We start from the raw sequence: 72,089 nt of genomic DNA, 5'->3' as shown, positions 1-72,089 counted from the left end.
TACAAAAAAAAAAAAAAAAAAAAAAAAAAAAAAAAAAAAAATTATTGTAAGATTTTTTTAGCCTACCAATACGATGCAATAAAACCCTTGATGGAAAAAGTTCCACCCACCAATGTATTTCTTTACAAAACATGTAGAGGAAATATAAATTATCTTTTAGGGCAATAAGGGTGTAACACTTATTTTTCAGATGTGTTTTTCATACAGTCCTTATGAATATAAATAATGTATTTTGAGATTGTGATTTTTTTAATGTGATTTTAAATGTACACTCCAGGATGGTGGCTGAAGCTGATCTCCTATGTAAACACCTAAATGCCAAGTCTGGACTTCAAAAACAGATTCTGAAAGTTTAACCAGCATTTTGGTAATACTCTTAAAAAAGAAATCAAATTTTCTGATCCCATTGCTTTTAGACTTGCAATTTAATACATATATCATGTAATGATGTGCATTACATTTCAATCACAAGAGGAGAAAATGTTAAATGTTATCAGTAAAATAAGTAATTTTTCATATTGTTTGTTTTGCTTTACAAGTCTGAAATGCAATTTTTTTAAACATATATTTTCTTTTTTACGCCAAGGACAAAAAGTATACACTTCGAACAGACACAAAAACATATAGGTCCATGCCAAGCTATGAAAGATTTATGCTGAGGGTAAGTTCTGTTATTATATAGAATTTAATTGTCAGAAATATGGTTATGTCTAAAATTTTATCAGTGATAAGCAATATTTTGCACCTGAGCTGACTTACATGTAATCACAAAAAAATGTTATATCTAATTAGGTAACCTGAGTCAGTCATGGCCTATTGCTATCTGTTTTTAGCTCACCTGAGCTGAAAGCTCAAGTGAGCTTTTGCTTATCATATTTTGTCTGTAGTCTGTGTGTCTGTCTAGCTGTCCGTCTGTCTGTAAACTTTCACATTTTCGACTTCTTCTCCAGAACCACTGGCCTATTTCAACCACACTTGCCACAAACCATCCTTGGGTAAAGGAGATTCAAGTTTGTTCAAATAAAGGGCCACACCCTCAATAAAAGGGAGATAATAAAGAAATAGTGAAAATTTAGTGGGATGTTTTAAAAATCTTCTTCTCAAGAACCACTGGGCCAAAAAGTTCAAACTTATAGGAAACCTTGTATGTCAAAATGTAAATTCAAATTTGTTTAAATCATGAGCCCCGGGGGTAGGTTGGGGCCACAATGGGGGATCAAAGTTTTACATAGGAATATATAAGGAAAAATCTTAAAAAATCTTCTTCTCAAGAACAGCAAAGCCTTGTTTATTCATATTGATAAGGAAGCATCATCAAGTAGTGTAGATTCAAGTCTATTCAAATCATGACCCCCAGAGGTAGGGAGGGGCCACAATGGGGGGATCAAAATTCTACATAGGAATACATAGGAAAAAACTTTAAAATTCTTCTTCTCAAGAATAGCAAAGCCATAAATAGTCATTTTGAAATGGAAGCATCCTCAGGCTGTGTAGATTCAAGTTTGTTTAAATCATGATCCTCTGGGGATAGGATTGGACCATAATGGGAGATCAAAGTTTTACATAAGAATATATAGGAAAAAATCTTCTTCTCAAGAACAGAAAAACCATGATTAGTCATGTTTATATGAAAGCATAATCAGGTAGTGAAGATTCAATTTTGTTCAAATCATGAACCCTGGGGTAGGGAGGGGCCACAATTTGGGATCAAATTTTTACAAAGGCATATGTAGGGAAAAATCTTTAAATAATTTCTGCTCAAGAACAAAACCATATGTTATATTAATATTTCTTATGGCCTGAGGGTGTGTCATCACCTTGACCCAAGGTCATTTGGGCAAGTTCAAGGTCACTGACAGAAAAAAAAATCATAATTCGTGTTTACACAAAGATTGCTTATTATCTGAAGGTGTGTCATGACCTTGACCCAAGGTCATTTGGATAAGTTCAAGGTCAATGACAGAAAAAGTTCATAATTCATGTTCGGTCCTTATCTTTCCTGTGGAGAATAATTTTGGATGTTGGGAGTATCCACTTCACACAAAGATTGTTTATGACCTGAGGGTGTGTCATGATCCTGACCTATAGTCACGTACTGTAGAAAAAAAAAATGGATAAATAATGCATCCATACTTTCCAACAGAGAAATACTTGAAAAATTGTTATTAATTTTTCAATGTAATTTAAAACAATATTATTATTAGTATTGCTGTTTTACTAGGCTATGCCGAAGTTTCATTCATTAAAAAAATATAATGAGCAATTACGGGTAAATTTTCTCTCTAAATGTATAAACAATTTTTGAACACCTTTTAGATCCTAAAATACAAGTATTAGTGACTTGGCATCTTCTCTGAAAAACCAAGTGGGGGGTTTTTGTCCATATTGGACAGTTCTAGTATAGTTCTAAAGGGAATCAACCAGGAGTTATATGTAGAAAATAATAATGTTCTGAAAAAAAAAAAAACTATGTGTTTTTCCATATGCAAATTCATTTAATATTTTCTTTTTCTTTACAGATGAAAGGGAATTGCAGAAGAATGAATTGATATTAACATCTCAACATTAAATTTGGCTTAAATTTGAATATGTCTTTTGTTGTGATTGCCTTAAGAGCAATTAGGATCAGGAAATTTGAGGTGAAGGATATCCAGATATGTACCTTCAAAATGTGGATCATTCAACAGATGAAAAGAAAATAAGCCCCTGAAGAAAATTATGTCAAATGCATGAAATGAATATTTTAATTGCACATCAATTTGTTTCACTTTTGTTTACAATATATATGTGAAAAAGAATGTTCGGTGGTCAAAACATATGTTTAACCATGGCTTGGCACATGTATGGAACTTATACATTTATCATATGAGCAGTGCATTTAACAAACATGTTAAACGCATGTTTCTAAAAACATACGTTACACACACGCTGCAAGTACGTTATTCATACGTGAACCATATGAATAACTTACGTGTGCCACATGTGTGTAACGTATGGTAGTCAGTACGTATGTTTAACGTACGTGTCATGCATGATATTCATACGTGTGAAAACGTATGTTTACATGTAACATACGTGGTGCTTTCTTCATGTGATACGTACGTGAAGTCACGTACGTATCACATACGTTTAACGTACGTGATGCGTACGTGGCACATTTTGCTGTGTTATATTGGTTTTCGTTTTTCGTCTTTAATATTCTATCCTAAATGTAAGCTCTTAATAAAGTTTGATACATAGGCGTCGGAACCCCAATTTTTTGGCAAAGATAGACATAATAAAGGCATTGAACATTGGGGTGTAGGTTTAGTCCCCCCTTCCCCCTACTTTTGACAGGCACATTGCAGTGTAATCAAAGAAGGGTTAGTGGTTGCGTTTGAAAAAAAATAATTGGTACTGAAAGAAGTTCGATTCTACCCCCCCCCCCCCCCCCTCCAACGAAATAGGATTTTCGGGTTTTGACATTTATTTATTTTTGTCAAGTTTTTTTTCAGGTTTGAAATTTTTTTCTCTTTCAATTAGCCCCCCCCCCCACTTTCGACGCCTATGTGATATCAAGATACATGCTACCTTACCTTGCAAATCATAAAATGATACAAGTAAAACAATCATTTGATTGCTCTCTAATAAATACAAAACTTTGAAACGATATAAAAAATTATAAATTAACGCAACACAACAGGACAAACCAACACTGTGCATTTCAAAATAAGGCAACAAAATGTTATGCAATATAAAAAAAATCACAAAGCAGTAGAGCTGTCAAATATCATGAGCGTCTTTAGGTTTATTTTCAAGTTTAAAATACTTAATATCATCACCTTTTTCAAAAATCTGTACCATAACGTTAGTCTCAGTAGACGAATTGCTTTTTCTCAAACTTTTGTCATGAATAAAATTGTCTGATGTACTACTTTGACTTGAAGTTGTTCTCACAATTGAACTTATGGAATCAACAGGACTTCCTTTCTCACTCAGTAGATGATAGACATTGGATGTCCTTGACCGCGTACTTGATGGACTCTTGTCTTTAAGTGATGGCACTTGAGTTCCTTTTTCTGATAGATACTTGAAATAAAAAAAAAAACTCTATCAGCCATAGGAATGTAAAATAAAACAAGTTTTATACGCTACGTCATAGTATTATTATTCCATGTAGTCTAATATTTATAAAATATATCAGTTTTCTGTTATATAGGCACCCAATTACTTAAACAATTATATTTGATTTACCCTTGCAATGTTTTCTATATCGCAGTACATATAAAGGTTATCCATGGATTCTCCGGTTCTCTGGACTGTCTGATCTTGATTGACAGGCACAAATGATGCTCGTCTGAAATTGGTGCTGTGTAGACGTAAACAGAATAAATTTATTAAGCAAATGTATTTTCAATTATATTTGCTTCGTATAATCTTAATCGGTATTTAATGATTTATAGAAGCTGATAGAAGGTTTCCACTCTTGAGGTTTCATGAAAGAAAGAAAAATGAAATGAGGATCTTTCTAAATACTTACAGTGCTTTTTCTTTAAAGCAACGCCATGTCACTGTTAGTAGTATACCTATTATACAACCCGCCACTCCACAACCAAGAGCCAATAATAAGTCTTAGGTTTAAAATAAAGCTTGCATTAAAAGCAAACAAACACATTAAAAGTTAAACAGAAAAATATACAGTGCATACAGCCCCATTTTACCCCTTATGAATAATGAAAAAGGTGAGGATATAGAACAGTGATATGAAATAATAATAAAAAAAACTAAATAAATAATTAATCATTTTATTACATTGTCAACTGTGAAATACTGTTTATTATTTATAAAACGTTGAAAATCCTCTTTGAAATAATAACTAAAAGCGTAAAGTAATAATAATAATAATAATGATAATAATAATTGCACACTTTTTTGTTTATTTTCCTGTCTTTCACTGTTCACATTAATGCTTGTACTACCAATTGTATCTGAAAAAAAAAAAATAATATAAATAAACTTAGTTGCCTTGTAGTTAATTAAACAGTATTATGACGTATAAACTACATATAATTGAAATTATTCATACAATAAATATGGATCTTCAGAATACACTTGAACATAATATCGCTGTTGATGTTTCATCTCAGGCGACTTGATGAGCGATGATTTATGCAAAATATCATTTAACGTTTTAAAGACAAAATCACAAGCTTTAATCTGACCGAGTCTGAAGGTTGAATTAAAAAAAAGTCTTTTACTAGGAACTCGCTCAAAGTCATGATGAATAAAAACAAAACATTAACGGTTGACAACAAAAAATATATCATCAAGACATCACACTTTCAATATAGACATACTAAAATATATATGAAGCTAACATTAATCAAGATCAAAAGTCCATTGGAACAATACAGATTGGGAGCAAAGTAAACACGGACCTTTAAATACATCAGTGGTGGGATGAGGTGCCATGGAGAATTAAGCGTCCCCTGTCAACATATCGCAAATCGTTGGTCGATACAATGAACTTGTTTGCAAATACAATCTATCATTAAGTAGAATGTTGACTGACGTTTTTCATACTAATTCTTAGGCCATTATTTTCAAATCGAATTGTCAACAGATTTTTTCTGTTTATCTGATCAGGACAATGAGCACCCGCGGATGTAATCGGTTGACAGGGGATGACGCAGCACAAAAGAGAAAAAAAATCGGATTAATTTATGATTACAATTAATTGTCTTATAAAGAATAGATGACCTGCTACCTTAGTACCTCAATTAACGTTTTAGTATTTCTACATTTTGAAAACAATTTTATTGGATGTACAGTGGCGCCTCGTTAATCCGGACGCCTCCGTCCGCAACGAAATCGTCCGGATAAATGAATCGTCCGGATAAGTGAATCACTTCTTAAAAGGCGTACCCTCTTAAATCATATACATATGAACATAGTGGTATCAAATGTGAAGGCAAAGAAAACACCTTTATTTTACCTTGACTTATTGATTTTATTTTTATAGTTTTAAAAGAAATACTAGATATTTAAAAAAAGAAAAAAGCTAAAATGTAATTTACACGATGAAAAATGGATAGGCAGTTTTATGTTGAGACTTCCTTTTCTAACACAGGAAACTTTACTCGCCTTCTATTTGACATGTAGTTACATGGGCTGACCAAATTTTGATCTGCTACTGTTTTATTTCGGCACTTTTTTAAATATTTATTCAAGCTCATAGATTAACCGCGTATATTCACTACATAGGGAAGTAAGTAACTAAATACTGCAATCAGTGTACGTATTGCAAACATTCAACGTAAACACAAGCCATATTCAGGATTATCAATACTTTTTCTATAAACTCTAAGTTATATATCTTGAAAAGACGTGATCGGCATATATAACTAAGGCCAGTTACGTATTTCTTAGTGCATTAATAGAAATATATTTTCTTGAATTATGTATCATAATAAATTGTCTTATGAAAAGAAAAAAAAAAGTTTCAATTATTTTGATAAACTTACGTAACTCGACACCACAACGAAATCTCGTGATTTATTATTCAGTAAAAATTTTATTTACAACTCTCCAAACTTCTCATTTTATATACGTTAGCAATTTAATTAATGCACAGTATAAGCTAAATTCTTCGGGCTTTATAATATAAAAGAGGTGTGTTTTAGCTGAGGTAAACACACGCTAATTATAGACGCTATTGTTTAGATTTCACAAGTAACCGCCTTCAAACTGACTCCACGGACAATGTTTTTACAATAATTATCACTACTGCAAGAAAGGTGTGAAAAGTCGTTCCTCGAAAAATTACCGTCCGGATAAACGAGTCATTTTTCAATGAAATATTGCGTTTTGTAGTAGAAATTGACCGTCCGGATCCGGAACGCGAACTTCCGAATTAATGAGACAGAATAACGTGGAAAAAATCGGTTCCCAAAAAATATCGTCCGGAAGGTGAAGCGTCCGGATTATTGGCATCCTGATTACCGAGGCGCCACTGTATTTACTTCAATATCCATCCTTATATAACAGATTTATCGCTATTATCAATCCACTTAAAATCAGAAATTATTTAAGAAAGCTACGAGGAAAAAAACTTTTTGCATCTTACCAATTTCCTTCGGAAAAGTACATGTTATCTCGATCCATTCAAAGATGCATTCTGGTATATTACAATGTCTTTTCTGAAGCGTGGGAGGTACATTTTCGTGAAGATTCGTACTGGTAGATAAATCTAGTGTGAAATTCACACAGGTTTTCTCTTCATCATAGAGCGAGTTGTTTATCGAAAACTTCCCCGAACAGTTAATCGTGCAGTTTATACCTAGTCAAAAAATGATAAAATGTATGTGCTTACAAGAAAAAAGGTCACAATTTGTAATGAAGATTAAAACACATTTTAATGTATTGGGTAACTTATACAATAACTATTCAAACCTGCATTAAGCATGTCATAAGGGCAGCGTCCTTGACCCAACTCATTCTGAATTTTAAGTGCCTTTTCAAGACACAAATTGATCTCAGTTAATCTAAAAAAAAATGAAAATCAGGAAAGAATTTAAGAATATAAACGTAAATCGGGACAAAATCTATGTTGCTGTGACTTTAAATTGTAATATAAATTGTACCTACTGAACTGAGACAGCCGGCGTCAGGGATAGAGATCCCCGTCTAAGTACACAGAACAAAATGAAGGAAGCTGAAATTAAAAGTCATTGATTATCTTTCAAAACCTACAATGAAATACATAAAACGCTGAATTGAATTCTGATATCGTTCAAGTATTCAAGAGTTTTGCATATTTTTTTCAATTATAGAATTCTTCAACATGAAATAAATAAATTAAAACAATCTTATTCAAAATGAGAAAACGTATCCCAGGTAATGTTATCGTTTTAAAACCATATATTTTTTTTTAATTTTAACTAGTGAGACTATCATTATATAATTTAGCTTGTATATTTGACCAAATATTTAGGATAAATCTATACGTGGTCTTGCTGTCCACGTTTAATCTCCTCCCCAGCTTCTAAACTCTAACGCTCCCTTTCGTATAATTGATAGAAAATCATTAACCCTCTTTGTTTTCCTTTATGGAATACATTTTCAATGTGTTAAAAATTTGAAAGTTAAAAAACCTTGGGTTCATTTATAGGGCTTATAAATAAAATATAAATATGAAATAAATTTTTGAAATAGGCAAAAAATTACAATGGCTTTTAAAAGCGATATTCGAATAAATACTGTAGAAAAAGATTAAGTAATTGAAATGAAGGAAAAGAAAACTAGCTGGCTTTCTCCGGAATTCAGAGAAGTAATATTTTTTTTTACCTTTTGTCGAATGTTTCTCAAGAACATTTTATCAAAAAAAAAAAAAAAAAAAAAAAAAAAAAAAAAAAAACGCGAAGAATAATGTTAAATTGAATGTCATTTCTGACATTTTAGCACACTGTTCGATTGTCCCCAGGTTTTAGTATGGTTGATATAATTATATCAACGTGCCTTTGTTATGTTTGATTTATAATCTATGGAAAAAATTTTGATATTTTATTTCAAAGTCATAATAATCGTACTTACATAAAAGGAAAACTGGATTTCTCATCATCGAGTTTGGATAAAAGGTTTAAAATTAAAATGACATGTGTTAAAATGATGGTGATGATAAGATTTTTTTGGGTTTTTTTTTTTGTTGTTGTGAAAAATGAATTGCGTCATTTAAGTAGGGAAACACATGATCAGCCTTTCCGTGTTTGAGCTACAGCTAAAAATACAGACTTAACTTGAAAGTCAATGATTATTTATAGAACATGTAGGAGGGTACAGAAATTTCAGAATAGAATATAAAGATATGATTTGATTGGATAACAGGTATATAACATGAAAAACAATGTAGGAGTATCATTCGTGGGACTATAATATTTTTGGTAATTTCCCTTTGGCACCTAATTTTCTTTCCTTAATTTGTTCCACGATCATTTCTATTTTTAAAGTTTTTAATATAACTAGATTTTTCAACTTTCGACAATCTTGTTTAAAGTCAGCATTTCGTAAATACTATAGTCATTATTATCATTATCCTGTTTGCAAAAACAAACTATGATTAGGTCGAGTTGTGACTGAAGTGTTACATGCCAATTAATAGGCCATTGTTTTTCTCGCAATTTTGATTCATGACGTTGTCTTTCTATTGTATGTACATTGTGACGTCATAATACGTTGTTCAATGTTAGTTGCTATGCATTTAAATAAACACGACTGATGAAGGCCGGTAACACGGTTGAAATATTTCAAAAAGTGTTTTAAAGTGTTTTTATTCTATTACAAAGAAGAGACTTTGGATATATATATATATATATATATATATATATATATATATATATATATATATATATATATATATATATATATATATATATATATATATATGATTATCGATATTGGTTATAATAAATAAGCCAATGAAGTGTCCGTTGATTTACAAATGCTATTAAATCAGCTAATCATCATTATTGATATCGTTTAATCGTATCTGTCAAATAGGGAAAATTGATTTAAAGAATGCTTGCCAATTGATCAAAAATTGGAAACTAGGAATTTATCAACTCATTAGAAATGTGTTTTTAGTAGAACAACCTTACAATAAGCCTGAACCTGTCATTATACTGTCTATTTAATAATTTTAGTACATGTACTGTTGTCTACCGGAGTTTATGAAAGCACCACAATACTCAGTAAACGTAAAGTTAATTATAAACATCAAAGCATTTAAGGAATATAACATGACTTGGGGCAGTTTACGCTTCATTAACTGCGAAGCGGTTTATAAAAAAGCGTAAACAAGCCCAAGTTATGTTATATCGTATAGCATAGGTTAAAATAAGCTTCATTCCTTTTAATTTAATTTTAATATAGACAATAAAACAATTTTTCCTCTAAAAATGGCTTCGAATTGAGCATATTTTAAAAGTAACGTCAAGCTGAGTAGTTCGTTTGTGACATGACTCATTGTGGCGTTGGCAACTGATGTTATACGATATAAACGAAATCTTTTATCCAGTCAAATGACATGTTACAACTAAAATTAATTTTTTTAAGAATATCTTCATATGCATATTTACTAGGGGAAAGACACAGACTATCCTGTCAATTCAACAAAGGAATCAGCAATTATTTCAAAGAAAAAGAGGAGTAACTCTGCATAAACATATATCTGAAAATGGCAAAATTATTCGTTTACTGATTGTCCTGTATTTCAAATGGTTTCTGAATAAATGAATATTATTTATAGAGACAAATCCATTACATGTAATGAGATTATACAAGAAAAGTAATTACACTCCTAATCATTATCTCTAGGCATCATTTTTAAGAATGTATCTGAAATATCAAAGTACAATTTTAAAATGACGATGTGACAAAATACAAATTTTTACAGACACGATCGAATCAAAAAATTATCTTGCTTGTAAGATTAATTCATTCACACTCTAGAAAGAATTTATTAATTGTTATCATTTAAAAATTCCGGAATGCAAAGCAATGCTATCTTATTCCTGAAGTCTTTTTCACGTGCTCACTCAGGAAGAGAGCTTATCCAAATTAAAAAAAAAAAAAAAAAAAAAAAAAAAAAAAAAAAAAAAAAAAAAAAAAAAAAAAAACTAATAAATAAACTTAAACTGTTAAACAATTCAAAAAGAAATTTAATGTTGCACAAAATGATCTACGGATTTTTTCGTTTACCAGATCATGGCAAGAGACAAGCGGCAGGAGTTGGCGGTCTACAGCAGATACTTACTCCTCTAAGGCACTTGAGGTGATCCCACCTCTGTCTTCCGAGATCCGTTTAGGCTCTTTCGACAATTTGTATGTTTAGATTGGCTTTTGAGCATAATCACTGTTCGTTATCTTCATATTTCATTGCCCATATTCAACAAAGATATTCTGTTCTATGCAAAAAGAAAAAAAAAGAGAGAAAAAATAATGTTGAAAGAATATTTGGTAAAATTATTATATAGTCAACGTGTACAATAAGCCAGAGCAATATATTTTTTTCATGTTTAATCCCAACAATGTATGCTTTCTGAAAGTTTTGCTGAATGTCTTTATATCATCACACAAGTACCTAGTATGGTGACTTTGTTCGAATTACATAAACATTAATGCTGAATGCATAATACTATAATATATAAATATATCCCTGTCATGAAGTCGATCTACAGATATATCTACTTAACAGAAAAACATATCGACTGAACACGAAGTGCGAAGTCGATATGTTTTTCTGAGAAGTCGATATATGTATGGATTGACCAATCCATAGATGCCATTTTAAATTGTTTTCTTTGAAACAAGTAAGAGACAAATAAGTTCATTGTATTAAAATTTCTAGGTTGTAAAGAATATAGGAGGGTAAGGGGGAGGTCACGAGACGAGTGAAGGTGATGGTTATGCTTTAGATCATAGAGTTATAATCGAATTTTGATATGTTCTAGTACTATGTAAAACTGTTTTTGTGTCCCAGAACATTAGCACTGATGTATATATTCATATTTGCATTTGAATTAGTGCAATTTCAGCCGTTTGTGTTAAAAAGTGGTTTTGGCTATAGACTTTTCAATCTTGCAATGAGTGACTCTAAGATGGAAGGTGAAAAGATGAGAAGTCCTCACATATACGACGTCCTGGTTTAACGTCTCTTTCCTCAGTGGTTTCTAGTGCATGACGCCTCAATATTGACAGGGGTTGAGGGCAATATTGATTATGAAATATGTGGAGATAACGAACAGTATTCTAGATCAAAAGTCCATTAAACATTAAAAAATAGGAGCAGAGCAAACACGGACCTCTAAGATATAAGAGGTGGGATCAGGTGCCATGGAGGAGTGAGCATTCCCTGCCGACCGGTCACACCGGCCGTGTGCTCCGTGTCATGATCGGGAAATAACGGAATATCCGTCGACAATTCAGTCTGTAAATAATGGCCTAAGAATTAGTATGAAAAAAGTCAGTCAGCATTTGACTTAATGATAGATTGTATTTGCTGACTAGGTCATTGTATCGACCATAGAATTTACGAAATGATGACTTAAAACGAGACTGCTGATACTCTTGTTTCATTAACTTTTTTGTCAACAACTTACCTCGTTTTAGAAATTGTTCATACGTAGAGCATGCTCTTGCGAATCGAATCAACTGAGAGATATAATTTCCGTTTGCAGGTGATAAGGGTATATTGCTACATAGTTAAGGGAAGTTGACGATTGAAAAGTTAAAGTCATCACATTTATCATAAAGCTTTGTTGTTATATTACCTTTGACGTCTTTTTCTAATAAAATATCCAGATATGAAACAGATGTATCAGACTCTGTGGTTTCTTTATCTCAAGCTCATCGGGATATATCGTGTCGACATAAGTATGGAAATAACCATTCTTAACTGACAATACGTCATCGATATATCTAAATGTCAAATTGAAGGTCACAGCAAGTGTTTTCTTCTTTTCTCGTAAACGATTTTGACCAAATTCTGCTTCATATAAATACAAAAATAGGTCTGCTAATAACGGGGCGCAATTGGTACCCATGGGAATTCCAACAGATTGTTGGAAGATCTGGTCTCCAAAAACAACATATTGTCAATCAGAAACTCAAGCATCTTTTTAATGTCAACTTCAGAGTACTTGTGTGTACAATCAGATTGTTTTTTGACAAAGTAATTTTGCAAATGACCAATGACAAGGTAAGTAAATTTACGAGTTCCATTTTTATTGAAAAAGCATCTGTCAAGAATGTCAGAAAGTCTGAACTTAAATTTATCGTGGGGAATAGTTGTATATAAAGTTGAAAAGTCGTAAGTTTTTACGTTGTTGATTTGGTAAAATTTTGTGATTTCAAATGTCACAAAAGTTCCTTTGAATTTTTTAGTGTCCACATCTGATTTACACCACTTCTCGAATATATCGTTTGCACAGTACTCTTGAAGTTATCTTAGCCCTAAAGGAAAGAAATATTGCCCGTTAAGCCTCATGTCTGTAATTGACACCAGCCTAAGGGCAATAACAACAAAGATGACTCTTTCAATACACTACATAAATCGGTAAATAACATTCAGAAGAATTTCTGATAAGGAAATGGTCTAGATGACAGAATAAGGTACATCACCCAACAACGTGAGGATTATCAGTTGAGATTGAAACTCTAAATAAAAAAAAATGTTAGTCTCTGCAAAGAACTAAAACTGTTAAAGTCAATCGTGGTAAATTTGGACAGAAAAGTAACCCGATAGGAAAATGAAATTGTCGACTTGAGAGTAAACTCTATGAGATAAAGTTTTAATCCATAATCTGGCAGAAGAAGAAAACGAAAATTCCAATGCAAAAGTTCACCAGCTTATTAGTGATCACCTAAAACTTGAAGTCAATGTCATAGGAATTCATCGCAACAGACCTTGCCTCTCAGTTAATAAACCTAGAACCATCACTAGAAAACTGCAAGACTTCAACGACAAAGATCGGATCCATACAGCCCAGAGAACTTTGCGAGAAAATAATAAAAAAAAACACCTGCACTTTACCGTTTTATATATCGTCACAAAAACCCATTGCAAATCAATGAGAGTTGAGGAATGTTACGGGAGATCAACACACAATACAGGAGCAACAACAATGAAACAAAGATAATTGGGAATAAAATGGTGTTTCCTAATAAAAATGTGTATCGTGAAAAGGTCACAACGGCTAGAGATGAAGATCTACTATTCGTGGACGAAGCAGACGCGGAAAAGTTTAACGAAACATACGTATTGAAAACTGACACTATCTATGAGGGTGGCAATATTTTCACTGCGGTGGCAACAAAAGTGAATAAATACAAAGAGGTTAGACACTTTACAAAAAAGTCATGAGTGACCCAAACTTCGCTAGCGCAAACCATTACATTCTAGTCATATCGAATACAAGATACACAAGGAAACATCTACTATGGATACCGTGACGATTTAGAATACGACGCAGGAAGGAGAGTAGACAGACTTTTTGGAGATCAAAGTGTCACCAATGTAGAATTGGCCATTTCCAGGAAATCATACTGGGCCCACGCGCTTCGATATCATATGTCGAGTTGAAGGCCACAGGAAGTGTTTTCTTCTTATCTTGTAGAAGTTTTTGAATAAATTCTACTTCAAATGAGCAAAATAACAAGTCGATTAAAAAGGGGTACAATTACTGCCCCTGGGAATACCAACAGTTTATAAGGAGACCTGGTCTCCGTAAACGACATAAATATTTTCAGTAAGGAATACCAGCATCATTTTTAACATAAACTTCTTGGTACTTGTGTGTAGAATCAGAGTGATTTTTTAAAAGAGTAAGTTTGTTGACGATCAATCACAAGATACGAAAGTTTCCGAGTTTCATATTTATTGAAGAAGCAGTTATCTGTGATATCAAAAACCTAGTTTTAAATTCATCGTTAGGAATGTTCATATAAAATATAGAAAAGTCGTATATTTTGGTGTTATTGACTTTTGAAAAATTTGATGATTGCATATTTCTAAAAGTTCTTTAGTGTTTTGAGGATCCATTTCTGATTAACACTACTTTTAGTATATGCTGTAGCACAGTACGTCTGAAGTTTCTCCTTTACAGCAATAAATATTTTCGTAATGAGTAACGATAGGGGCTTGCTAGATCATTTGCTAGTCCGGCAATGTATCTTTGTTTGTTTGTTTTATGAAATTTATTAAATAATTTCCAAATTAAAATAACACACAGGGGGCATATACTATTCTATTTTAGTTTTGTGTTTAAGGTTTTGACTTGTGTTACAAACAGTTAAAAAAATAAACTCTTTGTTTTCCGAACAGATCCTTAACCATTTGTTCAAAATTTATCAAAAATGTTTAAGTCCTGCCTTCTTCCTGAAGTGAGGCACGATCTTTTAAAAGGAAAATTTGTTTATGTCCAAAGGAATTTAATAACAAAAAGTTGAATGTTTCAGAAATTCTCTTAACAGAAATTGATTTATTGTGTTTCTAACAGCATAAACAGTTGTCTGATTTTCCAAACATAGATTTCTTTTGTACTATGAACCATGTATGCTAAACGAAATATGTCTATGGTCATGACCACTATAAGAACATGGCCGGAGAAATTTCCCTTGCAACCAGTTAATGTTTTATCAATGTTTTAATTCACTTATCTTTACCGTTATTATTAAGTGTATGGAGTAAGAAAATGTGTGCTTTAACAATACAGTAGAAGCAAATAAAATCTAAAGATCTCTCCATAGTAGACATTGGTAGATGTGCATGTTTTCTGTCTTTTGCTGATTTAGCAGTTGTTTAGTTCTCTCACTTTCCTCGGCCTTATTTAACAAATGAACATAATTGTACGTTTGTCTTGTGTTTTTCCACACAAAACATAGTAATAAAATGTGAAGATAACGAACAGTGTACATTATCAAAAGTCGATTTAAAAATACAAATTATGAGCAGAGTCAACACTGATCTCTTAAAACAGAGATGGGATCAGGTTGCCTTGGGGGAGTCAGCATCCCATGTCGATCGTCACACCTGTTGTGTGCTACTTGCCATGATCGGTAAACGGAGAAATTCGTAGACAATTCAATGTGAAAATAATGGCCTAATAATTTTCATGAAAGATGTTAGTCAAAATTTGCCTTAACGACAGATTGTATTTGCAAAAAGGTTATTGTTAAAACCATAGAATGTACGAAATGTTGACTTTAAACTAGATTATTAATATCTTTGTGTCATCACCTTATTTGTCAATAGCATGCCTCGTTTATGAAATTGTTTGTAAGTAGAACAATGTCACAATTACCTTTAATTTTGTTGAGTTCTTTGAATAGGACTTTACCAATCTAGTAAAGGGACTACTTTTGCAAATTAATGACAAGATCACCGGGAAACAATACTTGCAAATACGTGAACGTTACTGGACTTTCAACAATCTCCTTTGATATTAATATTTTGAAACTTTGTTACCAATATATTAACACTCTTGACCCAGAAAACCTTAGATGAGGTGTTATGTTACTGACGTGTATCAAATCAATTGTGAAATCATTGTACTTATATAAATTTTGAGTACGGTTTACTTCGTTTACATTATCAATACAGTCAACAGCGGGTGCGCGGGGTCGACAGGGGATACATACTCCTAGACAGCTGACTCAACCCCTTTTGTTTCCAAATTTCATATTTTTGTCCTATTCAAAATTTCTTTATGTTTACATGATTATTTGTTCGTTATCTCACCTTTCACTTAATATTATTTTTTTTTAAATATCAAACGGAAATGCATTAAATTGAATTTATTATATTAGACAATAAAAAAAAAAAAAAAAAAAAAAAAAAAAAAAACATTTAAAATATCTAAACATTTTTGAGTTTCTACACTTTCTTTTTTATAAAAATTTTGGTACTGATACTGACGCCTGAAATCACAACACACAGTCAAGAATCGGTGCAAAGGATATTCATATCTATCTATATAAATAATTTAGTAAAAAAACTGTTGTTGTAAAATTTAGTATAATGTTTCTATATTCTCTATATAGAGAGATAAAGGAACATAATTGCTATAAACTCCTCGGAAAATCATTGACGACTATTTAATATTTATTTTTGACCGGTAAAGATAGTCTTCATTAATTTTTATTCTGATTAAAAATTGATTTCTTTGGACGTAATGATACCGCCGCTACTTTAAATTAAAAAAAGGGGAGAGGGGGAGACGGAATAATTGTTAAAACAAAAATAGATAACACAATCTTGGAAAGATTCACTAGAACTATGTGTAATCAGATTATATGCAGATAATGTATGGGATACGAATTATTTATTTAGATGAATTTTTTTCCTGTGAGTTGTTGAAAGTTAATGATACTATTTATTTCTTTTGATTTTCATATAAGAACACAATTATTAACTGTGTTTTTGGGCAACATTGATTATGTTATCCCACTCTAGACGAAAATATTTCCTTCCTCTCCGCGTTGGGCAATTTTTCTTTCCTTTGGGGCCAAGATAATCAATATTGCCCTCAACCCAAGTCAATATTTGTATAATACCACGTCATTGCTTACAAATACAACCTTTTAATGGGTCGCTTAAAGTCAGTGGAATAGCAATACCAAGTTAAGTGACATGTATCATACAAACTATAAGGCCAAACATTAACTTATGTACTAATATTGACTACTGAAATCTTCCTTTACCTGATAATACATGTGTCTGACAGTGGGCGTGAGAGGTCGATAGTGACTGATTTATACTTTTGGGCACCAGATCCTACCTCTATGTTTCCAGGGGTCTGAGGGAATGCGACTTTAAAAAATGCGTTTTTTAAATAGTTTATTTTACTCTCTTTGCGATTTGGTTGTAATTACATACATTGTTTACGAATTGAGATTAAAACCTAGATAGAAATAAAATAGCCTTCGGACAGCCCTAACATAGCAGCTTTATCTTTTTTTTAAATTTCAAAACGAAATATTTAACTTGCCCATTTCTTGCATCTTTTTTCCATTTATTATGTTTTAGCATGTTAAAATATATATTATTTGCTGGAGTAAAATATTAAAGGCCAAGGTATGGTAACGGCCGAAACTGGCCCCTTATTTGATGTAAAAATCAGAACACAGTTAAAATTGTCATACTTTGTAGTTAAGAACTTAAATGATGTTGTTTTAAAACCAGCATTCATTTTGATTCAAAGCTTACACAGAGGTCACAAGAGGGTACAGAAGTAGGACATTTTCTCGAATTTCCCCAATTCTGGTGGAATTTTGCCAAATTTGAGATAGTTTTTACTTCGGAAAACATACACAGGGAAAAGTGGCTCGCATGATTTTCACATTATTTTCTTTTTATATAAAAATTATGCGAAAATCATGTGAAAATCATATGAATATTTTTTCATGTGAAAATCATTCGAATCGGTTTGTATCATATTCGCATAATTTTTATATAAATTTCATGTGAATTTTTTTTCGTGCAATATATATGCGATTTGATCTTCGTGTAAAATTCATATGAAAATTATGCGATATTCATATAAAAACTGTATATCATTCATATGAAAGGTAAAAACAATTCGAGTTTAAGATCTTCATTTTCTTTCATTAACTCTTTTTCATTAAAATTTTACATTCTCTTTAAAATGATGTTCAAACTTCTAACAATAGTCTTTGTTGTTAAACCCCAATACAATTCTAACAGAAACCACAAGTTTGAGACTGCATCACACCAGGTAAAATTAAAGGCAAAAACCTAAAAATCTAAGTTAAAACTTTATAAATTAGATAAAAGGATAACATAAGCCTACAATGTTGAATTCTTTGCTCAAGGTTCTTAATAATATTGAAGTTTACACGTTGAACATCAGAGAAAATCTACAATTTCTTCATTTTTAAGAAATTTGACATTTGCTTCATTTAAACAAAAAATGAGACTCAAAAAATACATGCAAACATATTCATCCCAACTGTGTCTGTGTGTGTTCTGTCTCTGTGTGTGTGTGACCATTATCTGATATGAATTCTATACAGCAAAATAATACTCTTCTATAAATCAGCATACTATTTCAATGTCCATAATATTTTTTTCATTTGTATAGTTTTTTTCACAATCATATATGTAAAATTTCAAGTTTTACAGTTAAAAAGAATCTTCAATATTATGCGTGAACAAATATGGGTTCATTTTACTGTCAAACATTACTGTAAATTGAATAAGAAGGTACAAAGTATACAAAATAAGACAATAACACCAAGCAATCCATAGAAATTTAAGGAATAAAAGTTTTATGATATATACCTGTACATGTATATCAATGTTGTTAAACAAATGTACTGCCTGTGTTAATATTCACCAATAATTCTTTTACAAAATTAATGCTCTGAAAACATCTTTTCCCAATATCTACACTCTTGGGACTCTTGGGACTATCTGGAGGTCAATGAAAGTCAATGTAAAAAGGTCAAAATGAATGGTAAGCAGGGCAAGTCCTTATCATAAGAAATGCAAAATAGAAAAGCATCAGCACCAACTATTCAAAAGTTATGGCAAAGTGAAAGTTTTTCAAATGTAGGTCAAACTCCAAGGTCAAAAAATTGATGGTATCCAAAGGAAGGTCTCATCACGAGGAAATTTGAAAGCCCTAGTACTAACTGCTCAAAAGATATGGCCAAGGTTAAAGTTTTTAAAAAGTAGGTCAAACTCTAAAGTCCAGGTCAAAAATATTTACACCCATGGAAAGGTCTTGTCATGATAAATATACATATGAAATAAGAAAGCCCTAGCACCAACTGTTCAAAATTTATGGCCAAGGTTAAAGTTGGGTAAATTTTTGCAAAAGTGGGTCGTCCAAGGTCAAGAGGTCAAATATGTTGGTACACAAGGGAAGGTCTTGTCACAAGAAATACATATGTGAAATATGAAAGCCATAGCTCCAACCAATCAAAAGTTATGACCAAGGGTAAAGTTTTGCGAACAGACAGACATATGGACGGGGACAGGGCAAAAACTATATACCCCTGAATCTTCAATTACGGGGGCATAATCATTTTACAACAGATCAACTGAACACAGCTGCACTACATTAATCAAAATATTTACATCTGGGATTGGCAAAACTGAATCTGTTTAAAAAATAAACAACATTTCTCTTATGTTTCCAAAATTTCTTTCTCACATCTTTTATCTCTTGCTCAACACGCACACTCACCAAACCATCTTTCACACGACACCCCTCACTCAGACAGTCATGCACCAAACAAATAATACCCAAAATCCTTGAAACAGGAACCACTACAAAATCTTGTGTAATAGCAACTCTCGCCAAGGCTATATCTGTTCAACGGTGTTACTCTGAAGATCTTTGCCAGGTGAAAATGCATGCCTTCAGCAGTTGATATGAGTCATCCCTCTTCAAATAAACCAACTTCTTCCTACATTTTTTATGAAAATTAAGATATCAAAGCCAAATTCGTAACCAACCAGAAACTATAAATAAAGTTCTCTTCAAGGAGAACGATGTATTCAAAGTAATGGTCTTGAAATGTTGACCATTTGAATAAGAGCTGTAATTATTTTAGGAATTCCTACATAAAAATATATCATATTATGATATGTCTGACTGGGAAAAATCTTTTGAATAATACATAATTTTCAACTTTTACCAATCCTAATTTTTTTCAACAATGTCTTTCTGTTACCTTATTGTCATCTACTTTGTGTAAAATGGAGGCTCCTTTGTTGACCAGCTGTTCTGATTGGGTCTTTATGGAATAAAATTTGCTTCGTTTGGCCCCAGCAGGCGCGTAGCCAGAATAGAAATGATGTGTACGCAGAGAACGGCATGGGGTTTGGTGGGGAGGGGGGTCTTGAGCCCCCCCCCCCAGTGTTTAATGGCTCTGGTCAGGCGTAATATAATTTTTGCCAGCCAGGAAAAAAATACAACTTAAAAAATTTTGTCAAGCAAGGACGAAAAAGGAAGATTGTCCAAATTCTAAGTCCTATTTCTTGTGTGTATAGTGTGTGTTTGTTGAGGGGGGAAGGGGGTGTCCATCTTTCACAAACCAAATTTTAATTAATAAATTACCAAATTACCATGATTTAACAATGGTGCAACAAACAGTGGGGGTCCACCCTTTCAATGTACATTTTCAATAGTAAAAGGTTAGGTTTTGGGAATAAGTAGGGGGAGGCTCCCCTGATACTACGTGCCTGCTGGTGAGGGCCCAGAAGCACCGGAGTTTTACCAAATATTTCATTCATTTTCTTGAAATATAAAAATTATGCCATTTAGTACTATTTAGGAAATAAAAGACATAGTAATATTCATTGTTTTAACGAAAATTAATATTCCATGGAAATTTGTACATATAACTGAGGCTAAAAATTTAACCGATATATTAGTTGGTATCATATAATCATTTTTAACGTTTAAAAACACGTATACAAAATTTTAATTATGAACAAAAAAATATCGTATTGTAAATCATACTGTCTAGTAGATCATAGCATTCAACGATGTAGCTGAAATTTAATTTTTCAAAGATCTTTAAAAAATATCGATGTATAATAGAACAATGACAAAATAATGAATGATTTATTTGGAATTGGCAGTTATATAATAAAAGATTTCAAATTTTGTCATACAGCCATGATAATTTAAAATTTAAATCGACACAGTATGACACAGAATAATTTGAAACACGAATATTTGTTGGATGGTACTGAGATTTTTTTTTCCGAATGATTCTCTCTTTTTTCTTATCTCTTTTTTTCTTTTTTTTTTTTCCTGAAAATGATGTGTACGCACTTGCGTATTTGCGTATAGGCAGCTACGCGCCTGCCCAGTTAAATCATTATCATTGAAAATCAATGAAAACATGTGAATGGTTTCGTCATCAATGAACTCCCACACCAACGATCCATTTTGCCTCTCCATTGCCTTTCTTAACTTTATAGTGGTAGAGGTTGACTCGTCAGGTAGTGCCAAAAACTGCCTCACCTCTTTACAGGCAGCTGTACTTTGAACAGATCCTGATGCTTGCAGCCTTCAGAAGCCTTCCTGACAAAGTGTAGATTCAAATTTATTCAAATCATGGCACAGAGGGTAGGGTGGGGCTAGTGTAGGGGGATCAAAGTTTAACATAGGAATGTTATATTGAGAAGAGTTTTTTAAAAATCTTTTCAAGAAAGGTAAAGCTATGATAAGTCATTCATATTATTAAATATTGAATGATCCTTTTGTAAATAGTGGTCCCTGGGGGAGGGGGGGGGGGGTCAAAATCTTACAAAAACGAACATAAGAAGACCTGATTGGCATTTTCATATATTATTCTCTATTGGAGAAACTTTGGATATCCATTTCACACAAAGATAAGTATGACCAGACAATGTATAATTTTTTTAACCGAAAACATTTTGGCAAGTTCATGGCCACATTTATGTAAGATCTGATTTTAATTTTTGAAGATTCATGAGGACATGAACTACGACGTTGCATGTCGGCATATTCCATGAAGTGCGTTAACGCTTTCTCATGAATATGCCAGTGTGAAGCGTTGTTGTCCATATACCTCATGAATTTTCAAAAAATGAATTCATTTCTTATATTTACATTATTTTTCTGTTGCGTTGCCACAAATTACGCCATTTAACTTTCATTTTTATGCCCCTTCATGAATATGGCCGGGGCCTATAGTGTTTGTCATGTCCATCTTCCGTCCTTCTGTCTGTCTTTTATAATTTAATATGGTATTATGACATAACAAGGAAGATACTGTATTCATGCTCATCCATGGTAGTTCATGAGAAAATGAACGGTCTTCTAATTTGCAAAGAATCTCAAGGAAATATATTTGGAAATGTAAATATACAAAATTATGTAGGAACTTTAAATATACATACCACTACATGTTGTATGATACAGCAATTGAAGTAGCATAATTAATACACAATTCTCATGCAGTAAGCAACTTAATAATTTATTTTTTATTTTGCAGATGACACAGTCTCCAGAACGATGGGTTGCACTGGAACAGAGAATTGTTTAAAAAAATTGAAGCTTCAAATAAAGAAGATCGAAAAGAGCCACAATTATTGCAATGAAGAGAAACACAGGATATAAATTTAATACCATTAGAAAAAATAATTGTCTATCTTAAGCGAGAATCTCAAGTGAAATGAAATGAAATTAATCACAAAATCATCCAAAGAATATGTGCATAAAAATTTTTCGCATGAATATCGTGCGAATTTTAAATCGTATGAAATTCATATGAAAATTATGTCAAAATCACATAAAGTTTTCGCATAAATTTCATGTGATTCGTTTTTCGTCTCTTTTTCATGCGAAGAATTTACACGAAATTCATGCGAATTTCATATAAAATTTATGCGAGTCACTTTTGCCTGTGTAGAGCACAAGCTTGCCTATCTGAGATTTTTATACATAAAATGCATCTGCTACTAGTGCGTCAAATATATAAAGAACTATATATGGTTTGGGCCATTTTTATGGTGGCATATTTCTGCCCCTTGTGTGCAAGTTATTTTTCTATTAAATATGTCGACATGCAAGATAAATATGTTGACATGCAAGATAGTTATGTCAACATGCAACATAAATATGTTGACATGCAAGAAAATTGCATTCAAATAAGAATTATAAAAGATCTTTAAAAAATCTCAAATATAGCCCACATGTGACATCCAACATGCAAGATGCTACTTATTTATGTCAACATGCAAGTTATTTATGTTAACATGCGAGATAAATATGTTGGCATGCAAGTTATTTATGTCAACATGCAACTTAGATATGTTAACATGCTACTTATTTATGTCAACATGCAACTTATTTATGTCAACATGCAACTTAGTTATGTCGACATGCAACTTATTTATGTCAACATGCAACTTAGTTATGTTGGCATGCGAGATAAATATGTTGACATGCAACTTAGTTATGTTGACATGCAACATATTTAAGTCAACATGTAATTTAGTTATGATAACATGCTACTTATTTATGTTGACATGGGAGATAAATATGTTGACATGCAACTTATTTATGTCAACATGCAACTGAGTTATGTTAACATGCTATGCGGGTTAAGCAGGGCTCATGATCATTGTTAATAGTTAAAGTGACTGCAACCTAGCAGTCTACAATGGCCCATATAGCTTAAACAGTTAAGCTACATTTTTTATGATTTTCAATTACTTTATTATGTTGCTTTAGTTTGGTGCCGATACACGGTTTTTGTACCATTTACACATGCATTGTGAAAATACTTGCGTGTATCTGAACAACTCTGAAGTTTTAATATGCATGGTTGTTATTTTCTGAATTTTGTTATACCCTCTTCACTCCACATGCTTACGTATACATTGTGCTCCCGAGAGGACTTATTTTTAGACAACTTGTGTACATTATCTTAATCACCATGGTTTATATATCATTTTCAATGTGCATTTTGTTTGATTGTTTACCTCAAAATATATTAGCATCCGGTAGTTGATTTTTTTTTTATCAAGACACTTGAAGATCATTTTCAATAGCATCCAAATTTGCCACATTTCTCTAAAACATTACCTTTTTCAGTTTTATTCAAATTGAATATTATTAATAAATTCATTTTTCCCCATATATGATATCTAAATTAAAACCTGGTGAGTTCAATGTAAAGCGGGTATTAAAAAACAACTTGCTTTATCAAAGAAAAATAACAGGGTGTTTTAATGTACCAACTGACTCATCTGCGTTACATTTGCTAATTTCAAATTGAAAAGAAATATTTGGAACTTTATTAAGACTCTTAACGCAAGTTTTTTGATATTTTATTTAAGTGATCTGGTATGTTTTATTGTCATCGATTTTAATCCCCCCCCCCCCCCATATTGCCACGTTTTTTTTATTTAGTTGCAATAGTTCAATTAGAGAATTGTACATAAAAAAAAAAAAAAAAAAAAAAAAAAAAAACCACAAAAGTTGAAGTTTTTTTTTCTTTTTCTTTTTTTTTTCTTTTCTTTTTTTTTGTATTTCATTTCAGTTAGTCTTGTGATTTATCAAAGTTCAGCAACATTTATTTTTTTTTTAAGAAATCTTAACAACCCGTGTTCGGTTTTTTTAAAATCAGTTATGCTTCCAAACCGTAAAAATGTTGTCGACCGCATTGAAGCAGTAGCGGATATATATATATATATATATATATATATATATATATATATATATATATATATATATATATATATAATTTTGAAATAGTAAATATCCAAAAAATCACAAATCCATGTAAGTGCCCGAAGACCCAGGAATGGCGACAAAGTTTTCAGTGAATATGATCGATTTGTGATTTCATTTGGGATATATACTTTTTTAAATATGCTCGATTTTCAAAATGATAAGATTTTGAATTAAACGATTAAATTTAAATGCAAAAGAAATTATGTGATACACAACTATGAACATTTGTGCGTGCGTGCAGATTCGTTACTACCCAGGACATGTGCAATGAGGCACGGTCCTGGGTTTTTTTTTCTGTCGGTAAAATTGAAGTTGTTCAACCAGATATTGCAGTTTAAATTATTTTCTATAATATGAGGTGGACAACAAAGTATAAATTGCATTTCCTTTGATAAAATGTCCTGGCGATTCAGAAACGTGACCATTGACAATAAAACGTTTTAAGGGCCTCTCTCTGCGGCGACCTATAGGAATTAGTGTGTCCATCTGTCCGCCCGAGATCTCTTTTAAAGGGTGTGCATTGACCTTGAACTATGAACTATGTTTCAAGGTCTAAGGTTAAGGTCATAGCAGAATTGTATATGAAAAATCATTGTCCGGAGCACATCTTTTCTCCCCTTGGTCCAGTCTGGTTCATACTTCCACAGAGTGTCTGTGGTCAAAGGATGTGCAGTGACCTTGAATAATATTTTTCACTTGCTTAATCTTGTTCAGAACCAAAAATAAATGGCTTTTGGTAAGGGGTAATGAGACTGAAATAAAAGTTTTATGCCAACTGGACAATGTCTAAGTTATAGGTCAAGGTCAAAGCAAATTCTCTGAAATGTTTTTCATCCTATTTTCCATTATTTGAGTGGGGCCCTATGTGATGGTAGACATCTCAATGATTCATGAATTCAGTGAAGTTCTACATGAAACAGTTTAAGAATAAAAGGTATGAAGTGCAGTTAACTAATTCAATATTTTAAACAATAAAAATGGTAATATAAAATGTGACCAAAATCGTAACAATGTCCTTTTTAATGTCAAGTAGGTATGTTCTGAATGAGGGAGAATAGATCTAGAGCTTTATTATTTACAGGTGCATTATTTATGACAACTTCATTAAAAAGGAACAATTCTTTTTAATTTTTTACCTTGAATTAAAAGTTTGACCTAGTTATCTAAAAAAAAAAAGCTGACCAAATGCATTCTTTATTCCATAGGAAAAAACGCTTTTGTACTCTTACTTCAACACTCAACAGTACTCATAACAATTTTTTGAATTTTTATGATTTTTGACCTTGACGGTTAAAGCAGATTTCAAAAAAAGAATTACTAATATTATGTACTATTAATAGATATACTTTACCAGAAATACACATTTACAATTAAATACACAAAACCTCGCAAAGATACAATTTCTCATTCCTTTATCAAACAATATTCGGAACATAAAGAAAAATGTACCTCCTTAGAACAACAAGAGTCAAGTAAATGTATGTAAATTAAAAGTTTGACCTAGTTATCTAAAAAAAAATGCTGACCAAATGCATTCTTTATTCCATAGGAAAATACGCTTTTGTACTCTTACTTCAACACTCAACAGTACTCATAACAATTTTTTGAATTCATTATGATTTTTTACCTTGACGGTTAAAGCAGATTTCAAAAAAAGAATTACTAATATTATGTACTATTAATAGATATACTTTACTAGAAATACACATTTGCAATTAAATACACAAAACCTCGCAAAGATACAATTTCTCATTCCTTTATCAAACAATATTCGGAACATATAGAAAAATGTACCTCCTTAGAACAACAAGAGTCAAGTAAATGTATGTAAATTAAAAGTTTGACCTAGTTATCTAAAAAAAAAATGCTGACCAAATGCATTCTTTATTCCACAGGAAAATACGCTTTTGTACTCTTACTTCAACACTCAACAGTACTCATAACAATTTTTTGAATTCATTATGATTTTTGACCTTGACGGTTAAAGCAGATTTCAAAAAAAGAATTACTAATATTATGTACTATTAATAGATATACTTTACTAGAAATACACATTTGCAATTATATACACAAAACCTCGCAAAGATACAATTTCTCATTCCTTTATCAAACAATATTCGGGACATAAAGAAAAATGTACCTCCTTAAAACAACAAGAGTCAAGTAAATGTATGTAGATACATGTAATTTATAAGCGATCTACATAGTCTGTTATTCGGATAAAGAGTTCTGTTGCTTCTTCTACAGTGTTTGGTGGGTAATTCAAACCGTTTTCCATTCTTATTTGAGTACCAATAACTTCAAATTCCATTGAAACACCATTCGCAGGAGGGTAGGCACAATATTCTTGTTCTATGCCATTTAGATTATCAGGTACAGGCATTTTGAAATCTCTTGTTTGGTAAATTTCGGGATGAAAATACATAACATCTGGTTTTCCAGACGGACAATCTGCATTGCGGTTTCTTCTAATTGTGTGTTCATTCCAATGCTGAATAACTCTGTTCAATTCTCTGGTGATAATTGGTAAGAAACAATACCTAGCACACTCCAGGTGGACTATGTCGGAGGTGTCAAAAACACCTAAATTATCCATATCCTTAAAGTAATTTATCCAAAAATTGCCACACATTTCTCGTAAACACCGCCAAAATCTCTCTATTCTTGTATTTCTATAGGACGATCCATACCTAAAACTTGATAGTCCTTGCAAGGGATCCTGGTGATTCCATCGCAAAGCGTATTGCAAATCTCGAATTATGGAGTTCTCAGTACCCCTGTCTGCGTATACGACTACAGGAACCCCGTTTATTTCTTTGATATAATCTATATAAAATCTGGATATATACTCAAGGTTTTTGTTAGAATTGCAAGCTCTGAGCCAGAGAATACGTCTTGAAAAGCCATCTACACAGCCATGAATGGAAATTCCGAATGGTTTTAACTTGTCCCAGCCATCTAGATGAACACAAAAATTAGGCCCTTCGTTAATGTACCTTCTACGCTGAAGACGACGTTGTCTACGCCTTATTACACCTTCTGCGTCCAAAACAGTTACAGTACCCACATCGTTATTCTTTACAATTCTATCGTGTCCTATCGTGCGTTTATCCTATCGTATCGTGCGTGTATCCTGTCGTATCGTGCGTGTATCCTATCGTATCGTGTTTTCCGTTTATCAGGTTTTGCGTTTTCTGTCATGTTTTCCGTTTATCAGGTTTTGCGTTTATCGTGAAGATCGTTTATCAGGTTCTATCGTGTATCGTGTTTTGCGTTTATCGTGTGTATTCGGAAACCCTCGCTTTTTATCTTTACCTTGAGAAGAAACGCCCGAGATATCACGAGTTCATTTTTCGTTTTGTTATTTTATTTACGATTTATTTAATTGTTGAACAGAGAGAGAGAGAAATCAATAACTGATCAGATTCTCTTGTATATAAATTTAAGAAAATAAATAAATAAATTACTTAATAAATACAAAAATAAATAATAAAAAAAAAACGTCAAGTACCCGCCGTGACCAAGCAGAGAGCGTAAATCGGAAGTAAAATCCTATTTAGCACATGAAATAATCGGTCAACTAGTCATTCGTTTTTTTTTGTTGGTTTTTTTTTTTTTTTTTTTTTTTAATTCAAATTGTCGATTTGTAATAAATATTTTTGTCAAAAATAGTACTTCTTTAATTTCTTTAAACAGTAAGAGTCACAAAAGGTAGACCTTTATTAACTTTCTTTTGATAATTATAGAAACATAACACAGTAGGTATGTGTGCAAAAATAAATAAATTGAAAAAATATCAGCATCTATACATGGCCTATCTTTTTTATCAATAATGGAATTAATAAATAACAAGTTATTCATTTTTCTGAAACACTAGTAGAAGCACATTTTTATTAATATTTAAAAAGCATCGTCTGGTAACATACATGTAGTTATATTTTTTTGCCTCTAATCTAAATGTATGCACAATCAATTATTTAAAGGATTGTTTCCAAATGATTCATAACAACATAAAGGCATATACAATGTAATACATGATCTTGATAACATTTACAAATTTTGTCTGTAGGTGCAAGTATGTAGTTCCTATTTATTTTTTTTCTATTTATTTGTTTCTCTGATGTGTCTAACTAAAAAATAAATTACAATTTATAATGCATGAGCATGCTCTATTCAATTCATCATAATTATGATAAATATATATTATAATGTAGATGTTTAACCATTTTACTTAATACTGTCTTTAGAAAATGTAAAAAAAAAAAAAATCAGTATACGTCTTACCTATTTCGGCGTGGAAATGAACTGAGTATATACTGTAACTGACAGACGGAAGCGCTCCCGTACCAAGAGAACTGACACCTATATGAACCTGTCTAATCAGTACATGGTCTCCCTGTCAGGTCAAGACCCATCCCCCTCCCCCTACATGACACCTTGGCCCGTGTGTATTCAACGTCAACATACCTGAACTGCTCTCTCACCTGGTGTCAAGTATTTACCTTGAACCCTACTGGGTATCAATATATTGCACAAACTCATTTTCTGGATAATGTACATAATTTGTATGAACAACACTTAAAGTTTTTATACACTGTACTAAGAAAATAAAAAAATTGTACACTTCAGTTACTAATTAAAAAACTGAATAAATGAATCAAATGAAATATAGGCGAGATTTGTCCCAACACTCCATTGATTTAATTCATTTGTATACTTTTATATAATTCTTATTGGTTTACAGTCTCAAACATGATTGATCTGATCAAATCTAAAATAAAATATTAATCGAAGAATATGGTACATAACTCTAATAGAAAAATATGAACTTTGCCTCGCATGATTTTTTTTCGCTATTAAAAGCGCCTCAAAAGATATATATAAAAATTTATATGAAATCGCCCGGTTTTGCTTCGATACACAAGACGTGTAAATGCCTTGAATTGAATTTTATTAGTGTTTATCTATTACATTTAATACTTGACTATATTCAAGAAGTCAATATATATTTTTCTTTTCTTTTTTTTTTCTTTTTCTTTTTGAATCGGATCTTTTCTTGAGTGGATAGTGCCCCCCCCTCCCCCCGCTGACTGTGCCTCAGGTGGGATTAAGACTTTCATAAATTAGAAAGATTTGTTTTATTTTGCCGATATAGTCATATATAAGATAAGTTTAGTAACAATTAATACAAAGTCTAATAGAAATGATTTACAATTATTCAGTCCGAAATTTTCTTGTCATATTGTTGAAATTTATTTTACATTATTATTAGTCCCCTACCGGTGAAACCGGAGGGGACTATAGGTTTCCTCTGAGTCTGTCCGTCCGTCTGTCCGTCCGTCTGTCTGTCTGTCTGTCTGTCCGTCTGTCTGTCTGTCTGTCCCTCTGTCTGTCTGTCAGTCTGTCCCACTTGGTTTTCCGCACTTTATTCCTAAACGCTTGCAGATATTGAGCTGATTTTTGGTATGTGAGTGTATCTTGATGAGTTACAGATCAAGTTTGCATTTCGTTCCGCTTCATTGATTTTTGATGGAATTACGGCCTTTTCAATTTTTACGGGTTTTCCGCGATTTTCTTCTAAACACTTGTAGATATTGAGCTGATTTTTGGTATGTGGCTTTACCTTGATTAGTTATAGATCAAGTTTGCATTTCGTCCAGCTTCATTAATTTTTGACGGAATTATGGCATTTTCAATTCTTAACGGGAACCAGATTACACTTGCCGGTAGGGGACTTGTATTGCTAATGCAATACTCTCAGAATGCTTGTTTATTTATGTGAATAAGCTTAGCATACACGTAGCTACATGTATGGTAGATATAAATTTTGTTAATGTGATTATTTATAACCAGCTTTTCCGCGAAAAGAATCCTGCTTTTCCGCGACAAATTATACTGCTTTCCCGCGATTATATTTTTTGCTTTTCTGCGATTTATTTTAGCACTAATCCCTTCCGTTAGTCAGGTAAAAACTCTTTCACCCTGCTACATGTATCAACCGGCCTCAGTCAATCTTTTTTTTTTTTTTTTTTTTTTTGGTCTTTACTGAGATTGTTGTCAGTATTCTTTTTGTTTCTATCTCGGCAATTTTTTGCATCGGTTGTAATTGTGGCTTTGCATATTTCATCTTTATCGGTAAGACACATCGTCATTATTCAAAACATTGACCTTTCTATACGTAAATCCATTGTTTGTAATATATTTGTTACCACGATTTGGTTCGTTATGAACAATTTCCATGGCATCTAAAACATCACCGACCAGTGTAATATGTGATTCATTCAATTTTTATCACAGTGTGGTACTACCGAGTAGAACTTTATAGGGAGATACATGATAATCCGGGTAAATATCGGCAACAGTTTGATGTAAAGTACTTACTGTGACAATTTAAAAATCGCGGAAAGGAAGTATCGAAAAAAGGAGAAAACATACAACTTATAGTAAAATTCAATCGCGGAAAAGCAGTATGGGGTAGTCGCGGAAAAGCAGACAGGTTACAAAAATAAATTCGCGGAAAAGCATGTGGGCGAGGCTCGTGTAGAAAGCATTTTCATTTCTTTAGGGGCGGGGGGGGGGTTCTAAAACGAAATGTTTTAACAAGCAAACAAATGAGGCTAAAGACATTATTGTTGATGGGCGATATTATATAAGCATTACATTTTTAGTCTATACTACACATGTTGGTACATTGTAACATTTTTAGGTACACGACTGCGTTCTCCCTTCTGGGTCCTATACAGGCCTATGACATTGGAAATACAAAAGAATGGGAATGCGATATTCTTTTCGGATACTAGATGATCTAGTGACATTTATTAATTTTGTTAATTTCGATTTCTTTCGGCCGTTATCCTTCTTCATATATACATATACAATGTATGTTCTTTGAATATGTAAATGATTAATTTTCTATGTTTACCGGATATATATTTGTGACATATACATGTATATTTATATAGGAAAGATTATATAATCACAGTCCAGTGCACAGCCTGTGTCAAAGCAATATTCCAGCAAGTAATGTGTACAAAACGTAAAAAAAAAAAATAATATAAATTAAAGCGAATTCATAACCTTTGAGGAGACAGCGTTAACTTTAGAATGTAATAATTTTTTAAAAATATTTTTTCCCTTAAACTGACAAGTAAATTATTTTCGTAAGATCTGAATTATTAAATACCGATTATTAAAATTAATGCGATTTTGGATACATCACAGACTTCTAGCAGAAGATATTGAATCCAAATATTTCATTTATTACGAAGTGTTCTTTCGGATATATACTCAATATTTGATAATAAATTTATAAGGTTTTATTTGTTAAAATACTGAATATACATGTATTTATAGCGTTTCATGAATTATTGCAAACTTCGATTGTCTACGGAATTATTGAGCCACCATCATTGAAATCTCTGTTATTAAACGACTAAAATTCAAGTTTAACGATTCGAGGGAATTTCGACATTTGAATAATTATACAAACAATCGCATAATTTCCACGATAGAGTGCAATTTATCTAAAATAATTACAGTTTGAATTTGGTGACGATCCATTATTGACAAAAATAAACATGTTTCTTGTATAAAGCATAGTTAACTCAAATATTTAATCATAATACATTTAATATACTTAAGCATTTAGATTTGCGGCTTTGTAAGTGATTAAAATCGTCATACTACAGTGTATCTAAAAGAAAACAATTCGTCTTGTCAAAATACGTTTCGCATTTTGAAACAATCCTATCAGGTTTTGCGTTTATCCTATCGTGAAGATCGTTTATCAGGTCTATCGTGTTTTGCGTTTATCGTATTTTGCGTTTATCGTGTTTTGCGTTTATCGTGTTTTGCGTTTATCCTATCGTGCGTGTATCCGGTCCTATCGTGCGTTTATCCTATCGTATCGTGCGTGTATCCTATCGTATCGTTTATCCTGTAAAGAATAACGATGCGGGTACTGTATGAGAAGAAGAAAACACATGCTGTGGCCTTCAACTCGACATATTGATATATCGACGACGCATTATCAATTAACAATAGTTACTTCCATTCATATGTCAACCCGATATATCCCAGTGAGCTTAAAAAAAGATACCACAGAGTCTGACACATCTGTTTCTTATCTGGATATTTTACTAGAAAATGACATAATTGGTAACCTAACAATGAAGCTTGTTGATAAATGTGATGACTTCAATTTTTCAATAGTCAACTTTCCTTACTTATGTAGCAATATACCCTAACCAACTGCATATGGGGATTTTGTCTCCCAGTTGATTCCAGAAAATCAACAGTCTCGTTTGATCGAGGTCATCATTTCGCAAGATTTATGGTCGATACAATGACCTTATCAGCAAATACAATCTATCATTAGGTCAAATGCTGACTGACGATTTTCACACTAATTGTTAGATCATTACTTATACGCTGATATGTCTACGGGCTTTTCCGTTTTTCCCGATCATGACAAGAAGCACACGGCCGGTGAGACCGGTCGGCAGGGGATGTTCACTCCTCCATGGCACCTGATCCCATCTCTGATGTTTTTAGAGGTCACTGTTCAACATCTTAAACTGTTTCTTTTACAAGTTCTTTAGAAAAAAATAATTTTGGTGATTACTTTCTTAAATGGATAAAAATTCTATACAATAAACTAATATTCAAAATTTATGAAATAACACTGAATTTCAAAATACTTGTGACAATGTTATCCTAAACTACATGCATTAATTATAGTATTATTCCGAATTTTTATACATATACGAAGAAAGGTTAAGTGCGCAGTTTTCGTGCAGTCATTTCTTTAATATCACCCGTCATCGAGAAATACTGATCGACTGTTGCAAAGTACTATCGCACTGAAGGCCGTGGTTTCATCATTAGGAGGGTAACAGTGTTTTTAACTTTTCTTTTTCTTTTTTTTTTTTTTTTTTTTTTTTTTTGGCTAATCAAATTCAAGTAATATACATGAAAGTATAATATTTAAAATAATTGACCTTAGGAAATAAGGTTTTGCACTACTAGACTAAAAATAAATTTTATGATTGAATGTAGCAAAACAAAATGTGTTGTTAAGTTTTGGTTAATGCCACTAATCTTAAGGAAGAACATTGAAATTCAAGACTTTAAATAAACATCGTCAAGGCCTTGTAACACAGATAGTTAAAAAAAATCGGGATTAACTGCTGCATTTTATTGTGACCATGGAAACAGCTGCTTTAGGAATTTAGTGATTATTAGAAAATTTGAAATCACAAACTTTTACTAAAATCAATAACACAAAAACTTACGACTTTTAAACTCTTTATACAACTATTCCCCACAATGAATTAAAGTCCAGGCTTTTTGACATCATAAAAATAAAAATGAAACTCGTTAATTTACTTACCTTGTCATTTGTCATTTGTAACATTATTTACTTAAACAACATTCTGATTGTACACACTAGTACTCTGAAGTTAATATTCTTCAACTAAAATGATGCTTGAGTTTGTGATTGACAATTTATATGTAGGTTTTGGAGACCAGGTTTTCCAACAATCTGTCGGAATTCCCATGGGTACCAATTGCGACCCGTTATTAGCAGATCTATTTTTGAATTCATATCAAGCAAACTTTTTTCAAACTCTTATACATGAGAAGAACGAAACACTTGCTGGGGCTTTCAACTCGATATTTACATATATCGATGACGCATTACCAATGAACAATAGTTACTCCCATTTATATGTCGACTGGATATATCCAAGTGAGCTTGAAGTAAAAGAGACTACAGAGTCTGACACATTGTTCATATTTGGATATTTTATTAGAAAAATACTTTAATATTAACCTAACAATCAAGCTTTATGATAAACGTGATGACTTCAACTTTTCAACCGTCAACTTCTCTTGCTTAAGTAGCAATGTACCCATAAAACTTGCATATGGGGTTTATATCTCTCCGTTGATTCGATACGCAAGAGCATGTTATACGTATGAATAATTTCTAAAACGATACAAGCTATTCACAAACAAGTTGATAAAACAAGGATATCAACAGTTTCGTTTAAAGTCATCATTTCGCAAGTCCTATGGTCGATACAGTGACCTTGTCAGCAAATACCATCTAACATTAATCAATTGCCCAATAGTGCAAACCAAAAAAAAAAAAAAAAAATAAAAATAAAAAAACGAAATTATTTTATAAAGAAAACGAAATTATTAAATTAAAAAAAGCCGAAATTAAAATACGGAATTTATAGATGTGCATGGTAAGGGCCTGAACACATGAATCATTCCATAAAGCGCACGTGTTATAAAGCATAACTAAGTAATTCTATAGACCTGGTTTTGTTTCGACATTAAAACAAGTGTGAGGGAAATGAAAAAATAAAATAAAATAAAATTAAAAAAAAAACAACTTAGATAAATGTCAATTCAAATTGACAAACGTAGAAAAACATTATGTGCCCACAGCCTATAATTCGCATTGATTCATAACTTTTCAATTTTGTTTACGGGAATTTGATGCTGTGTTGCATCCCCACAACGTAAAAGTTTGAGCCTGTTAGCCTTGACGTAGCGAGGATGGCCAACCTTATTAATGACATTCCAAAAGAACTCATGACTCGCTGAAAGGTCAAGACCTTGCGCCTCGTATTGCTGAATTCCCCCCGAACTAAACGTAGCGCCCTATCTGTGTACCCATAAATCTTAGGTTGTTGAAACAATAAAGAGAATGATTTAAATACTTTGTGTGATTTGTTATGCAAATGTGTGCATTGTTTGATCACAACTATCACTGACATATAAATACACATTGAGAATTTGTCATTTAAAATTTGTCAATTTGTCATTTGTCATTTGTCATTTTGAAGGAGAAACTTCAAGAGTACTGTGCAACAATATTCGAGAAGTGGTGTAAATCAGATGTGAATACTTAAAATTTCCAAGGAACTTTTGGAAAATTTGAAATCACAAGATTTTACCAAAATCAACAGCTTAAAAACTTACGACTTATCAACTTTATACACAACCATTCCCCACGATAAATTAAAGTCCAGGCTTTTTGATATCATTGACAGCTGCTTTTTCAATAAAAATGGAACTCGTAAATATACTTACCTTGTCATTGGTCATTTGCAAATTTATTTTGTTAAACAACATTCTGATTGTACACACAAGTACTCTGAAGTTGACATTAAAAAGATGCTTGAGTTTCTGATTGACAATATCTATGTGGTTTTTTGAGACCAGGTCTTCCAACAATCTATTGGAATTTCTATGGGTACCAATTGCGCCCCGTTATTAGCAGACCTTTTTTTTGTATTCATATGAAGCAGAATTTGTCCAAAATCTTGTACGTGAAAAGAAGAAAACACTTGCTGTGGCGTTTAACTCGACATTTAGATATATCGACGACGTACTGTCAATCAACAATGGCTATTTTCATTCTTATGTCGATACGATATATCCTGGTGAACTTGAGATAAAAGATACCACAGAGTCTGACACATCTGTTTCATATTTGGATATTTTACTTGAAAAAGACGTTAATGGTAATCTAACAACCAAGCTTTATGATAAATGTGATGACTTTAACTTTTCAATCGTCACCTTCCCTTACTTATGCAGCAATATACCTTCATTACCTGCATACGGGGTATATATCTCTCAGTTGATTCGATACGCAAGAGCATGCTCTACGTATGTACAATTTCTAAAACGAGGTAAATTATTGACAAATAAGTTGATGAAACAAGAATATCAGCTGTCTCGTTTAAAGTCATCATTTCGTAAGTTCTATGGTCGATACAATGACCTTGTCAGCAAATACAATTTATCATTGAGTCAAATGCTGACTGACGTTTTTCATACTAATTGTTAGGCCATTATTTACACACTGAATTGTCGACGGATTTTTCCGTTATTTCCCGATCATGACAAGGAGCACACGGCGGGTGTGACCGGTCGGCAGGGGATGCTCACTCCTCCATGGCACCTGATCCCACCTCTGATGTTTAGAGGTCCGTGTTTGCTCTGCTCCTATTTTGTATTGTATAATGGACTTTTGAGCTTGAATACTGTTCGTTATCTCCATATATTTCATTAGAATATGTGAGAACAAATAGTTAGTGCATCACTTCTAATTATGCCTTGATAAAATGACCAAGAAATTAGAAGTGTTTTGCTTAATTTTTAATAAATTAAGCAATCATTAAAATCTACTCATTGTAACAACTTTGACTTGTTTAATTTTTGCACTTGCTCTCTTTAAACATTTTTTTTATAATATCAAAGAAACCCGCAAAATCCGATCTGTAACATATCATTTTACAGCATTTTTGTACTGTGCGATAATTGAAAAATGATGTATAGCCATGGGAATTTCCTAAATGTTATGAAGTTCAGCAGTTGTAAACAACGGAATCTTGACAGACATGTATATCTTAATTATTTGTGCAATTTATTATTATAATCTCTTTGATGTTTCATGTCCAGATTCATTGTATGCTGATAATTAGACCTTCTGAGCTGAGGGTTTAAGAAAGCTAATGTTAACGTAAACTTGTCATCACTGGTCAATTCATCAGACTGGTCAAAGTTCACATCAATCATGTTAATGTAAGAACATAGATCTAAGCATATTGGATAACCAAAGGTAAAATTCCCCCATTCATGTATTGTGATTGTCTACTCCAACTGGTTATGTTATCGATACGGGAATAGCTGAGTGTCAATTTAATGCAAATAGGACACTTGTTTTATATCGAAACAAAATCAGGTCATACATGTAGAACTGAATGATTCATGGGTTCAGGCCCTTGCCATGCATATCTATAAATTCCGTGTTTTAGTTTCAGTTTTTTTTTATTTAATAATTTCGTTTTCTTTTTTTAATAATTTCGTTTTCTTTATTTAATAATTTCGTTTTTCTTTATTTAATAATTTCGTTTTTCTTTATTTAATAATTTCGTTTGTTTTTTATTTAATAATTTCGTTTTTCTTTATTTAATAATTTCGTTTTCTTTATTTAATAATTTCGTTTTCTTTATTTAATAATTTCGTTTGTTTTTTATTTAATAATTTCGTTTTCTTTATTTAATAATTTCGTTTTCTTTATTTAATAATTTCGTTTTTCTTTTTTATTTTTGGGTCTGTACTATTGGGCTTCCGTACTTACTACCTTGAACTTAATTTCCTAATCAATTTTCAACACTGGGAAAATTCCGGAAATTCCCAAGTTTGAATTCCGTTATAAAACAAAAGCAAAATTTTGAAATACACCAGCTTCCTCAGCTAAATGTAATAAATTGCCTAAATCTTATGGAAACAACTTCAAATAAATTCTCAAATCTATCACCTGTTTACCGAAAATTCAAAGAAACAACAAATTTCAACTAAGTCTAATTCCTCAGTGAAAAGTTGCTAAAATTGAACAAAACGTCTATAAAATTCCACAAATATTCCAAAAGTTCCTAAAATGTGCTGAAAATATCCCTGGCTCTTCTTAAAATAAAATTCAAAAGTCATTCTAAAGTCTAAATTCAAAAACGTCCAAACCATGCTAACTTCTTAATCTTTACCCCTTAAGCACAGTTTACAACAAGACAGTAACCACCAAAATTCAACTGAAAACAAGTCAAACTACAACAAAACATGACTTCATCTATAAAGTTATGGTTCAGGAACTACAGGATACGAATTAAAAGTCCCTGACATATTAAGTAAGTTAAAATACTACAATTTTTGCTACAGCTATGACCAGCTGATTCCTACGTAACTCAAAACATGACACAAACTGTTTCAACACATACACATCTCTTAAACTTATCAATACTAACCTATAGCTATCAATTACATGAAAAGAATAAATTATACATATTCCTGTAATGTCAAGTAAAGATACAAGCTCTTCTTAAATTTCCTACAAAAGTAACAATAATCAGGTTCAATAACTCTGTGCAAATCCTACACTGGACTGTTACAATTTAGTTATCAGAATTATTGCTCCCGACTGTGGAACGAATCTCCTAAAAAGTCATATATATTTCATTAAATGCAGTAGGCTCTATGTTTACATGAAATCCATTTGTGTACAAAAAATAAATTTTGATTCAAGAAAGGCCGAAATGCAGGATTATTATCATATTTGTAAGACATTTACTAGAATGAATAATATGATGATAATGAACTTATATCAGGGAAATAAATCCTAATGAAGTTTTACATAAAGTCAGAATTTTAACACTTTATTGAAGTTTTACTAAAGAGAACACGTAAAATTTGACATGCTATTAAAAGTTGTTCTTTTAACATTTTTGTCGTTCAAGTAGTAAGTCTTCATGTGGGCAATGATTAAAATTTTTGACTTAAATTTAGGAAGGTGCCATGATCTTGTGCCATTAATACATTTTGTATTTGCTTAAATTTTTAATTGTTCATAAATGCATATTCTAAATAAAAATAATAATCTAAAGGGATGTTATTTATCACAAGCGAATCAATTAAAATTTATCGACAAAAGTATTCGTTGTAAAGGTTAAACATTTGCCTTTGACAAATGTTGGCGTCAATAGATTTCTTGTTAAAACCTGTATGATTGCTTGTGTTGTATGTATCAAGATCAAAAATACATTTCAATAACATTTTAATAATATGTTCATAACAATATCATGCTTTAAGACATTTGAGATATTTTAGGGAAGCAGATTTTGTCAATCACCAAAACTCAAACACAATGTCCCAAGCACCAGCTATCAATGAATACTAAAAATAGATTTGGCGTGAATGTTGTCAGATATTCTTTCTTCACAATAGAATCTACCTTCCACGTGGTATAATTTACATCGTCATTTATTCGTATATAGAAAATTTGTTCAGGATAAAATCTGATCGATTCGGAGTACAATAGACAAAAGATCTCCATATTGTAACAATGTAGAGGATCCCTTCAATTCATAACATGCCCGGTGCTTCATTTCAGTAGTACATGTAATCTAACAAAGTATTTACACATAGATATCTTTATGAAATATGGAGCTCACGAACAGAATTCAAGCTCAAAGTCCATTAGACAATACAAATGCAGTCGTGAAGTTTATCCTAAAGCTTGGTTGTTAGGTTACGATTAATGTCTTTTTCCAGTTAAATAAGAAATAGATGTGTCAGTTTTAGCTTCAGTAGTATCTACATGCATTATTTCAAGCTCACTGGGATATGTCGAGTTGACGGAAGAAACTATTGTAACTATTGTAAATTGATAATACGTCGCCGATAGTTAAATGTCGAGTTGAAGACCACAGCAAGTGTTTTCTTCTTCTCATGTAGAAGTTTTTGAATAAATTTTGCTTCATTTGAATACAAAAAAAGGTCTGCTAATAAATTAAGGGGGTGTAATTGGCACCCATGGGAATTCCAACAAGTAGTTAAAAGACCTTGTCGCCAAAAACTACATAGATATTGTCAATCACAAATTCAAGCATCTTTTTAATATCAAATTCAGAGTACTTCTGTGTACAATCAGAGTGTTTTTTTAACAAAAAAGAATTTTGCAAATGACTAACGACAAGGTAAGTAAATTAAAAAGGCAGCTGTCTATGAAGTCAAGAAGCCTGGATTTGAGTTTATCGTGGGGATTGGTTGTATAATTGATTTTGTAATTTCAAATTTTCTAAAAGTTCCTTGCAGTTTTTAAGTATTCGCATCTGATTCACACCACTTCTCGAAAATAAAGTTGTACTGTATTACTAAAGATTGATATTTCAATAGATCGAAATGGTATATAATTGTATAGTGATGTAAAAAATGAGACTTTCCTCTAAATCTCTCAATATCAGTTATCATTAATTATTTCAGCTCAATAAATGTGAGATATGCATGTAATAGGGCAAAAATGAGATATTTTAAGTTTATATAGGAATTTTGTAAAATACATGTATAATAAAATTTCAAAGATAACAAAAGAATAAAATTGCAATTAAATTTCAAAAGTTTACACATATGTTGCACTAGAAATGAAATATGAAATGATTTAAATATCTGTCTTTCCTTTTTACTTGGATATGGACGGGGTTATAAGGACATTTAGACATGTAAGCAATTGTTGAGAAGTTTTTCAATATTTACCACGTGCTCCAATGTACATGCAACCCAATTTTATCCCATCCCAATAAAAGGAATTAGAAAAAAAAAAATAACCATTATATCTTATGTCTTCTTATGAAAGTATGATTTTCATGTATGGTACTAGATATTGCACTGGACATCATTTGCAATTAAGCGACTTTTAGACCTTACACCTTTATTTTTTGAAATACAGTATCCATGTAAACTGTTGAACGTTACACATTTTATTGCAGCTCAGAATAATTGTAAAACATTTTTTAAACTTGCTGAAAACTGTATTTTGTCTCTTGACGACATATATCTTTCATGGTTTTCTCTTGACCTTGTTTCCAGGTCTCTTAGTTTTGATTTGGTTTGGTTAACGGTCGAATATTTTGGTATTTTGAAGTACCAATCTTCACATCATTTGATGGCGATTGATAATAAGAGTCATCTCTGTAAGATACTGGGTCTAGGTAGTCATCATTCACATTTGCATATTTAACGTTTCCCATTCTTGACCTGGAATCTAACGTTTTCTGAAAAAGTAAATATGAGAATTTTTACGACTATAAACAATTGTATTCATACATTAAAGGTAAGATATTGTATTTAGTGCCTATAAAGTTTATTTATCCATATTTAACTTGACCAAAACATAGACGTAGGAAAAGAAAACCCTCTTAGAATCGGAAGACCTGTCTTGTTTCTGCATATCTGTCTTCAGTAGTTTCGGTGTTCAAAAGATCTCTATAAGTCCTTACAGGCAAGGAATGTCTTTGAACGCTGAAAAAGAGAGACATTCACCTGAATAGAGTTTTTAGTTAAAACATTCCAGACACAGGATAACTTGATGCACCAAGAATTTTAGAGTACAGATAAAAAAAGAAAAGAACAGAGAATTTCTCCTTTTTTCCTCGATCATTTTTACAGGCAATATGAAGCCATGCAATTTTTAATGAACCAAAAATGTAGCTTTTCAAGAGGCCATACCTTTCATACATCCTGCCTTTTTGCCTATTGTATATAAACATCAGAGCCAACCCCGTTAAAATTCCGATAACTATGCTCGAAAAACAAATTGGACCAATGTTATCTTTGTCTGAAGAGATAGAGTATGAACTTGTTTCATATACGTAGATTAATATTTTTTTTATTATAAATAATGTAAAATCTAATTACAAAAAAATGAACTTTTTTTTTCATTTTTCGCACGAAGACAGAAATTGAAATTCTCTTCCCCCATTTAATTCCTTAGCAATAATGTACTTTGATTGATGTAAATTCCTGCAGCAAATGTCTGTTTTAAAAGAGGAACAGGGCCTATGTCTCCTAGAAATTATTTTTGTTTGAGAGATCTTTGAATGTTGATCTTGGAGCTTTTTCCATCCTTTCCGCTTTGAATTTATTGTCATCTTTTATTTTATCGATATATATCTCGCCTTTATCATGATTTTCCTAATTCGGTTAATAGCACAGTCTGATAATTCAGAATAAATGTTGTTTGCATCGACTTCTTCTGTTAAAATTTTTCGATTTCCATTTCAAGCATTTTTTACATTGATAATATGTACTTTATATTGAAAGTATCTTTGTTCCCTGAATATTCTTACTTAACTTGAATTTGTAAATGGTTAATATTGATCATATTTATGAATTTCAAAAGTGTTACCTGTAAAGAAAGAGCAATCCATGTCCATAACAAAAGTTTTATCCACATTAGGCGAATGGTATCATCAAGATCAGTCAAGATTTTAAACAGCTGAAACTAGAAAATTGTGCAACCTACTAAAATGTGTGGTTTAAAAGCTTCAGTTACGTAATAAAGCCTTGCGTAATGTACTTACGTTGCCTGTATATAAAATCGCTGGGTTCACTTTTAGACATATACAGCAATTAATAAGTTTTCTTTCCTCTGTGTATGCGTTGTGATATGTAAAAACATTTAAAGCCAATGAGCTTAATAAAAGCTCTCTTAACCAGAAGAGGAAATATTGAGGAAGACAATGAGCTTTTTTAAAAAGCTTACATAATAGAACTTGGGAAAATATCTACACATATCAGATCTATAAGATGGGAAAAAAAGAGAAAGGTTACCATTGATATCATGTTTTCCTCAACACTCAATAGATGGCTTATTCAAATTGCAGTATGATGTATCTTACCAGTATATATGACATCAATGTCTGGCATTTTTTTTTCTGTGAATGACTGATACAATATTATAAACAACAAGGTTGTCATTTTCGTTAGTCTTTTTTCTTTTCAATTTTTAGCTGATAAGAGTCAATTTTAAGTGCGCTTGTGAATAGAAAAGAGATATGGAGCTTGTTTTCGTAGTGCAATAAATTTGAAAAAGGATAATATGTGAATTGGAAATTTGCCGAATTGCCAAAGTGGATTTTCTGTAAATATATTATAACACAGAAAATGGATAAACAATGGCTCTTTGGTGCAGTTTTTATGCAAATCTATCGTATAATATTCCAATTACAGGAAACTGAGGACACACATGAGAGGGAAGTTTTCAAAATGTTTCCTTATATTAGTTATATTCTCTCTTTTTCTTGTTGCTTTTTTTTAATACGGAAAATAAATTTTATACATATTATATTTATATAATCATATATATATATATATATATATATATATATATATATATATATATATATATATATATATATATATATATATATATATATATATATATATATATATATATATATATATATATATATATATATTCGTTTGCTTAAAGAAGAAAGTATCCACCTTTTGTGCAAAGTGGAGAGGATTTGGTGATGTTCGACATAAGAATTACAGAAAGAATGCTATGCAGTTGGAACAAAGACTGGGTACCTTTGCATTCATGATTGAGCTTCAGATGTTTGGGGTTTTTTTTAAATAAGAATGGTACTTATGCAATTTCAGTTACTTTCTTGCCCATACTATAAGTATTTTATCTTTAGTTTGCATTATAATGAAACTGATTTATTTAATTCAAGACACATTGGGACTCCTAAAAACTTTTATATTTGTTATTTCTTATAAAAAGTCCCAAGCTATATATCTATTATACAAAATATTCAAACGTTAGAGACGATTTATTTACTAATATTTGATGTAACCGCACTTCGTTTATGCAAAATTTAGAAAGTACTCATTTTGTTTTATCGAAATTCCCCTGGTAAACATCGAAATTTTCATTTTGCATACCTGAAGAGAATGTAATGTAAAATATATATATATATATATATATATATATATATATATATATATATATATATATATATATATATATATATATATATATATATATATATATATATAATATATATATATATATATATATATATATATATATAAAACATTTATTTTTGCAGAGAGTGCCATATACATGTAAGTCTGATGGGTAGGGTGTATGAATATGCAATAATATGTATGGAATGTTTCTCATTGCACTCTCGTTAAATATTCATTTAAAAGTACAGTAAAAAAAAAGTTTTGCATGATACAACTACCAAGTCATATCCCTTCGATTTCTACTTTCGAATATCAAAGTGTATTAGAAATTTAAAAAAACTGTTCAAGGCACCAATTATTGCAATTTCCGTGAATTAGTCCATTTTATTCCAAATCACCACTTGAACAATGAATCATAATACACATTGACAAACTGTAGTTTTAAGAATTAATGCATGCTTAAAAAAATTTCACATTCATGAAGAGGAAGTAGGCTTCCTATAAATGAATAATTGTTGATCTAATATCTACATACATGACTGAGCAATTAATAAGTTGTTATCAGGGCAATGAAATTCTGTAATGGTAAGTCAATAATTTCTTTCTTTAAGAAGAAACACTTGTTGTGGGCTTCAACTCGACATTTAGGTATATTGACGACGTATTGTCAATTAACAATGGTTATTTCCATTCTTATGTCGACACGATATATCCCGGTCAGCTTGAGAGAAATGATACCACAGAGTCTGACACATCTGTTTCATATTTGGATATTTTATTAGAAAAAGACTTCAATGGTAATCTAACAACAAAGCTTTATGATAAACGTGATGAATTTAACTTTTCAACCGTCACCTTCCCTTACTTATGCAGCAATATACCCTTATCACCTGCATACGGGGTTTATATCTCTCAGTTGATTCGATATGCTAGAGCATGATCTTCGTATGAACAATTTCTGAAACGAGGTAAGTTATTGACAAAGAAGTTGATGAAACATAAATATCAGCAGTCTCGTTTAAAGTCATCATATCGTAAGTTCTATGGCCGATACATTGACCTTGTTGGCAAATATAATCTTTCACTAAGTCAAATGCTGAATGGGTATTTCATGCTAATTTTTAGGTCATTATTTACATACTGAATTGTCGACGGATTTTTCCGTTATTTCCCGAACATGAGCACACGGCGGGTGTGACAGGTCGGCAGGGGATGCTCACTCCTCCATGGCACCTGATCCCACCTCTGATGTCTTAGAGGTCCGTATTTGCTCTGCTCCTATTTTATAATGTTTAATGGACTTTTGAGCCTGAATAAAGTTCGTTATCTCCAAATATTTCATTTCATATACTTCTTTTGTCAACACCAAGTGCTGATCTCTTTTTGTCTGAGTATCCTTGGAGCCTTTTTATTAATATTATTATTTATTTACCTTTTATAGGACTTTCCGCAGTTATACTTCTTCTGAAAACATATGCAGAAGCAGTTTCCACCTACATGTTTAATAGGTATCATATACATAGATGTTCTATTTTTCACTTCTATTTAATGGTTCAGTATATACGCATCTGTTTTATTGATTCTAAAATTACTTTGTAATTCAAATGATGATTTATATTTTGATTTTGCAGTACCATGTGTCTTGAGCATGCACTTGAAATTCATGCCTTTCTACAAAATAAGAAATGCCCAACAATGCTTCTTGAAGAAAAAAGTAAGAACGTTTTCCTCGCATAGATATCTTCAATAATCTGATTGGGAAAATAGAATATCACCGATAACAACAAAAAACTCCAAATTTCCTTCAAGTTTCTTTCAACATTGTTTCTATATTCAGGCAACAGTTTCAGTGATAGTTAAATTTGTTCTCGTTAAGCCAGTGAAAATTTAACATTATCAAAAACAATGACACAGCTTCTGCTTCCTCAGGTTTCTTATTGCTTAATGTGTTTTCGGTTTATTTTTTTCAGATCAACCTTGCTTGTATACATGCAGGGGGAGGTATGTTTTTGTTGAAAGTGGATATGCAAATTGTGTTGGTTATAACATAAACTTTAAGCCTAACAAGAAATTATCTACAACCCTGAAAGATTTTCAGTGCAATATCAGTAAATGCACTGTAGATCTTATTAAATTTACATGTGGGATGAATGACAGCCCCTTTGCTATTCGAGATGATTTGAATTTTACCGTAACGAATAAAACTACGATGGGAGATGGTGTACCATTTTCTACAAATGAAACATGCATGGGTTAGTTGTTCTGATACTTAAATCAATATTGTCATCTATTATTGCAACATAAATTACTCAAGAAAAAGTTTACAGCAATTTATTAATAAATGAAATAAAAAGAAATTGCGAGACAATAAAGATTGAGATCATACTTTTGAAGCCTAGATTTCTCACAGTCTTCATTCTATACACTCAACGATAACTCTCTCTCTCTCTCTCTCTCTCTCTCAATATAAGGAAAGCTACAACTAAGATTAACAAAGCCACCTAAGATATATGGAATAAAAATATTTTCTTATTAAACTTGCAATATTCAGACATAAATGGAGCAATTTTGCTGCCGGGTGGATGTGGACTAGGAGGATTATTTTTAGGGCTGATTTTTTCCAAAATAGTCCTCTGGACCAGGCGTCGTAATAAAGGGTAAATCTTTAAACTATCATTATTATATAAAGAAATACTTGACGTCATTTCTACGATTAAGCAAGTTTTCGATTTAGATCTTCGACTATAGTCTTACTGTGATTAGGATACATGTTTGTATATTATTTTGGGTATATTTTACATATAATTAGATAAGTATTAAAGTGTGAGCATGAAAAAAAATCATTAATTACTAGAAATGAAAGATACAGATTCATGAAATCATAATACGTATGTCGTTTATCTGTAGGAATATCTTTGAGCCACAACATCCTTCTGTAGCCTTTCATCGTAGTCACCAAGACGAAATTAATATAAGAGCTGAGGATTCGCAATACAGTGACATAGAGGATCATTTCAGGGTAACCACCAGTTGACACATTTTACCTTAACTAAATCCCTTCATACAGTGTCATCAAAAATTGTTATATATCACTTTTAAATGTAATTCATTTTTTTTTTCAAGTTTATTTATCATCTTCTATTCAAGATAATATTAACTTAAGGTAGATCTTTCATGTTTATATTTCTAATTATTCTATCTGAAAATTCTTCAAAAATTGTAATGAGGTTACTTTTCTAATAATTTTTAATGAATTAGCATGAATGCATCCACTGCGAAAAAAATATAATGATTTTTTTTCAAAAATGATCTTTGAATGACAATGTTTGTGGCTAATAATCAGATAAATAGTTTTAAAAGAAGATAAAATAAATGGCTTTTGAATAGATATATGTTCAAATATTTTATATTTATACAGGATATATAATACAACGCTTACATGCGTACTTATATATTTATTATGAAGCTCGGTCAATATGCTGGAGTAGTTCATGGCTTCAAGAATTACAAATTAATTAGTTTATTCCTGAAATGAACCTTTGCTAGAAACCAGTGAATTTTCTTACGTCACATATCAGTTGTAAAAAATTAAATGACACAAACGTATGCAACTAAAAATGTGTTTCCTGTTACAGATGATAACAAAGGCGATTCAAGTACCATCTTATAAAGAGGACACATCAACTAGTTCTCATGGAACAATTTACCATCATTTGAATGAAACAGAAAACTCGTTCAATTTTGATATAGATCGACGCCAGCTATTTTCTAATGATTTTCCGCCTGATGGTTATGAAGTGAGTAAAACAATAAGTGTCCTCCGAAATGGAAGTCCTTCTTTGAAATCCGTCGTAATACAAACAGGAAGTTCCTCTACCAAATCAAACAGTGATACTAAAAGTTCCCCAAGGGGAAGCCAAGAAAGTGATAAGTATTACGCACTGGAAAAAGAATATTTAATGTTAAAGTCTGACATAAATACCAATTAAATAATAAAAGTTACAAATATTGAAGTTATTTGTTCCAAGCTTGTATTTTTTTTTTAAATTGATATTTGTATTTGATATGCGTTTTATACAAAGAGTTATGTAATTTCTATCCCCTCTCCAAGGCTCGGGGATAAAAAAAAGTACAACCGGTTGGATAAAATCATATTCAAATACAAGCCCTAGGAGTTTTTATTTTATCATTTTTTTTACACACAGCTTTCACATGTTTTGCAATGTTTATATATGCGAATTCACTTAATTGAACGTCATCACTTCACGCAATAAAATATTCTGAAGTCACAACTGTTTATTTGAAAACGATATCATATCACTGATATCTGCTGTCTTAAGGATTTAATATGTTAATTTTTTTTTATACCAAGAACATTTGATTCCTCATTACAAATTTTTAATATCGTATGAACAGCTTTTTCAAGAATCTTTATCAAACTAGGTTGAGTTTCAAGTGTACAATTCCTTGATTTTCTGAGGTTTTTATGATTTGATTTTATTTAGTAATTTAGATGATAAATATGTTTATTTTATAAAATCATTTTTTAATAAACAATATTTGTGATTGAACTTTTAGCGACATTTATTCTTAGCATTTCCGACGCCATCGCAAATTCCAAAATTACTTGATCGCTAAAATTCCTGTTATACAGTAATTTCATTTTTTTTTTCATGATCTGATTAACATTGCTATGAATTAAACAAAACAATTAAAAGGAAATTTCCTAAGATCTTCTCTCACCAACATTTCCTTTTGAAATTATGAAACCAAGGTAATATACTCACCGCAAAACCATTTATTCTAAAGAGGAAAACTTTTGAAAGTTTGAGAAAGATCATTGGTTTGTGGGATTTTATTTTATGGTTGAGGAAGGAATATGAACAATTGCTTGGAAATATATTCTGAATATTCTGTTGGTCAAGACTTCAGTGGCTGGGCCTATTTGTACCATGACCACAAGAATAATTAACTACCAAGGAAAAGTTATGAGTTTAAAGCGATGTACTTTATGTATATCGTGCTTTGTTTCCAATTATCCACCCCTAAATGTATGCACATTATCTAATAATTATCGAGAGATTCTATTGAATTAATTCTACCCCGTTTTGTGTACAGGATCAGTGTGTGAACAGAATCGGTATGTTTAGCATCGAGTTGCCTCATTAAATTACCTTTTCGCAAGGGCATACACTTAAAAGATCTTGACAATATTTTGAATACACATAAAAGAAATATTCCTTAACTTGGGCTTCTGCTTTCCTGAAACCGGGAGTATTATTTGATAAACATATAAAATACTTGGTAAAGATCACACGCATTTCAACTTGAGCCCAGTTACCTGAAATTTAATCTAATAAAATGCTAATTCTATTTAAAGCAGCAGCACTTTACAAACACTACAAGATAAAGAGAAACAATTTATCGTTCTATTTTTTAATCGATCTAGGACATGCCCTTACAATATTAAAATTTGTTTCTGATTTTTATGCAGTATACATTATATGCATTTATCACGTGTCAAATAAGGCACAAAACAATTTTTTTTTCTTTTTACAAGATTGTTTCTAAGACTTCAAAGAACCTTGAATTATATTAAGCTGCATAAAATGAAAATTGTTGTACGAAAAGATCTCGACTTCAAGCTTCATTTTGAGACTTTCTAAATAAAATAATAAATTTTTGAGTTATCCTTCCTGGCTGAGGATCGGATATCCTTAATAACGAAATATTTAATTTATTTGCTATTAGGGTAGTGTGGATTATCCCACGAGTGTAGATGAAAAATTAAAATTCAAATTTTTAGTATGTCGTAAGAGTGTCCTTAAATATGAAAGTTTTTGCATGTCAGTGACAAACTGGGATAACCTCTTTACAAATTCATGTGACCATCTTGCATTAAATAAGTGTTTGGCATGGTGGCAGTTTGTTTATAAAAACATTGTCAGTCCATATACAGCTTACATCTCTTATTTAATGACTATAACGTTTAGAGTAACAAATCAGATGTTATTTATGCAAATTTTGCAAGTTCTATGGTCGACCATGATAAGGTGTACACGGCAGGTGTAAGAGGTCGACAGGGGATGCTTACTCCTTCATGGCACATGATCTAACCTTTGATGCTTTAAGAGGTGCGTCTTTGCTCTGCTCCTGATTTGTATTGTTTTAATGGATCATTATGTCTTCTAATACTAGGCAAGCCGAGAGCATTTTTTCGCTAGATTTGTATTAAAATAAAAAAGGTTCAAAGAGATGAATTATGCCAATTATTAGAATGACAGTGTAAAATTTAACAATGTAACAGAAAAGAAGGGGATCAGACTCAAAAGTTCTGAATAAGTTGTACGTAAAATATTATTATATCTGATCCCCCGCCAGCCTACCCCGCCTCCTGACCCCCCAAAAAGACTAGAAAATTTATCATAAAAACATCGCGGCTAGGATGAGGCTGTCCGTAAAATATCAAACTGTTCCAACTGTAGTAACTTCTCTGAACTACCTAGATATGACGTCATACTAGCATATGACGTCAAGTCACTACATATTTGAGCTGACGTGACAGAGAAAGAGTCATAACTTTTACATTCCTTTCACATGACATGTAAAGATTTTTTAGCGTTGTTTTCTGATTCAAGTGTCTGGATTGTTCTTTAAGCTTAAGTGTGCTGTTATGACGTTGAACATTTGCAATTTAATATCGTTATTACTTTAACTTGTCCGATATACATATATTCAAGCAATAACAAAATTGACTGTGAAATGCTCCCTCCTTACACGTCCGTGGACATAGTTAGAATTCATAAATCATGTATACATTTGACTGGCACAAGTGATAAATAAGGATAAATTGAAGATATTCTGTGTGAATCTGCCAGAGAAGTATGTTCTCTAACTGAACTTTGCTGGGGGATTGTATGTAAATATATTCTATTATGTATAAATTGCGATAAAGAGTGGAAAATGCAACCTTCTATGTTGGTAAGTTGAATTTCTCGTGGAATATTTCTCAAGAAGTAAAATTAAATTAAGATTTGTCCCCAGCACTTTATATGTACCAAAGATCCCAATAAATTGACTCAACTAGTATATTTGGATAGTACTGGTAAATATTTTCATACGTCAAAGGGCTGAAGAATTTATGTGCAATGCTATAGAATATGGGGAAAATTGGAGAAATTCTATGTAGCGTAAGAAAATTTAGGTGAAATTGTGAACATGTAGACAGGTGGACAGGTTGACAGAATGACAAGTCGAGAGTTGACAGAATGTTTGGTTGACAGATCGACAGGTTGATAAGTAGACGAGTCGATAGGTTGACAGGTCGACGGGTTGACAGTTCGACACGTTGACAGATTGTTTGCTTGACAGGTCTACATGCATCCAGTAAGTCAGGTCGATGGGTTGACTTGTCGACAGGTTGACAGGTCTACATGTATTCAAAAAGAAAGGTCGACGGGTTGACAGTTCGACAGGAAGACGAGTCGACGGGTTGACAGGTCGACAGGCTGACGAGTTGACAGGTCGACGGGTAGACGGGTTAAAAGGTCGACGGATTATTATCTCTATTGGGTTTATGCATTAACCCTAATCTCTCGGCTGGGTTTGAAGACTAACCCTAATCTTTCCGATGGGTTCGAGGACTAAACCTAATCTCTCAGGTGGGTTCGAAGACTTACCCTAATCTTTTCGATGGGTTCGAGGACTAACCCTTAGTTCTCGGGAGGGTTCGAGAATTAACCCTAATCTCTAAGATGTGTTCGAGGATTAACCCTAATATCGGGTGGGATCGATCAATGGTTTTACATGACTAAACCCAATGTCTTGTGTGTGTTCGCGTAAAACAAAGTTTATTAATTCGAGAGGATGTTTTTTTGTGGACTATTTGAGGTAATATGGTAAAACACTCACTTTTTTATTTTATAAAGGGAATTATTTGCTTCCTTATTTCAAATTTGAAAGACGTTAATCGGTTTTCCGCATACATTTAGGAATTTATAAAGCTCCGTCACGTGATAAACAAAGTCTCGTGACATCACAAAAATGCATTATAATAATAACCGATTCACTCTCTTCACTGAAAAATCATTCATAGATTACAAATTGAAATTAGAATCTAGCTCTATATATATATACACACACAGAGAGACGGATAAATTATATTTAGAGTCGTGTTTCCTACCGTATCGGAGAGCGGGGCTTAATGCGAGGGTGATATGTCGAGTCGGACCCTGCCCTCTTTCTCCGATACACGTGGAAACGAGTATTCTAAATGACTTCTTACATGACCTTTCTTTTGAAATCACTAATTTACATATGTATTTCGGTCTCTCGACCAATCAGATGATTTTGCAGAAATTGATTGAGTACCCAATTTTTAGCAGTCGCAACTGAAATGCCGAGTGAGGTGGACGTGCAGGTATCTATCAATTTCAATTATTATAATTACGAGATGCATTAAGTAATGTGTTTTCCCAAAATTCAATTTTGATTTGATTGTGAAGGTTTTTCTCCTCTATATTAAACTCTTGCTAACATTTTTTCTTGAATTTAAGCTACGAATTTAGTGCAAAACATTTTGATACATAAGAATCGTGTGGGAATGTATTTAGTGAAAAAATAATGCGGGGATATTGTATTCTGAGAGAAATGTCCAACAATGTCATCCACCAGTCGTCATGTACATAATTCCTCCAATTTGAAATAAACAGAGGAAAGAAAGGAGGGCTACAAAATGTAGAGCAACCAAAGGCGGATCCAGTTCTCACTGGTAAGCGTCGGTATGCTCCCCCCCCCCCTTATTTTTTTTTTTTTTTTGGTGGTGGTGGATTTCGTAAAACTTGTATACACTTTTTATCCACACGTTACGACAAAGCACATAGTGTCAGGGCCGATTTTGAATCTATCCCCACGAAATACGATGTTCTAGTTGGTACCTTTTTTCGGTCAATGAAAGCCATTTGTGAACTGCCCCTACTCCCTCCTTTCTAAAGCTTTTGAATCCGCCATTGGTAATATTACGTTGTAAAACTCTTTTCTTAATCCACCTCAAATTTTGAGTAAATACTAACAGCGCTATTATGCGATTTGAATAATTCTTATATCTATTTCATACGATATATCCTGGTGAGCTTGAAATAAAAGATACCACTTATTCTGACGCATCTATTTCATATTTAGATATTTTTCTAGAAAAAGACGTTAATGGTAACCTAACAACAAAGCTTTATGATAAACGTGATGACTTTAACTTTTCAATCGTCAACTTCCCTAAATTATGTAGCAATATACCCTTATCATCTGTATATGAGGTTAATGTCTCTCGGTTGATTCGATACGCAAGAGCATGCTCTCCGTATGAACAATTTCTAAAACTAGGCAAGTTATTGACAAACACGTTGACGAAACAAGGATATCAACAGTCCTGTTTGAAGTAATCTTTTCGCAATTTTTTCAATGACCTTGTCAGCACATACAACCTGTCACTGAGTCAAATGCTGACTGAAGTTTTTCGTACTGAATGTTAGGCCATTATTTATACACTGAACTGTCTACGGATATTTCCGGTTTTTGTTTCCCGATCATGACAAGGAGCACACGGCGGGTGTGACAGATCGGAAGGGGATACTCAATCCTCCATGGTACCTGATCCCAATTCTTAATTTTGAGGTCCGTGTTTGCTCTGCTCCAAACTCGTATCGTTTAATTGGACTTTCGAGATTGAATTTCCATCAAGGATAAAAAAAGTGAAAGTGCACATTTTACTGAATTTGTAGGCACATTTATTTTTATGGAGGTGGGAGAGGGGATAAAATATTTGCTTTTCGTCCTTTATATATAGGTCTAGTCTTTAATATTGCAGAAGACTGTATGTAGTAAAAAAAAACCCTGAATGTATTGATTAAAGCAAAATTTTAACAGCTTCAACAAAATGTGAATTATTAACTGACATTTTCTCTTTAGCAGATTTATTACTATATTCAAATTGTAGTCCTAGTTCGTTGCCATTATTCTCTCCGTGGTGAATATGCACATTTTACTGGTAAATTTATAAGCACAGTTTCGGTATATAAATATATTCATTTATCATAGTATTATATCAATTGCTTTACCATTATTTGCATGCCCATTCACATCATTTTTTTTCTTATATTCATGTAGTAGCTTCCTTTTGTTTTCACACTGGGTATGATGCCTACTGCCGTTCTAAAAATTGAAATTCCCTATGTATTGATTAGGAAGACGGAACATTCCGTAGTCAAATTTCAGTATAAAAACAAAGGCTTAACAATTAAAATGGAACAAGTCAACCAAACATAGAAACTTAAAATATAAGAATGATTTTAAGTGGCATAATTTTACTCAAATTTTGCAAAGTATTGTATTTTCATCTGACTAATCCTTTTTATTTTTTTTAAATACCCAGTAACATATTTCATATTTCATTTCAATATAAATAAAGGTCCCAAATTTGTATCTTAGTTAAACATTTCAAATGAAAGCGTTACTTCGTAACATAATATCATCTGTACCTTTCATATTTTGTAGGAAGTGAAATACATGTATTGGCAAAAGGCCCAACGATTGAAAGACATCTTTCTTCATTTATTTTCAAGAAATTTTAGTGAAAATATTTAAATTGATGGAATGCTGTTTTTCTTATTATATGTCCCCGTTTTACCCAAACAAGAATTTAAATAGTAGTAAATATTGTTTCTGAAAAAAGAGAGATTTTCTCAAACATTTTAATGGAAATCTGGTCAGAGAAGACAAATGATCGGTGGCTCTTTGTATACTGGCCATATTGAATTGATCGGGAAAAATGTACATTGAAAATTATTATGTTTTTAGATAGTGTAACCTGCCCACAAAGTTTTATGAAAATCGGAGAGCGTTACTTCCGGACTACTTTGCTTTGTTTTCATTGTTTTACCGTAGACAGACTCTTAAATAAATCACAATGTTATTTAAGAGAACATATACTGTATGAAAGACGACCAGTTTAGAGAAAAGATTAAGCTTTTAATTTTGAGGAATCTGTTTTAAAAATTTCCCTTTTATTCTTGCACTTGAAATTTTTTAATCATGAACATGAAGCGGCCGATATTTTCCTTGAAGCAAGTGGGCAAATTTTATGCATTTAAGAAGAAAGACCTCGAGCTGGGGAAAAAAATTGTCATTTTTTCATATCTTGCATATTACTTATTAAAGAGGTTCTTTCCTGAGCTTTTGAGCAGACGTTTGTCTGCATAATGTTTTAGTTCTTACAATAAATTTGGATTCTTCAATGCTAATTAAACTATTTTCAATTAAACATCCATGATTAAATTCCATACCGAAAGCATTAAGTGAGGAACTATATTTTGTGGCGGAAGGATTTTTAGAAGACAATGATCAATTTTCTCTCTGGTGAAGTATTTACAGTATTGTTAATTTTGGATTCCTATTTTGACATCCAACCTGCAAACAGTTTTTTTTTTTTTTTTTTTTTTTTTTTTTTTTTTTTTTGTGCAGTGAAATATTTCATGTTGGTCCTAAATTATACATTAAATTAACTGTCATGAATTCTATAATCATATTTGACAAGTGTAGCAAATATATTGTGAAAGTCCTGGAAAAAATTGCCTAATTTAAGCTTAAAAATAACACTCATTTAGTAATATCTAAAAATTAACACCACAGACCCCCACTTTTAATTTTCTTTTTTCAGCATATAAGACAATTTTAACCATTCTGCTTAAATTCAGAAAAATGTTATTTTATTGCTTGTTATATTTTTAATGCCAGAAAAATGACATTTTTGAGTGCAAAAAGGTCAAATAATTGATTATGCGAAGTAATTTGAAACATTTTTTTGTTTTCACAAATTTTAACGTGACTATTCAAGTTGAAAAGGACTGACTGATTTGGTTTAAAATACATTTATTCATTATTACAAATGAAATGGATTGAACAGCAGGCATAGTGCCTATAATCGTTCTCTCCATAGGTCAAGGTACATATAACAATTATTGGTACATTTAACATTGAAGAATAGTATGTAAAATTGATCATTAAGGTGAATCCAGAGAAAGAGAGAGTAAAATAAAGAGAAAAAAAAACATAATAAAGTACATTTAACATTGAAAAGCAGTATATAAACTAGACCATTAATTAGTACATGTATAAAGTGAATCCACAGAGGGTGAGAGAGAGAGTAAATAGAGAGAGAGAGAGAGAGAGAGAGAGAGAGAGAGAGAGAGAGAGAGAGAGAGAGAGATAAAAAAGCATAATAAAATTGACACAGAGTGGAAAAACTTCCTTAACATACCTAAAATGAGATATATTCTTCTTAGCATATCATGATAAACTAAAATTTCAGTGAAAACCTCTTTGAGTTTCTTATAAAGGTATGTACATGATCAAAAAATGAAAAGTTGTCTTCTAAACATAAGGATTCAGCACCATATAGTATATTATCTATATTAATTGGTATGCCATTCTCATTCATATATTTAATCAGCATCTGTCTTTGAAGAACATATTGTGGGCAATACATGAAAAAATGTAATGAATCTTCAGTTTGGTATCCACAATTTGTACATTTTGGTGAATCATTAAGGTGGTCTTTAAAAAGATCAGCATTAAGGTTACTACATTTATTTCTCAACTGGCAATGTGGTATATTTTCAATTCTTTTCCCAAAATTGTACAACTTGACTTTATTTTTCTGGATGGGATTGGTGTAGGTTAATCTTTTTTTTTACAATTTTGCAATGTAGGGGAAGTTCTACCTTAGACTCCTATATTTACTCCACTGATAATCACTATTAGTCTTTTTTGCTTTATAATGTACCTTATTTCTTTGTCTCATTTTACGTCTAATTGAACTTGTCATAAAAAGTTTATCAAATGGGCGAATTACAACAACTTTTTTAGGTATATTTTTGTCAACATGGTAATTATATACTCTAGTAAAATTGGTATAGACTTCATTAATGTTTTGAGTATTAAAAACCTCTCCATCCCAATCCACATCTGAGAGGATTTTATTAAGTGATTTATAATCAGCCTTTGAGTAATTTCTAACTACTCTTTTATATGCACATTGTTTAAATGTTTTGAATTTTACATCAACACCCACTGGACTATGTGTACTGCAAAATGAGGTTAGCACTACCACTGATTCAACTTTTTCGGTATTGTTTGTAAGTATAAGGTCAATGCATGTTCCCTTTTGTGAAGTAAAGTTAGTTGGCTGGTTTATTAAATTTGTTAAGGAAAATTTATTTAGTAAACTTTTAAATGCATTATTTCCCTTAGGATGTTTGTTCCCATAATTTATTTGGATAAAAAATATTATAGGAAAAACTTTGAAAAGTTGATTTATGTGTTAGACTTAATTACAGTGCAAAATGCTCCGTAGCACCAAAACAAGCGCACTTACCCCATTCTTCGTTTTGATTTTTATTTAAGCTGTGTGTAGATTCTAAAAATTAACTTGGCAAAATATTCTCAATACTTTTGATAAATCCAACCTCCTTAAATATGAGTCACAAATCTTCAAGCAATTTTTTCGTTAGGTTTCTTACCTCATTTTGAAGATACTGATTGACAAATACTGTGGTTTTGATTCTTTATGTTTAGGGTCCGTTATTCTGTTCGAAATGGGAATTTTTAAGCATAAATAAATTGATAAATCTGAGTGCCTTTACAAATATTTCAGAATATAAATAGAGTTTAGATTTTAAAAAAGAAGTTTCTTTTAAACACTGCATATGGATGTGGAAAAAATGCCTTTTCAAAACAACTTCAACAACAAAGAAAAAAAAACAAGCAAAACAATTCTTCCATTTAATATTTGAAAATTTACACTCTAATTAAAGTGCTTCATTTTGTTGATTAACTGTAAAAATATCAAAAGATGAAGCTTACCTCAATATTGCACAGTACATCTTTAAACAAGACATTAGCATGGTATTTACATTACTCGAGTACGGAAAAACCAACTATATCGTCACACGAAGGCTAATATTCGAAACAAAAAATAACTACATATATTTTTGCTACCAATCATGCAACAAAAAAATTTTGTTCCCTGCTTCACGAAATACCACACCATGCGCTGATTATGACCTTTTTTATACGTAATAATACTGTCTATTATTCAACGATAATGATCTTGATTTAACAGATCGTGTATGACGTCTCACTTGTTGGACGTGCAGTGTAGGAAAATAGAGGAGATGATCAATCTATTTCACAATTTGTTAATGCTGACAGGGACGTAAAACTTTTTTTTTCTATTTTTATATAAAATGTTGAAGTAAAACAAATAGTTAAATATTTGCACAGGTACTGATGGATTAAATAATGCTTTGCACATTGTCAAAGACTATGACGTAGTAAAACTAAATAATAAGACCATGTGTCATTCTTCACTTTAAGCTTCAAATCAAAGCTTTACACAGATAATATTTCAATAATATCAACAAATACCTACATGTATTTAAAGATCAAAGTGAGAAATAATTAATGCATAATTAACTTTTCTTGATGTAATGGCTAAGATTTAATATATACATTTTTTTTTCTAAATGTCATACCTTTTGTACTTCCTTGCTTCATGTCTGTGATGTAAATATATTAAACTCAAACCAATGAAGATTCCGAAAACAATGCTTGAAAAGCACAGCGGGCCAATGTTGTCTTTGTCTGAAACAGGAAAGCTGTCATTATTGGTGGCATCAATGCAATCATTTGAAAATAAATTCCTTCGAATAACTTAAAAATCCATGATTTCTAAAAATTAAATCAGAGTGAATATCAAAAAATGATCGACGTCTCAGTACTAGCCATTCCTGCTTTCATTCATTTTGTATAATCTCAAGAGTCTCTTTTTAAATGTATATAAATCTCCATTGAATATCTATGATATTTATTAGAGAATATAAAAAAAAACACTTCGTGAAAAATATGATATAACTGTGAAAGGAATTCATTTATTTATTATTGCTATTTTTGAACCTCTTTTCATTCTAACCATTTATTTGTATATTTATTTATCAATTTATTTATCTATTAATTTATTTATTTATGAGTTTTGAAAAACGCAAGTCAAGTTGAATGTTGGGGTGTATATTAATAGCCGTCGTATGGAAATCAAAAATCAAAACAGAGTTTCTTCATGTTTCTAATTTTCTGGAATACGGATTTCTTACAACAGACCAATACAGCAAACCAACCGACAAACGTCCAGCTATCCTGAATCTACAAAAAGTTCTCAATTCCGTACGACCTTCGTCTTAGAGCACGTCGTATTTGCTCCACAGAGGAAAACTATCAAAACCAACATGAAAAAGTGATAAGGAACTTGAGAAAACGGGGCTATTCCAGTAATGAAGTAGAAATTTTAAAACAAATTATGGAGGTGGATAAACTTAGTAGCTTGAATCTGCTGAATTATAAAAAAAAAAAAAAAATAAAAGGCAATGCAATCGTATTCCCCTTATATTGACCTATTCTAAAGGACTTCGAAATATTCATAACATTTAAAAAAAAAATTTTTTAAATCCTGAAAACTTCTGATCGCCTTAAACAGGCGTTCGAAAAGACACCAAAGGTAGCTTTTAGAAGAGACAAAATTTTGAAAGACATTTTAGTTTATAAAAAGCATAACAATTTATTTTTTAAGAAAGGAAGCTTGTGGGGCTAGAAGATGTCTTTTGTGTAAATATGTTGTTAAAACCAACCAGTTCGAAGGTTGTATATATACATTAAAGATAAAGACTGTTAATAGCAATGACTACATGCTATTACTACATGCAGTTAATTTCCCCCCTTTAGTTTTGTCAAAGAATAATTTTTTTGTTAGAAAAATACACTTTGTATGAAAATATCTTTCTTAATAACAAATTATCTTTTCAATCAATAATGAGTTTTCCATGAAAATTATAACCTTATCCTCAATAGAAATATTTGCTCTTTATTGCAATTCAACATTTCACTTTTTAATTTCTTTTATGCAAACTCTCTTCACTATATGAGTTTATATCATTATGGAATATTAATAGTGAAAAGTATATGTAAATATTAGATACCTGTCAGAAAAGAACACTGGTTGTCCATTTGAATTGGGATGTCCTCTTAATGTTTATACAAAACGTAAATCAATAAATGTATGAATAAAATTACAAAAATGCTTGAGCCAATAGTCACACAAATGTGTTTCCTTTATGATAATAGAGAGTAATTATGTAATATGCAACAAATTATATGCCAGCACTTGGAAATTTTATTTTCATTAATATTATAACTTGCTTTGCTATATATATGAATCGTACTACATCTGAAAAAGTAATCATAACGTTTGTTAAAAGATACAGGTATAAAGGACATAGACCTTTTATTTCTATTCTTTTTAAGCTTGCTGTAGAATCATTAGTAAAACAAACTAAACTTTCTATAAGTCCCTAAAATTTTAATATATTTTTACCTATATTTGAAGATGATTTATCTCAAAAAGAGGTTTCTATTAACGTAATGCGGAATAAGGAATTACATATTATTTTGAATAACTCATTAAAAAACAAGCATACTAAATAAACAGGGATGCGTTGAGAATCTTTAAAAACCATTTCATTCTTCTTTTTTTTTTTCTTTTACTGCCTGGTCTATTAGTATTTGAATTCCTTATTGAAATCGAATTCCTTTTTGAAAATGAAAATTATGAATCATGAGGGTAAATTATCCCATGCCAGTAAGTACTTGTTCGTACCAGTTTGGCTTGTTACATACTTCCTTTTCTTCCTGATATAATTTTGCTCATAATCAATGGTTGGAATTTGAAACTGTCCTTCTTCCTGGAAAATAAGTATTATGCTTATAATTAATTATCTAGACGTATGAAGAGCAATCAAATTTTGTTTTGACAGGTGTAAAGACGAATAATGACCCCCGTAGAATAATGACCTGGGGTCATTATTCGACGTGGAAAAATGAATCCCGGTCATTATTCGACATCGAAAAATGACCCTTTTGCCCGTAGAAAAAGTGGCATCACCCTTAAAATATGCATACCCTACGTGAAGAAAAATGACCCACGTAGAATTATGACCCCTTGTAGATTTTATTATGGATATTTTTTTTTCTTTTTTCGATAAAAAAAAAAAGAATTAACGAATTAAGAGGCCCATGGATCAAAATGCTCTCCTTAGATTAATTGAAGATACAGCGATGATCTGTAATTTTCATTAAATCTTTCAAACGTCTTTTATTATAAATTGACAACTTTAATCGACATCAGTGTAGCTACATGTATGTGAAAATGCTTCCATACTGATTTGACAAATTTATCAATGTTTTAAGATTTCCTTTTATTTTCGCTTATATTATTCAGCGAAAATGAGAGAGAGAGAGAGAGAGAGAGAGAGAGAGAGAGAGAGAGAGAGAGAGAGAGAGAGAGAGAATTGTTTATAATGTCTATGTACGTGTTAATTAAGTTGCGTCGGAGTGCCTACTTTTTAAAGCCAATGATTTAATTTTACTGTGAAGACTTTTCTGTCGTCAATTTTCCTTATTTATGTAGCAATGGACCCTTATTACAAGCTTCATATGGAGTTAATGTCTCCAAATTGACTTGCACAGCAGAAATTCTAAAAAAGAGGCAGAGTTTCGACAATTAAGTTGATGATACAAGGGTATGAGCAAACGGTCTTGTTTTAAGTCAACCCTTTCTATGGCCGATACAAGGGCCTTAATTGCAAATTCAATCTATCGTCAAATCGAATGTTGACTGACGTTTTTCATACAATTTGTTACTCCATTATTTTAACATTTAATCGGATTTTTCCGTTTACCTGATCTCGACAAGGAGCACACGGAGGGTGTGACCGGTTAACAGGGGATGCCTGTTTCTCCGTGACACCTGATCCAGGCTCTTATGTTTTAGCAGTTCGTGATTGCTCTGATCACAGTTTGTAATGGTTTAATTGACTTTTGAACTTGATTTCTGTGTATTATCTTCATATACTTATCAAAACTTCTAACCTGCCAACATAAAGAACACAAACATGTACCAGTGTTGCAGTCACAAATAGAATTGTTTGAGAACAACTCATATTGAATTTTTGATTTTTTTAATACGATGGTCATTATTAACATGATAAATGAAACAAATTAGTGTTCTACACCTGAATTTCTTCAATGTTCAAAAGGCGAGATTCAACATTCACCCAATACTTTAATCTATTCTAACAAAGTATCAATGTCTTCTCTCTCATATTTGACCCATCTCGTGGCATAATCTTGGAGAGAATTCATATTATTTAGGAATTTTTTAACGGCAGTTGAAATATATGGGGGTTTCATAAATTTTTGTCCTTTTTTGAAATAAGTGAAATAAGTTCCCTATTATTAACTATGTTCACGTCAACAGTAATCACTTGTCAAGTTGGTCTATATTTTTTTTAATTGGCTCTTACATTTTACAAATTATGATAAAAGCTTACATAACATTGCAAAAAGAAATGAGATACAATATTACTTATAAATTATGAAATGCATATGATATATTTAGACTAATGATTGAGCACCTTTCTATGTTTCAAGAAACAGGAACACCTAGAAGCATTATGTTTCAGGTGTTTTTAAATCTAGAGTGTGTAGAGTTTTATTTTTATTAAAAGTTTGGAAGCAATGGTCGATGAATATTTGTAAAAAATACAATGTGTTGTCTTCAGCTTGAAATCTGATGGAGACTAGACTTGACATTTATTTTATTAAAAATATTACTTATTTCAACAGCGTCCATTCCTTGCTGTCAAATTTAAGTTAATGAACAGACGGGTAATTTGAGCAATGTTCTTTTTAAAAAAAACGTGTCGATGATCAGCAATAATCATAGATCCGAGCCTTTATTCTGGTGTCGAAGGTCGCAAGTATAGACTTTCCTTATACTTTTCAAATACACCATTTGAAACTTTTAAGGGAAAGAGTAGAGCGGGCTGAGGATGTGAAAATTTTGTGTCCAAATAATTGACGTCATCTCGCCTACTATGACATCTTTTTATATCACTGATTTAGTCAAGTCAGAATATTCGAGTGTTTCTTTATTTATGAGAAAAAATGTATTGCAGTGACAAAACTTTTGATAGATTTAAAAAAAAACAATCAACTTAATTATCTTTATTGTGGTGAACCAAGTCAGGAAGCTAATGATGCATATGGTAACTTTGGTGGAAGCAATTTCCAAAATACAGATGAACGCTGCAGATATTGCAACCATTATTATGAGTTCATGCCCTATTACACATGAGAGCAACATGACCTGCACCTTCTCAATGATCAATTAAAATTTCTACACGTATAAAGAAGCATTGTAGCTACTTTTATTTGCCCTGGTAGTGCTCAAAATCTACTCTTTCTATAACTTCAGGACACTTCAAAACCCATAGCATGATAATTGAATTGAGTGAAAAGAGGATTTATGCTTTTGTGGTCCCGGCAATGTTCTCCCATAAGAAGGAAGAAATAATCAAGAAAAGCTGATTAAATAGGGTTTCTGAAGTATTTTCAAAATTTCTTTAGTAAGGTGGGGTCCAAAGTCCAAATACCCTCTGTATCCAAACTTTATTGATATACTATTTCATCGATATTTATTCGAGCAAATCAGGAGCAATTCTCAAATTTAAAAAAGGGATGGGGTGGGGGATTTCTCATATTAGTACCCAGAATGTTTGTCGGGATGGCAGTTGGGGGGGGGGGGTGCTAAACGTTGTCTCTAATTTGTTTATGAAATTGGATTTGATGTTCTCAGAATCATCCGTAAAATGTTGTCGGAGACCAGGTCTTCCAACAAACTGTTGAAATTCCGATGGGTATTAATTGTGCTTCTTTATTAGCCGTCCTGTTTTTTTATTCTTAAGAAGCAGAACTTATTAAAAAAACTTCTACATGAGAAGAAAACACTTGCTGTAGCCTTCAACATTTAGATACAGTATATCGACGATGTATTGTCAGTTAACAATAGATACTTTCATTAAAATGTTGATTCGATATATCCCAGTGAACTTGAAATAAAAGACACCACAGAGTCTGCCACTTCCATCTGTATCATATTTGGACGTTTTACTGACTATAGACTATAAGGGCGAACATGCAACAAAAATTGTATGACTAATGAGATGACGTAAACTTTTCTATCGTCAATTTTCCCTATTTAAGTAGTAATATCCCACTTTCACATACCTATGGTGTTAACACCTGCCAACTTACTCGATACTCGAGAGCATGCTCAAGGTACGATCAATTTTTTAACCCAGGCAGGCTACTGTCAGATAGGTTGATGTTACAGGGATCTCAACAGACTCGTTTAACGTCATCATATCGTAAATTAAATGGTCGTTATATTGACATTGTTAAAGAAATATAATCTGTAATGGGGTCGTCTTTTGGTTGACGTGTTCCATACCAATAGTTTGGTCCTTGTTTTTATACTGAATTTTACTACGGAATTTTCCGTCTATCTGATCAATAATTAGGGCTCTCGGCGGGTGTGGCCAGTCAACAGGGGATGCTTACTCCACCTAAGCACCCTATCCCACCCCTGAAATTTCCAGGGTCCGTGTTTTATGCCCTCTTCACAGAATTGTATTGTTCATAGGTTTTTTGAGATCAATCACTTTCGATATCTCCACCTTTTTCATGTTTCACTTTTTTAAAGGAAAACCCATGCTTTAAGAAGAGATAATGCCCAATCTTTTGTGACATCCATCGGACCCCCTATTTACTATTCCGAAGAGTTTTATTCTTGAATCAAATTACTAGCATGGCGCCAGCCAGTACATTCTGAGAATTCACCACACCCTGCCATATGCAATTTTCGAACATACGATTGCGCCAGTTCATCATAAACTTCAAGTGTTAACGGACGGCCACGGGGAGAGATTGGCAAATTATGGTCATTAGATTTGACAGGGCTAGCAAGGTATAATTTTTGGACAGTTGTTCTTCTGATTTTACTTTCAATTTCGTTTATCCCCAGCGTTTTAGTAAATTGTCTGGCGATTGTAAATTGTCAGGCAATTGTCTGAGTTTCTGGCATATAATCACCATACTCGTCCCATTTTTATTTTCTTGTAGGAGTTTAGTCAATTTTTTCACCTTACTCATTACACAAACTCGAATCCTGGCTTCTTCTTCATTCGATTTGTAAAGGATAAGGCAATGACAGAGAATTTACTGGATTTAACACAAGTTTTTCATTCTTTATGCTTGTTCTTAACTCTCTGCGTACTACCTGCAAAATGAAGCAATTACATGAAAAACACAAAAACATGAGTTTCTTGTGAGTTTTATGTAGAAGTCATTATTATCACTCAGAAGTCATTATTATCACTCGTCGAATTTAAATTGATTTCCCTCACCCCACCTTTCCCATAAATCAAAAAAAAAATAAATAAATAAATAAAAGAGTTGGTAATAAATAAAAGAATTAGATAGATTAAATGATCAATACGTACTGGTCCCTGCTGACAAAGCAGGTAACAACATTGTCTTTGTTTACAAGGCTCATTATATTAAATGTATTTTAGAGGAAATTGGATTTAATTCTACAAGTGGTAATCCAACTTATACTCATAGTTCCCTTTCTAAGGAAGAAATTCTTCAAAATCATATGTCAGTTTTGAATATTTTTAATATTCCAAACAACCAAAATGAATTTGAATTACCATATTTATATTGGATTCCGAAGCTTCATAAAAATCCTTACAAACAAAGATACATAGCGGGTTCCAGTAAATGTCCAACCAAGCATTTTTCTTTACTCCCCACTAAGATATTAACAGCAGTGAAGGAGAAACTTCAAGAGTACTGTGCAACAATATATTCGAGAAGTGATGTAAATCAGATATGGATACTTAAAAATTCCAAGGAACTTTTGGAAAATTTGAAATCACAAGATTTTACCTAAATCAACAGCTTAAAAACTTACGACTTTTCAACTTTATACACAACCATTCCCCACGATAAATTAAAGTCCAGGCTTTTTGATATTGTTGACAGCTGCTTTTTCAATAAAAATGGAACTCGTAAATATACTTACCATGTCATTGGTCATTTGCAAAATTATTTTGTTAAAAATCATTCTGATTGTACACACAAGTACTCTGAAGTTGACATTAAAAAGATGCTTGAGTTTCTGATTGACAATATCTATGTGGTTTTTGGAGACCAGGTCTTCCAACAATCTATTGGAATTCCCATGGGTACCAATTGCGCCCCGTTATTAGCAGACCTTTTTTTGTATTCATATGAAGCAGAATTTGTCCAAAATCTTGTACGTGGAAAGAAAAAAAAACACTTGCTGTGGCCTTCAACTCGACATTTAGATATATCGACGACGTATTGTCAATTAACAATGACTGTTTCCATTCTTATGTCGATACGATATATCCTGGTGAGCTTGAGATAAAAGATACCACAGAGTCCGACACATCTGTTTCATATTTGGATATTTCACTTGAAAAAGACGTTAATGGTAATCTAACAACCAAGCTTGATGATAAACGTGATGACTTAAACTTTTCAATCGTCAACTTCCCTTACTTATGCAGCAATATACCTTCATCACCTGCATACAGGGTATATATCTCTCAGTTGATTCGATACGCAAGAGCATGCTCTGCGTATGCACATTTTCTAAAACGAGGTAAATTATTGACAAAAAAGTTGATGAAACAAGAATATCAGCTGTCTCGTTTAAAGTCATCATTTCGTAAGTTCTATGGTCGATACAATGACCTTGTCAGCAAATACAATTCATCATTGAGTCAAATGCTGACTAAGGTTTTTCATACTAATAATTAGACCATTATTTACACACTGAATTGTCGACGGGTTTTTCCGTTGTTTCCCGATCATGACAAGGAGCACACGGCGGGTGTGACCGGTCGGCAGGGGATGCTCACTCCTCCATGGCACCTGATCCCACCTCTGATGTTTGGAGGTCCGTGTTTGCTCTGCTCCTATTTTGTATTGTTTAATGGACTTTTGAGCTTGAATACTGTTCGTTATCTCCATATATTTCATTGGTACCTGTCCAATAATAATAATAATAATAATAATGATAGTAATAACATGACCTTATCAAGTCCTGATTGTGTGTCCATTAGTTCTTTACATGGTTTATTATCACTCACCATCCTCCCCTCCAATATTATTTTATTTTTTTCATTGCAAATTCAAAATAAACATAGACAATATTTTTTTTTTATACTTATCATATCCAACCAGAACACGAAAAGGAATGTATCTGTTTGATTCCCATAGCATCCACTATTATAGCAGAATAGCCATATATCTGCTTTTCGTCTCAGGCACATAGGATTGTTTTTAAAGGCGGGGGGGGGGGGGGGGGGGTGAAGTTATTGACAAGCAAAAAAGTTCCACAAAAAAGGGAAAAAAAAAATCACTGCGTTTAGGATGGCAAAATTTCAATGGGGCAAACAACCTTTCTATGAAAATTTTCTTACTAAATAATCACCAAAAAGACTATTCTACAGGAAAAAAGGTCTCGCTCCCGATGCTACGTTTCCGCATCTGTTGATCATATTCTCTATTCAGGGTACATGTATCTGTTCAAATGCTATATATTTGGAGTGGTAATATCATTGTAGGCGTATTATATTAGCTTTGTAATCTAATGTAAAGTAAGTTTACAGGAAAAGTTGCTGAGGGGAACACGCTTCTTTTTTTTCTAATGCAATACTGGTGTCAGTTTATTGCTCATCATCGCAATCCACGGCCAAAATGTAAGATCCTCTCAGTTCAAATCTGGAGAACGATCTGGACTATGCTTATCTCGGTATTTGAAATTGGAAATTGAAATGTAATTTAACGACGAACGTTTATATTTACGTACGTTTAGTTAGTAGATGACATATCAAACTTACACTTGCATGCAAATGTCTTTCCTTGAACTTGGAACATACATATAATTTAATATGTATAACGGATAGCATTAAATTCTGAGAAGGGTTTAAACTTTTGTGAATAACACTGCGATATAATGGGAACAGCGATATCATGAGAATGGAGTATATATACTGGCAAAACTATTCGGAAGGGGCATCCCCTGTTCATCGCATTATGGTTAACACAGACGAACGCGTTTCCTGCGACTCAATGTCAGCATCACTGTCTGTATCTGACAAAACGTCATTTTTTTTATTTCTATATTTTAAGCTGCGTTAAAAATGTCGGAATCTTAATCGATCGCTACTCGATCTTACTTCCATGCTATGTACAACCATGGCAACAGAAATTTAAGGGAAATAATTCAAAGGCTAGTTTCCTGATTTTCATGCTTTAATTTTATATTCAAATTATAATAATGCATTTTCAATTATTTTATTTTTATGTTCCAATAGATTAAAACTTTTTTTTATTTGAAAAAAAAGGAAAATAACAGTTATTGCTTCATTTCCATGCAATATGTGCAGGTAACGGTAACCTCTTTCGACAAGATTTAAGACCTGTTCCCTATGATTTCATGATTATGGATGCTTTTAATTCATTCCTTTCTTTTGACAATCCTTCATCTGGTAATCATAAGAAAATGAAAAGTTAACTAAGTTTGTTTTTTTAAATTATTTTATTTTTTCAACACAATTCATTATAAACAAAATGTCCAATATCTTTTCTTTAACAGAATTGTGTATATATAGAATTACGAGAGAGAGAGAGAGAGAGAGAGAGAGAGAGAGAGAGAGCGAGAGAGAGAGAGAATTACAAAAATAGTTGGTTCCACCTGTTCCACTGAGTGTCAAATTTCTCTTTTTCACCATTTTTATATGATATATATTTTTGTGTTTGGTAAAAATAACTCAAGTGTGATATCGCAGATTGCACATTTAGAGGTTTTTCAGTGCATCTAGAAGTATAAATATAATATTTCAACCATAAAATTAAGATATTAGCTATTTCATTTTTTTCCCTCCAAAACCTAAAATGAATGATTTTTTGTAATGGACAAATGAAGGTTTTTCTGCTGGAGATAATATTCAAAGATTTCAAGAAGTGATTGTACAAGATCACATTCCCATAGGATATGTTCAATTGTCTCTTCTTCTTTTTGACAAAAAGTACATTGCTTTGAAACAACCTTTTAATTTTGAATAAAAACGAATTTGTTGCCAATATTTATTTAAAATTCTGTACTGAAACCACTGTTTTTTGTAACTTGAAATGGTAATTTATGAATTATTTTTCATTCCTTGCTATCCAAATCAAAAAAGTCAATCCATTTTTTGTAACCAGCTGTTATAGAAGAATTTTTATTTAGAATTTCATAGATATGATTTTTTTGCATTTTGATACAAGATAAAAGTTAGACATAATAAGAGGATTTTCTGATTTTTGTAAATTTTTATCAAAATTGCTCCTCTTTTTCCAAGCTTTAACTGCATGGATCAAGCTAGAATATTCTAAAAAATTAATCTTTATATCTGGATAAGTATTGCAAAAGCATTCATAGCTATAAAAAAAAAGCCATCTACTCCAATAATATCATTAATATATCTAATATTATTGTCAAAAGTTTTTTTACTATAAAACGTTTTCCTTCCAGTATGGATCATAGGGTTATAAAACAGTGAAGAGTCTACAGTAACATTAGAATCAGTACAAATTTTATTCAAATCAACCCAGGACTTGAATACATCAATCCAGAATTTATTTTTTAAGGTTTTCATAAGTTGAGTGATGTATTCAATCCCACAGGATGCACATTTATATATATTCATATTTGGGATGAAATTTTCCCACATTTATTTGTAAAAACTTGATGTCTTATCCAAACTAATTTCAAAGAAACAATAAAAGCATTTAAATTTATCATTTTCAGTCCTCCATCTTCATATTTTTTAACAATGACATCTTTCTTAACTCTGTGAGTTGAATTATTCCATAAGAATGAGAAAAAAAGTTTTTCTAATCCTTTACAATAAGAATTAGATGGATTTGGGATTGACATAAAAAAATGAATTAATATATGTAAAGCCAGTGTCTTTATAACAGTAATTTTACCAATTGGAGTTAAAAGCCTTTTTCCCCATTGACGAGGAATAGACTTGATTTGTACTAGCTTTGGTTGATAATTTATTTCAGACATTTTATCTAGGTCAACATCAAAATTTATCCCTAATAAAGTAAATCTAGTAGTTCCCCAATTAAGTTGGTAATTTGGGATTAAAACCTCATCACTGTATTTTTTGGATCCAATACACACAGTGTGTGTTTTTGAGAAGTTAATGCATAATCCAGACATATCTGAAAATGTGTTCAAAGTTTTCAGTGTTTCTAAAAGAGACTCCTCACTTCGATTAAAAATAAGGGAAGTATTATCTGCCAGTTGAGAGATCTTTTTTTTTTACATTTCTAATGGTAATACCTTTTATTTTTTTATTTTTCCTAATTCGTATGGCTAGAATCTCTGCACAGATCAAAAAAATATATGGAGACAAGGGGTCTCCTTGTCTGCATCCCCTCTGAATATCAATTACATCAGAAAAATTACCACCTTGATTAACAGTAGCTTTAATATCCGTGTAAAAAAGAGTGACTCATTTTCTGATGGAAGGGCCGAAAATGAAAAAAATGTAATGCTTTTTGTATGAAGTTCCAGGAAAGAGAGTCAAAAGCTTTTTCAAAATCGATCAGTAATAAAAGTCCTGGAATATCTTTTTCTTCTGTAAAGTGCATTATATCATATATCAATCTTATGTTTTCTCCAATATATCTGTTGGAGATAAAACCGGATTGGTCGGGGCTGATTATTTTATCTAAATATTTTTAAATCTGTTTGCAATAGAGCCAGGTGCTATTTTATATACAGTATTTAGCAGTGTAATAGGACGTCAGTTTTTAAGAAAATGTCTTGGCTTGTCACCTTTAGGTAATAATGTTATAATTCCATGTCTTTGTGTAATAGACATGATATCATTCCTGTAACCATAGTTAATAGATCTTACAACAAAAGACCCAATATATTTCCAAAACATTTTAAAAAAAAAACTCTGTGGAGAAACCATCAGATCCTGGAGATTTGTTAGCCTTCATATTATAAAGAGTATTTGAGGCTTCTAACAAGGTTATTTCACCCTCTAAGCTTAACTAAGTTATGTTTTGAACATATTTTATTGAGTACATCAAAAGGATTGGAAACTAAATTATCTTTCCAGACGCTTTCATAAAATGCACTTTCTTTTCAAAGTAAAATACTTGCATAGGCAAACTTTCAATGACATTTTAAGAAAGGTTAATTATAAATGTATTTCTTTAATTTTTTTTTTTTAAATTTGAAGATTTGGAAAAATTGTAATGTTAAATTATATAATTCATTATACCTACAAAATGCACATGTAACACAGACACAAAATATGAAAGGTATTTGTTTTCGAACTGCTATATTCTGTTGATTTCTTCATAGTATGCCTAACAGCCCTTCGCTCTGAATATAAATTATCCCTGAGTACCCAAACTCCGTCACCATAAGCGGAAAACAGCCAGCGTTACTCTCCGCGAATAATTTTTTGATTTGTTTCTTGTTTGCTACACTTAGTAATGAATTTAAACATTGTTTGTAGTACTAGTGACGAATAAGTACCGTTACTGAGTTTATATAATACCACTAAATAGAATGTGTATAACCCTAACTCCGTCAAAAGGGCCATCTTCAATATGCCCACGTATTAAATACATTTTTTCCAGTTTAATTTTTGTGATTTTTCTTAAATTTGTAAACGTAAAATGTAGTTTTTAAGATTTAAAATTATATTAAGTTGCGCTTTAAGAAAACTGTCAACTATAGAAAAAAATTACGTTAGTATAACGTATTTTATATGTAATAATATCGCATTAATGTTATCTCCTATGAGTAGGGCATTAGGGCAAATATAGAAAAAAAAATCCGTATTCAACATGATATGTCACGAT

The 72,089-nt window shown here is 31.8% G+C and overlaps 2 protein-coding genes across 2 annotated transcripts; one reads left to right on the top strand and one right to left on the bottom strand.

The window, feature by feature from the left end:
• Nucleotides 1–26,923: 26,923 nt before the first annotated feature.
• LOC133203519 (uncharacterized) lies at nucleotides 26,924–29,321 on the bottom strand. Its single transcript, XM_061339293.1, has 2 exons — nucleotides 29,247–29,321; nucleotides 26,924–27,855 (listed from the first exon to the last, which is right to left on the bottom strand). Exons 1-2 carry the CDS (start codon nucleotides 29,319–29,321, stop codon nucleotides 26,968–26,970), a joined length of 963 nt encoding a protein of 320 aa, XP_061195277.1. The 3' UTR covers nucleotides 26,924–26,967.
• Nucleotides 29,322–47,004: 17,683 nt separating this feature from the next.
• Nucleotides 47,005–48,103, top strand: LOC133203518 (uncharacterized). Its single transcript, XM_061339292.1, has 2 exons — nucleotides 47,005–47,133; nucleotides 47,750–48,103. The coding sequence occupies exons 1-2, from the start codon at nucleotides 47,005–47,007 to the stop codon at nucleotides 48,101–48,103; spliced, it is 483 nt and encodes a 160-aa protein (XP_061195276.1).
• The last annotated feature ends 23,986 nt before the right edge of the window (nucleotides 48,104–72,089 follow it).

Source organism: Saccostrea echinata, unplaced genomic scaffold (genome assembly GCF_033153115.1).
Source record: "Saccostrea echinata isolate AGI-Se365-2 ecotype Australia unplaced genomic scaffold, CSIRO_AGI_Sech_v1 ptg000051l, whole genome shotgun sequence".
Taxonomy (NCBI): Eukaryota; Metazoa; Mollusca; class Bivalvia; order Ostreida; family Ostreidae; genus Saccostrea; species Saccostrea echinata.
The sequence above is the reverse complement of the archived record's forward strand: the minus strand, read 5'-3'. Positions and strand labels throughout refer to the sequence as shown.

Bases quoted from the DNA above. Each gene is read 5' to 3' on its own strand.
- LOC133203519 (XM_061339293.1), bottom strand. From the start codon at position 29,321: ATGAGTTTGTGCAATATATTGATACCCAGTAGGGTTCAAGGTAAATAC. The intron at 27,856-29,246 runs GTATGTTGACGT...AGAATTGTAAAG, and splicing joins CAGGTGAGAGAGCAGTTCAG to AATAACGATGTGGGTACTGT.
- LOC133203518 (XM_061339292.1), top strand. From the start codon at position 47,005: ATGTCGTTTATCTGTAGGAATATCTTTGAGCCACAACATCCTTCTGTA. The intron at 47,134-47,749 runs GTAACCACCAGT...TTCCTGTTACAG, and splicing joins ACATAGAGGATCATTTCAGG to ATGATAACAAAGGCGATTCA.